Source organism: Aedes albopictus, chromosome 3 (assembly GCF_035046485.1).
Source record: "Aedes albopictus strain Foshan chromosome 3, AalbF5, whole genome shotgun sequence".
NCBI lineage: Eukaryota > Metazoa > Arthropoda > Insecta > Diptera > Culicidae > Aedes > Aedes albopictus.
Genome location: NC_085138.1, coordinates 202315603 through 202383018, shown reverse-complemented (window position 1 = coordinate 202383018; position 67416 = coordinate 202315603). Strand labels below are relative to the sequence as shown.

General features: G+C 41.8%; 3 protein-coding genes across 3 annotated transcripts; 1 reads left to right on the top strand and 2 right to left on the bottom strand.

Moving 5' to 3' along the window:
• Positions 1-29395: 29395 nt before the first annotated feature.
• Positions 29396-30779, bottom strand: LOC134291167 (uncharacterized). The gene has a single exon (XM_062858559.1). It carries the CDS (start codon positions 30759-30761, stop codon positions 29943-29945), a length of 819 nt encoding a protein of 272 aa, XP_062714543.1. The 5' UTR covers positions 30762-30779; the 3' UTR covers positions 29396-29942.
• Positions 30780-36189: 5410 nt separating this feature from the next.
• LOC109404500 (DNA topoisomerase 3-beta) lies at positions 36190-41891 on the bottom strand. Its single transcript, XM_062858558.1, has 8 exons — positions 41713-41891; positions 40758-41505; positions 40519-40647; positions 40386-40457; positions 39653-40250; positions 38543-39197; positions 38349-38476; positions 36190-37185 (listed from the first exon to the last, which is right to left on the bottom strand). Exons 1-8 carry the CDS (start codon positions 41801-41803, stop codon positions 37036-37038), a joined length of 2571 nt encoding a protein of 856 aa, XP_062714542.1. The 5' UTR covers positions 41804-41891; the 3' UTR covers positions 36190-37035.
• Positions 41892-54476: 12585 nt separating this feature from the next.
• On the top strand, positions 54477-57865 carry LOC109416185 (ADP-ribosylation factor-like protein 13B). Its single transcript, XM_029863282.2, has 6 exons — positions 54477-54899; positions 54958-55088; positions 55145-55221; positions 55274-55687; positions 57085-57379; positions 57439-57865. The coding sequence occupies exons 1-6, from the start codon at positions 54853-54855 to the stop codon at positions 57549-57551; spliced, it is 1077 nt and encodes a 358-aa protein (XP_029719142.2). The 5' UTR covers positions 54477-54852; the 3' UTR covers positions 57552-57865.
• The last annotated feature ends 9551 nt before the right edge of the window (positions 57866-67416 follow it).

The following is a 67416-nucleotide window of genomic DNA, read 5'->3' as shown; positions in this document are numbered from 1 at the left end:
GGACCCTACGCACAGTGCGGAACTGGAGACAAACAGCCATGGACCGAGTGGAATGGAGGCGGCTACTATGTACAGCAGAGGCCACCCCGGCCTTAGCCTGACCGTCATCATCATCATGTTGGCACGAATAGTACTAACAGTGTACAAAATTTCGTGAAAATCGGTTAAAAATTGACTGAGCTATAGCAAAAACCAAGACCCGTGCAAAAAAAAAGTATCGGGTGTACACCAGTTGCATTATTGGCATTCTGATCAAAACAGGCCCCTGGCATGAATGAAATTTATCGTAGCCAACATCTAACTGCCTTATACTCATATTCGTGCAAATTGTAACAAGCGTGTGATCAACAAACGCAGCTTTTGTTTGATGTTGTGAGCCGCACACGAAATCACATTCACAATGCGTGTTTGTTGGGTTGCTTTATTCAACTAATCGCATGCTCCTCTTACCGTACATTAATATTAAAGCGAGGTTGAAGTGTTTTGTGATCATAAGTGGTGGGAAAAATGATTCCAAAAACTGATCAACAAACCAAAATAAACGTTAAACAAAAAATTGTTGATGTTTTCGCTTTTGACAGTGGGCGCTATTTATTAGCACCCAGGACATCCTGTCTACCATGATTCCAATGCATTGATATAGGCCGTGTCAGGGGCCTGGATCAAAACAAACAAAATCATTATTCTTTTTCTACTATTCTATTCTGCTATTATCAACGCATCCCCTGGCTTTCGCCCATCTGCGTTGTCTTTTCACTAGGCAATACGTCTACCAATTGATGTTTATGGGCTTGCCGGACCAAGTCATGTAGCTAAGCCAAACACCCCACCTACAACTGTTGGGTAGGCACCATTGTCCCGCCCACTGGTCTTTTACAGCTAGTTGTAGGTGCAAGTGTGCGTGTAAGTATTGGAGTGTGTGTGTCAGTGTTGGTGTATTGTAGGCGCCAACTCGTTCTAATCCACTCTGATAGCTAACACCCTATTGAACCATTACCCTTAAATTTGGCAATCTATGAAATAGAATGAGTTAAACGCCTGTAAAAAACAGTCAGTTAAATCAAACAAGGAATATTAGTATTAAAGCGAAGATACAACGAAGCAACGCCCCGAGCCTCGAGAGCACAAACCCCAAGAACCAAATGACAGGCAGCGCCGATAAGTCGATCGACTGGCCACCATCAGTGAATAACAAATCGAGTAAACCCCCCAGCACAAACTGCCACCAGCTCTCCCGACCTGCGCCCAACAAATCCGAGGCACAGCCCAGTCTTAGCTTCACCTTAAAACCAAAATCTAGATTACAGAGCATAATACTTCCCAAGTAACCACGCAGCTCGAGCCGCAAATCACGCACAACACGGCACAAATAACACAAACACTTCCACGCCCGTACAACCGAAACCGACCTAGAGTAGAGAAGGGTCTCTTTCCACTCCAACCCGGACTCAGCTGCACCCACAGGGCAGCGCACCTCACCCACACCGCACTCATTCATGCATCACTGTCCGAGCCGCACGGTCACCTGGGTTGAGTCTATCTGCATGACCTCGCCCAACCCGTAACGCAGAGTTTAAATCCCTCTCTTGCATTACAAAGTACTCCCTCTTCCCAAAAATCTGTGCGTGGTATAAATGAGATCTTAAGGCTGAAGAAATCGTCACCAATAGAACCGCCAACACTGAGCTCAATGATGTCGGCCTTATCAATGACGACCCCCTCAGTCCCAAACCCAATTATCCCACACTACCCAAGTAACCACCCTGCTGAAGCCGTAAGCACCGCACGCACAAAGCACACACACACACCGACACGCACCACCCCACACAAACCACCAAGGCCGAAGAAAAGCGGAAAGCGGTGCCACCACTGCTGAATCACGACTTTTTCAGTATAATTCAGCAATCGTAGATCCATTCCTCGACCCTACTCAGCCCTAACGGTCCATAGCAATGCCTGTCAATATATGCGCCTCACACATGCAACCCCTACACCCTAACAGTATGGTCACTTGGGTATCCCTGGGTTTTGACATGATGGTCAGGGATCACAGCCATCAAAACGTTCCACACTTTATCAGGGCTTACGACCTGTAGACATGATGATTTCTCAATAGTTTCAAGCTCTTTCGGACCTTCCGCTATTGGAGACCATCATGGCTAGCGGTGTTAAAATCATTATTCTTTTTGTTTCTAAAGCAAGATGTAGTCGTCTTCGCATTACAACCAAAAAACCTTTGGAATACACTTTCCGTAATAACACAAAGAGAGGATCGATGAAGAGAAATCGAAAATGTCAGTTAGGCCCCAATGAAGAAGGGCTGCAAAGTGGTGAGTCGATAAGGAGAGCGTCCAATATACGGATGGCCAAAATGGTTGTGATAGGCAACTTTTTTTCTCTCACAAAAAAGTTCAACATGCTATAACTGTTCATAGAGTGCATCAAAAAATCTCAAATTTTGACTGCTTGTCAACCCATTATAATATAATAAGTTGACAAGCAGTCAAAGTTTGAGATTTTTTGATGCACTCTATGAACAGTTATAATAGCATGTTGTACTTTTTTGTGAGAGAAAAAAAGTTGCCTATCTCAACCATTTTGGCCATCCCCTGTATATTGGACGCTCTCCTTACCAACTCACCGTTTTGCAGCCTTTCTTCATTGGGGCCTAACTGACATTTTCGATTTCTCTTCATCGATCCTCTCTTTGTGTTATTACGGAAAGTGTATTCCAAAGGTTTTTTGGTTGAAATATTATATGCATCATTGGTACAAATTTGGGCTCGATTGATTAATCTTTCGCAAAGTAAGAACCGTTCGGGTAAAACACTATTTTTTAGACAACTAATTTTTGAGTTGTCATATCTCCGAAACCAGTGAACCGAATTGAATGAAATTTTGAACGTACACTAACAATATACAAATGCTTCACAAACTATTAAAACATAGATACTTTTTGAACGTTGAAAAAAGTTATCATGGATTGACACTTTTTGGATTTTTCTCGAAAAAATGTAATATTTTACGTCAATGTCAATAAATTTTAGTGTTGATGTCCGAGGATTTTCCACTTCTTTTCTCAAGTTATCTTCAATCAGATATTTTAGAGTCAATTAAGATTAAAGGAAGAACACATTTAGTAATTTTTGTGTGGTATTGTAAATTTGACTTATTTTCCTCTATATGGGTTGAAAATTGCAACCCGGTATAACTTAATTCGCCGTGAGAAAATATTGCGACATTTGCACCCATTTAGACTCGGCCGAAATTCATTATCATCACAGTTGAATTTCGCACACGACTTCGCAGCGGCTGGCATACACAAGTTCGGTTGAGTTCATGACAGGGGCGCCGGATGCACAACAGGTAAACAAAATAAGTTTGATTAGTGTGAAATATCGCTGGGAAATGATGATTCAGTGGGTTCTCAAATTATCACAGTAGTCTAAACATTAATGAGAAACCCAATATAACATTTTATAAGTTTGTATTGAGTATCAATATATCGTTGATAAACGTTAAAAAAATCATTCAATTCGGTTCACTGGTTTTCGAGATATGACAGCTCAAAAATGAGTTGTCTAAAAAATAGTGTTTTACCCGAATGATTCTAACTTCGCGAAAAACTATTCAATCGAGCTCAAATTTGTACCAATGATGCACATATAACAGGTTGATAAGCAGTCGAAATTTGAGATTTTCTTATGCACTCAAAGAAAGTTTTTTTTTTGTGGGAGAAAAAAAGTTGCCTATCCCAAACATTTTGGCCACCCCCTGTAGCTCTGGTCCTCACAAGTTTCTACCTCATGCTTCCACGGGTCAAGCGATGACAAAGACCGCCAGCTAAGAGTTGTGTGCTTAGCTGGTACCCGAATAAAACATACAGTAGAAAAACCGAACGATATATTGTAACAGTACTATTTAGAACCATATTTTTACAATAGACACCACTGTAAAAATAAAAATACAAAAACAATAAGATGTAATGTAGGATACCATACCATTAATTGTAAATAAGATTTTTACAATATATTATACAGGTTGTTAAGTATCGTAACAATATAAAAAAATATTTTTCTCCATATATATTTTTTTTTGCAAAACCATACATTTTATTGTTAATGAATTGTTCAAAATACTGATACGTGGGTTTAAATATACCGTACATTGTATGGTACATGAATGGTTTCAAACAATAAAATGTACCGTAAATAAATTGTTTTTAATTGTAATTTCACTACTGGTTATACATTTAATCAAATGGTTTTGGAATAGTTCTCTTTTGTTATGTTGAATTGTTTTACATTTCTTACATTTTTTACATCTTAGGCTTATTAGATTTATTAGAATGCGCTTTGGGAATTCCCAGAGCGTTTTGGATAACCCTTCATATATAGGATCGCCCACGTCTAAGTCTGAGTAGTCTCTGAATGCATTAACAGTTGAAGCTTAGGCTCCCATTCCCCACCAGCCAGATAACCGGGTTTCGCAAACTAAGCATTATTTGTGGCAACACTTTGAGCGGCATGATGGAACTATGCCGAGCGCGCTAAGTGTTATTAGACCACTAATGTAGTTGCATGAAGTGGGTGACGAGGTACATAAGTATCATTACAGCGTGCTTAACCGTTATTGCAATATTGAGGCACCAGTTTGACTAAAGTTTGAAATACATAACAACTCATGAGATAACTGTCAAGTTCGATTCAAATATAAGTTAGGTTAAAAAGCGAACCCGCAGACGAACCTATATTAAAAGTCATTTCAGTGTTCAGTCCAGTCCATATGTTAAAGATGGCTCTACGTCAAAGATAAAGTTTGTCAACCGCATTTGATTCGATTGTGGTCGAAGGCAAGTTCACATGAGAGAAGAGGAGAAAACTCCCCTAAATGCAAATACAGAAAGAATAGTGTTGAAGTGTTGAACTCATCTACTGATTTACGGTAATCTGACCTGCATCTTTCCGGGTTGGCCTACATTGCATTCGTATTTCTCTCATCGCACTCTACACACCTAGCCCACCCTCGAGCCCGCCATATCTCTTGGACCCCTGCTAGGACCTGCAGTTTACCACTGATTTAAACATGTTATTGGCATTAACCCTTTGGAGCCGGAGGGGTCATATATGACCCCGGCGATGAAACCGAGCATAACAAATGTGTTCGACACCAGCGACGTTGCGTCAACAGCGGCGAAAAAAATCGATTCCAAAAGGTTAAATTGATGTTTCAACTTATTCACTTTTTTTTCTTTCCTTTCCTTTGCATCAAAAAAGTCACAAACATCAACAAAACAAAGCACGGATAAAATCTTAAACTGAATTAATCTGGTGTTTGATTTGAATAGGTCGAATCTGCATAGGAATCACAGCAAACATACGATCTATTCAAATCTGTAACCGTCCGTCGAATTAGCTTGAGAAGTTTCAAAACTCGGTGGCTTTCGCGCCACTCTCGCGAACGAGAGACCACCGGTTCAAATTCAAGTTTGCCCGACTAAAGTGACGACTCTCATCTCAAGGGCTTTCTCGAACGGTCGTGGCTCGACTTAAATCACCAAACGCACTATAAACTAATACATAAAACCGTAAAAACTGAAACAATAACAGGAACTTACTCAAAAATTACCAAATAACTGAATAAATAACAAGGACAATGGTCGCTGAAGTGAATTTATTAGAACAAACTATGTAAATCTTAAGGACAACAAAGGCAATAGAACAAGAACAACAAACAATCGAATTCATTTTAAGATATATTGTTTTTACAAATGGTCGTCAAAAGTGTTGCGTGTGTATTTGTGTGTGTGTGTGTGTGTGTAGAATCATGGCCATGAACTCAAAACGACGTACCTGCGCAGGCTTTTTCGGTGTCAGTGCTTCTTCGTGGCCAATCGTCGACATTGCTCTCCTTAATGTTCGCCGGATTATAGGTGCGGAGGGGTGTCGGCGGCCCGGTACTCTGCCTGATCGTGCCTAAACTGCACGCAGGTAGGCCGGAAGTATTCCCCTTGAGTCCGTTTAGCTACCAGTTACTGGCGGGCGAGGACGAGCACTAGGCTTAAAGCCCAAAATAAAAAGCGCCTCTTGGACGCTGAAGTCCAAGGACGAAACACAGAATTAAAACAATATACACTAAACACGAATTCAATTCTATATTACCTTTGAAAACGACAAATACGTGCACAGGGAGCAGAGTGTCTGCCCCTGGCGACAAAATCCACAAAATAAAACTATTAAACGAAAAACAAAGACCATTAAAATCAAATTCACTTCAAACAACAATAATTAACTAAACTACATCATTACAAAACACTACACACCTTTTCAAACTAAAAACTGGGAGAAGATCGCCGAAGCTCACTTCTGCTCTCCAGCCGACTTAACTATAAAGTGATGGAGTCAAGTCGATTTCTCTAGTCAAGTAAATTTCCTGCTATTGAAGCAGTCGTCTATTGAATGTACAAACAATTATTTACAAGTGCGCCAAATTCAACTCGCACATGGCTGCAAATCTATTTTGCGCCATCGAAAAAACCCTATAAGATACATAACATGAATCGTCATTAGCTTAGCCTAGACACAAACCTTATATGAAACGGATAATCTCTACTAAATGAAACGGTTCAAACTCTAAGGCAAATTCAACGAATCCAATTCAATTAAGATTTTACTTGAAAAGATAAAAACGTCAAAAGCTACAAATTAACTAAAATAATCATGAAAACTAATAATTAATTATAAAAAAAAAAACAAATTCTAAAATCAAAATCAAAATATTCAGAAAATATATCAATTTAATCTAATTGAATTCAAACTTTATTTTACTTAAAAGAATAAAAACGTCAAAACGTTACATCACACCACCCAGTTTTATGAAAATTTGATCAGAGAAACTGATCAAATTTTCATAACTCACAAAATACTCAAAAAAACTACTCAGTTGAATCAAAACTTAACGTAAAACACAAAACTTATGTCCAGTTTACAATGATGGTCATAGAGCAATTAACAACACGGAAAGACTCGAACACGACTACCACAAAGGGAATTTTCCACTGTCAAACAACTTACATAACCGTTACTCCTTCAACGATTACCACAATGGAAAGTCCTCAATGTCAAAAAACTTACATAGCCGTGATCTTAACTACAGTTGATTGCATCATCAACACCCTCGTTGACGCATTCGCAAATCTAACTGTTTAAACTCGGATCATCAGAGTCCATCAGCTCATTGCGTCTGACCTCCTCCCTGATTCTCCTTAACGTAACGGAACTACAGCTGGTTGCATCATCAACACTCTTGTTGACACAATCGCAAACCAAACTGCTTAAACTCGGATCGTCAGAGTCCATCAGCCCATTGCGTCTGACCTCCTCCCTGACTCTCCTTAACGTAACGGAACTAAACCGCAGCTGATTGCACATCAAAGCTCTGTTTGACTCATTCGCAATCGAGCGCTGCCTAAACGTAAGCAGAAATAAATTCTAAACATCAAACTAAATTTGACAAAACTCAGAATCTGCAAAAAATAACGCACAGCTCTATGTAAACATCTGATGTAAACTGACAGCATAAAATCTTGCATGCAAGTTTTACTACCAACTGTAACGAAACGTACTGTCAACGCGATTGACATTTGCGCTGTCACCGCCGCGAGAAGAAAAAGAACGAAAAAAGGAAATGAAAACAAAAACAACGGTCCAAACCGGTGATTCGGTGGTGCTCGTCGCGATCGCGGTCGAAAATCGAAGAAAAAAAAAAACGGATTTTCTTCGATAAACCGGGGGAGTATTCATTACTATTTTATTTTAGACATAAGAATTGATTGCTTTTTGATTTATTTACAGGTATTCGTCGAGGGGCTTCGTCGTAGAGAAGCGGATTAAGCGGTAATGGTAAAAAAGGTAAAGTACTAATAAAATTCCTCTAGAACTCAACATGGCTACGCTTTTCTATCGCCTTCGCTGCGGTAGAAAAGTAAACATCGCTAACGGACTTTGTTCCCGTACGCGATCGATTGATTAACTTCTATTACAGTTGCCAGGGGAATGTACCCAAGGCTTTTACAGAAAAATGTGGGTTTCCTACTGAGTATTAATATATGCGGATATTGATACTCTAAAAAAAAACTATATTTTACCAAAACTTATCCGAAAATACTATTATTATCATCAAATCTAATTCATCAAATCTAATTAATGTGTCAAAAACAAAGTACATGATGGCAAAGGGCTCCAGGGAGGAATCACCGTGCCCGCCACCCCGAATTCATATCGACGGTGATGAAATCGAGGCGGTTGAAGAATTCGTGTACTTGGGCTCACTGGTGACCGCCGACAACGACACCAGCAGAGAAATTCAGAGGCGCATTGTGGCAGGAAATCGTTCTTACTTTGGACTCCGCAGAACTCTACGATCGAATAAAGTTCGCCGTAACACGAAGTTAACCATCTACAAAACGCTGATTAGACCGGTCGTCCTCTATGGGCACGAAACATGGACCCTACGTGCAGAGGACCAACGCGCCCTTGGAGTTTTCGAACGGAAGGTGTTGCGTACCATCTACGGCGGAGTGCAGATGGAAGACGGGACTTGGAGAAGGCGAATGAACCACGAGCTGCATCAGCTGCTGGGAGAACCAACCATCGTCCATACCGCGAAACTCGGGAGGCTACGGTGGGCGGGTCACGTCATCAGGATGTCGGATAGCAACCCGACTAAAATGGTTCTCGAGAGTCATCCGACCGGTACAAGAAGACGTGGAGCGCAGCGAGCTAGGTGGGTCGACCAAGTGGAGGACGATCTGCGGACCCTACGCACAGTGCGGAACTGGAGACAAACAGCCATGGACCGAGTGGAATGGAGGCGGCTACTATGTACAGCAGAGGCCACCCCGGCCTTAGCCTGACCGTCATCATCATCATGTTGGCACGAATAGTACTAACAGTGTACAAAATTTCGTGAAAATCGGTTAAAAATTGACTGAGCTATAGCAAAAACCAAGACCCGTGCAAAAAAAAAGTATCGGGTGTACACCAGTTGCATTATTGGCATTCTGATCAAAACAGGCCCCTGGCATGAATGAAATTTATCGTAGCCAACATCTAACTGCCTTATACTCATATTCGTGCAAATTGTAACAAGCGTGTGATCAACAAACGCAGCTTTTGTTTGATGTTGTGAGCCGCACACGAAATCACATTCACAATGCGTGTTTGTTGGGTTGCTTTATTCAACTAATCGCATGCTCCTCTTACCGTACATTAATATTAAAGCGAGGTTGAAGTGTTTTGTGATCATAAGTGGTGGGAAAAATGATTCCAAAAACTGATCAACAAACCAAAATAAACGTTAAACAAAAAATTGTTGATGTTTTCGCTTTTGACAGTGGGCGCTATTTATTAGCACCCAGGACATCCTGTCTACCATGATTCCAATGCATTGATATAGGCCGTGTCAGGGGCCTGGATCAAAACAAACAAAATCATTATTCTTTTTCTACTATTCTATTCTGCTATTATCAACGCATCCCCTGGCTTTCGCCCATCTGCGTTGTCTTTTCACTAGGCAATACGTCTACCAATTGATGTTTATGGGCTTGCCGGACCAAGTCATGTAGCTAAGCCAAACACCCCACCTACAACTGTTGGGTAGGCACCATTGTCCCGCCCACTGGTCTTTTACAGCTAGTTGTAGGTGCAAGTGTGCGTGTAAGTATTGGAGTGTGTGTGTCAGTGTTGGTGTATTGTAGGCGCCAACTCGTTCTAATCCACTCTGATAGCTAACACCCTATTGAACCATTACCCTTAAATTTGGCAATCTATGAAATAGAATGAGTTAAACGCCTGTAAAAAACAGTCAGTTAAATCAAACAAGGAATATTAGTATTAAAGCGAAGATACAACGAAGCAACGCCCCGAGCCTCGAGAGCACAAACCCCAAGAACCAAATGACAGGCAGCGCCGATAAGTCGATCGACTGGCCACCATCAGTGAATAACAAATCGAGTAAACCCCCCAGCACAAACTGCCACCAGCTCTCCCGACCTGCGCCCAACAAATCCGAGGCACAGCCCAGTCTTAGCTTCACCTTAAAACCAAAATCTAGATTACAGAGCATAATACTTCCCAAGTAACCACGCAGCTCGAGCCGCAAATCACGCACAACACGGCACAAATAACACAAACACTTCCACGCCCGTACAACCGAAACCGACCTAGAGTAGAGAAGGGTCTCTTTCCACTCCAACCCGGACTCAGCTGCACCCACAGGGCAGCGCACCTCACCCACACCGCACTCATTCATGCATCACTGTCCGAGCCGCACGGTCACCTGGGTTGAGTCTATCTGCATGACCTCGCCCAACCCGTAACGCAGAGTTTAAATCCCTCTCTTGCATTACAAAGTACTCCCTCTTCCCAAAAATCTGTGCGTGGTATAAATGAGATCTTAAGGCTGAAGAAATCGTCACCAATAGAACCGCCAACACTGAGCTCAATGATGTCGGCCTTATCAATGACGACCCCCTCAGTCCCAAACCCAATTATCCCACACTACCCAAGTAACCACCCTGCTGAAGCCGTAAGCACCGCACGCACAAAGCACACACACACACCGACACGCACCACCCCACACAAACCACCAAGGCCGAAGAAAAGCGGAAAGCGGTGCCACCACTGCTGAATCACGACTTTTTCAGTATAATTCAGCAATCGTAGATCCATTCCTCGACCCTACTCAGCCCTAACGGTCCATAGCAATGCCTGTCAATATATGCGCCTCACACATGCAACCCCTACACCCTAACAGTATGGTCACTTGGGTATCCCTGGGTTTTGACATGATGGTCAGGGATCACAGCCATCAAAACGTTCCACACTTTATCAGGGCTTACGACCTGTAGACATGATGATTTCTCAATAGTTTCAAGCTCTTTCGGACCTTCCGCTATTGGAGACCATCATGGCTAGCGGTGTTAAAATCATTATTCTTTTTGTTTCTAAAGCAAGATGTAGTCGTCTTCGCATTACAACCAAAAAACCTTTGGAATACACTTTCCGTAATAACACAAAGAGAGGATCGATGAAGAGAAATCGAAAATGTCAGTTAGGCCCCAATGAAGAAGGGCTGCAAAGTGGTGAGTCGATAAGGAGAGCGTCCAATATACGGATGGCCAAAATGGTTGTGATAGGCAACTTTTTTTCTCTCACAAAAAAGTTCAACATGCTATAACTGTTCATAGAGTGCATCAAAAAATCTCAAATTTTGACTGCTTGTCAACCCATTATAATATAATAAGTTGACAAGCAGTCAAAGTTTGAGATTTTTTGATGCACTCTATGAACAGTTATAATAGCATGTTGTACTTTTTTGTGAGAGAAAAAAAGTTGCCTATCTCAACCATTTTGGCCATCCCCTGTATATTGGACGCTCTCCTTACCAACTCACCGTTTTGCAGCCTTTCTTCATTGGGGCCTAACTGACATTTTCGATTTCTCTTCATCGATCCTCTCTTTGTGTTATTACGGAAAGTGTATTCCAAAGGTTTTTTGGTTGAAATATTATATGCATCATTGGTACAAATTTGGGCTCGATTGATTAATCTTTCGCAAAGTAAGAACCGTTCGGGTAAAACACTATTTTTTAGACAACTAATTTTTGAGTTGTCATATCTCCGAAACCAGTGAACCGAATTGAATGAAATTTTGAACGTACACTAACAATATACAAATGCTTCACAAACTATTAAAACATAGATACTTTTTGAACGTTGAAAAAAGTTATCATGGATTGACACTTTTTGGATTTTTCTCGAAAAAATGTAATATTTTACGTCAATGTCAATAAATTTTAGTGTTGATGTCCGAGGATTTTCCACTTCTTTTCTCAAGTTATCTTCAATCAGATATTTTAGAGTCAATTAAGATTAAAGGAAGAACACATTTAGTAATTTTTGTGTGGTATTGTAAATTTGACTTATTTTCCTCTATATGGGTTGAAAATTGCAACCCGGTATAACTTAATTCGCCGTGAGAAAATATTGCGACATTTGCACCCATTTAGACTCGGCCGAAATTCATTATCATCACAGTTGAATTTCGCACACGACTTCGCAGCGGCTGGCATACACAAGTTCGGTTGAGTTCATGACAGGGGCGCCGGATGCACAACAGGTAAACAAAATAAGTTTGATTAGTGTGAAATATCGCTGGGAAATGATGATTCAGTGGGTTCTCAAATTATCACAGTAGTCTAAACATTAATGAGAAACCCAATATAACATTTTATAAGTTTGTATTGAGTATCAATATATCGTTGATAAACGTTAAAAAAATCATTCAATTCGGTTCACTGGTTTTCGAGATATGACAGCTCAAAAATGAGTTGTCTAAAAAATAGTGTTTTACCCGAATGATTCTAACTTCGCGAAAAACTATTCAATCGAGCTCAAATTTGTACCAATGATGCACATATAACAGGTTGATAAGCAGTCGAAATTTGAGATTTTCTTATGCACTCAAAGAAAGTTTTTTTTTTGTGGGAGAAAAAAAGTTGCCTATCCCAAACATTTTGGCCACCCCCTGTAGCTCTGGTCCTCACAAGTTTCTACCTCATGCTTCCACGGGTCAAGCGATGACAAAGACCGCCAGCTAAGAGTTGTGTGCTTAGCTGGTACCCGAATAAAACATACAGTAGAAAAACCGAACGATATATTGTAACAGTACTATTTAGAACCATATTTTTACAATAGACACCACTGTAAAAATAAAAATACAAAAACAATAAGATGTAATGTAGGATACCATACCATTAATTGTAAATAAGATTTTTACAATATATTATACAGGTTGTTAAGTATCGTAACAATATAAAAAAATATTTTTCTCCATATATATTTTTTTTTGCAAAACCATACATTTTATTGTTAATGAATTGTTCAAAATACTGATACGTGGGTTTAAATATACCGTACATTGTATGGTACATGAATGGTTTCAAACAATAAAATGTACCGTAAATAAATTGTTTTTAATTGTAATTTCACTACTGGTTATACATTTAATCAAATGGTTTTGGAATAGTTCTCTTTTGTTATGTTGAATTGTTTTACATTTCTTACATTTTTTACATCTTAGGCTTATTAGATTTATTAGAATGCGCTTTGGGAATTCCCAGAGCGTTTTGGATAACCCTTCATATATAGGATCGCCCACGTCTAAGTCTGAGTAGTCTCTGAATGCATTAACAGTTGAAGCTTAGGCTCCCATTCCCCACCAGCCAGATAACCGGGTTTCGCAAACTAAGCATTATTTGTGGCAACACTTTGAGCGGCATGATGGAACTATGCCGAGCGCGCTAAGTGTTATTAGACCACTAATGTAGTTGCATGAAGTGGGTGACGAGGTACATAAGTATCATTACAGCGTGCTTAACCGTTATTGCAATATTGAGGCACCAGTTTGACTAAAGTTTGAAATACATAACAACTCATGAGATAACTGTCAAGTTCGATTCAAATATAAGTTAGGTTAAAAAGCGAACCCGCAGACGAACCTATATTAAAAGTCATTTCAGTGTTCAGTCCAGTCCATATGTTAAAGATGGCTCTACGTCAAAGATAAAGTTTGTCAACCGCATTTGATTCGATTGTGGTCGAAGGCAAGTTCACATGAGAGAAGAGGAGAAAACTCCCCTAAATGCAAATACAGAAAGAATAGTGTTGAAGTGTTGAACTCATCTACTGATTTACGGTAATCTGACCTGCATCTTTCCGGGTTGGCCTACATTGCATTCGTATTTCTCTCATCGCACTCTACACACCTAGCCCACCCTCGAGCCCGCCATATCTCTTGGACCCCTGCTAGGACCTGCAGTTTACCACTGATTTAAACATGTTATTGGCATTAACCCTTTGGAGCCGGAGGGGTCATATATGACCCCGGCGATGAAACCGAGCATAACAAATGTGTTCGACACCAGCGACGTTGCGTCAACAGCGGCGAAAAAAATCGATTCCAAAAGGTTAAATTGATGTTTCAACTTATTCACTTTTTTTTCTTTCCTTTCCTTTGCATCAAAAAAGTCACAAACATCAACAAAACAAAGCACGGATAAAATCTTAAACTGAATTAATCTGGTGTTTGATTTGAATAGGTCGAATCTGCATAGGAATCACAGCAAACATACGATCTATTCAAATCTGTAACCGTCCGTCGAATTAGCTTGAGAAGTTTCAAAACTCGGTGGCTTTCGCGCCACTCTCGCGAACGAGAGACCACCGGTTCAAATTCAAGTTTGCCCGACTAAAGTGACGACTCTCATCTCAAGGGCTTTCTCGAACGGTCGTGGCTCGACTTAAATCACCAAACGCACTATAAACTAATACATAAAACCGTAAAAACTGAAACAATAACAGGAACTTACTCAAAAATTACCAAATAACTGAATAAATAACAAGGACAATGGTCGCTGAAGTGAATTTATTAGAACAAACTATGTAAATCTTAAGGACAACAAAGGCAATAGAACAAGAACAACAAACAATCGAATTCATTTTAAGATATATTGTTTTTACAAATGGTCGTCAAAAGTGTTGCGTGTGTATTTGTGTGTGTGTGTGTGTGTGTAGAATCATGGCCATGAACTCAAAACGACGTACCTGCGCAGGCTTTTTCGGTGTCAGTGCTTCTTCGTGGCCAATCGTCGACATTGCTCTCCTTAATGTTCGCCGGATTATAGGTGCGGAGGGGTGTCGGCGGCCCGGTACTCTGCCTGATCGTGCCTAAACTGCACGCAGGTAGGCCGGAAGTATTCCCCTTGAGTCCGTTTAGCTACCAGTTACTGGCGGGCGAGGACGAGCACTAGGCTTAAAGCCCAAAATAAAAAGCGCCTCTTGGACGCTGAAGTCCAAGGACGAAACACAGAATTAAAACAATATACACTAAACACGAATTCAATTCTATATTACCTTTGAAAACGACAAATACGTGCACAGGGAGCAGAGTGTCTGCCCCTGGCGACAAAATCCACAAAATAAAACTATTAAACGAAAAACAAAGACCATTAAAATCAAATTCACTTCAAACAACAATAATTAACTAAACTACATCATTACAAAACACTACACACCTTTTCAAACTAAAAACTGGGAGAAGATCGCCGAAGCTCACTTCTGCTCTCCAGCCGACTTAACTATAAAGTGATGGAGTCAAGTCGATTTCTCTAGTCAAGTAAATTTCCTGCTATTGAAGCAGTCGTCTATTGAATGTACAAACAATTATTTACAAGTGCGCCAAATTCAACTCGCACATGGCTGCAAATCTATTTTGCGCCATCGAAAAAACCCTATAAGATACATAACATGAATCGTCATTAGCTTAGCCTAGACACAAACCTTATATGAAACGGATAATCTCTACTAAATGAAACGGTTCAAACTCTAAGGCAAATTCAACGAATCCAATTCAATTAAGATTTTACTTGAAAAGATAAAAACGTCAAAAGCTACAAATTAACTAAAATAATCATGAAAACTAATAATTAATTATAAAAAAAAAAACAAATTCTAAAATCAAAATCAAAATATTCAGAAAATATATCAATTTAATCTAATTGAATTCAAACTTTATTTTACTTAAAAGAATAAAAACGTCAAAACGTTACATCACACCACCCAGTTTTATGAAAATTTGATCAGAGAAACTGATCAAATTTTCATAACTCACAAAATACTCAAAAAAACTACTCAGTTGAATCAAAACTTAACGTAAAACACAAAACTTATGTCCAGTTTACAATGATGGTCATAGAGCAATTAACAACACGGAAAGACTCGAACACGACTACCACAAAGGGAATTTTCCACTGTCAAACAACTTACATAACCGTTACTCCTTCAACGATTACCACAATGGAAAGTCCTCAATGTCAAAAAACTTACATAGCCGTGATCTTAACTACAGTTGATTGCATCATCAACACCCTCGTTGACGCATTCGCAAATCTAACTGTTTAAACTCGGATCATCAGAGTCCATCAGCTCATTGCGTCTGACCTCCTCCCTGATTCTCCTTAACGTAACGGAACTACAGCTGGTTGCATCATCAACACTCTTGTTGACACAATCGCAAACCAAACTGCTTAAACTCGGATCGTCAGAGTCCATCAGCCCATTGCGTCTGACCTCCTCCCTGACTCTCCTTAACGTAACGGAACTAAACCGCAGCTGATTGCACATCAAAGCTCTGTTTGACTCATTCGCAATCGAGCGCTGCCTAAACGTAAGCAGAAATAAATTCTAAACATCAAACTAAATTTGACAAAACTCAGAATCTGCAAAAAATAACGCACAGCTCTATGTAAACATCTGATGTAAACTGACAGCATAAAATCTTGCATGCAAGTTTTACTACCAACTGTAACGAAACGTACTGTCAACGCGATTGACATTTGCGCTGTCACCGCCGCGAGAAGAAAAAGAACGAAAAAAGGAAATGAAAACAAAAACAACGGTCCAAACCGGTGATTCGGTGGTGCTCGTCGCGATCGCGGTCGAAAATCGAAGAAAAAAAAAACGGATTTTCTTCGATAAACCGGGGGAGTATTCATTACTATTTTATTTTAGACATAAGAATTGATTGCTTTTTGATTTATTTACAGGTATTCGTCGAGGGGCTTCGTCGTAGAGAAGCGGATTAAGCGGTAATGGTAAAAAAGGTAAAGTACTAATAAAATTCCTCTAGAACTCAACATGGCTACGCTTTTCTATCGCCTTCGCTGCGGTAGAAAAGTAAACATCGCTAACGGACTTTGTTCCCGTACGCGATCGATTGATTAACTTCTATTACAGTTGCCAGGGGAATGTACCCAAGGCTTTTACAGAAAAATGTGGGTTTCCTACTGAGTATTAATATATGCGGATATTGATACTCTAAAAAAAAACTATATTTTACCAAAACTTATCCGAAAATACTATTATTATCATCAAATCTAATTCACGTTAATTGCTTACAGATTGCGCGACCACGGTATCTCTTTGGCAACGGTACCAAAATCGAAACGGAACGTGAAAGAAATAGCACGGTTATATGGAACGCTAGGAATGTTCCTGAATCCGTTGATTCAGACGACCTCCTAGCCAACGATGGAGTTCAAAATATCGATGCTACCGGGCGAAAGGAAAAGTAGTACGCGAAATGGAACTTGACGACCTCACTTGGACGACGGATAAGTTCCTCCCATGGATCCGCACCGGCGATGGATCTGGAATTTTATGCGACGAAACGCCGGATCAACGGGTAAGTCATTTTTTTCTTTTTGAACTAATTCTAGTTTTAAAAGCTAACATAACATAAGCAAAGATACTAAATTAGTCACGTAAGCCTTTACGCTAACCAAAAAATATCCTTAAGCGACAAATATTTGGTTGACTAGCTAATAGCAGTCTTCCAAACACTTCTAAAGAAACACATTTATGCATATATACACAAAATTTCATTGATAGAATTCAATGGTAATTTTGCTTAAAAAGAGAAAAACGTCGAAAACGCTTTTCTGTTCAAATTATTCTACTATTATTCATAAAAAATTGTTGCAAATTCTTCATCACTCACTCAAACAAAAAAAAAAATTAAAATTAAAATGCACTTGAAAACTAAAAAAAAATAAAACTTCGTCATGAAAAAAAAACCTACATGCAAGTCATGCTTAGTAACACTTTGCGTCAAATTAGATTCAACTGAACATAAATTAACTAAAAAACTGAACTAAAAATTTACCGAAACTCAATCTAAAATACTGAAAAAATCAACAAAACTTTAAAAAAACTAAAAAGGAGAATAAAATCAAATTCATTTCAACTCAAAACCGTAAATTACACTAAAAATCAACTTGAAAGTTCAACATTATCTAAAAAAAAAGTAAAAACTTAATCAAATTTAAGCTAAAAAGGAAATTAAAGTTACAAAATCTAAACAAAAATACAAAAACGCAAACAAAACAATTTCTATTTTAGTAGAAATTCCTAGTTTTTGACGTTGGGCGCCAATGTAACCGTCCGTCGAATTAGCTTGAGAAGTTTCAAAACTCGGTGGCTTTCGCGCCACTCTCGCGAACGAGAGACCACCGGTTCAAATTCAAGTTTGCCCGACTAAAGTGACGACTCTCATCTCAAGGGCTTTCTCGAACGGTCGTGGCTCGACTTAAATCACCAAACGCACTATAAACTAATACATAAAACCGTAAAAACTGAAACAATAACAGGAACTTACTCAAAAATTACCAAATAACTGAATAAATAACAAGGACAATGGTCGCTGAAGTGAATTTATTAGAACAAACTATGTAAATCTTAAGGACAACAAAGGCAATAGAACAAGAACAACAAACAATCGAATTCATTTTAAGATATATTGTTTTTACAAATGGTCGTCAAAAGTGTTGCGTGTGTATTTGTGTGTGTGTGTGTGTAGAATCATGGCCATGAACTCAAAACGACGTACCTGCGCAGGCTTTTTCGGTGTCAGTGCTTCTTCGTGGCCAATCGTCGACATTGCTCTCCTTAATGTTCGCCGGATTATAGGTGCGGAGGGGTGTCGGCGGCCCGGTACTCTGCCTGATCGTGCCTAAACTGCACGCAGGTAGGCCGGAAGTATTCCCCTTGAGTCCGTTTAGCTACCAGTTACTGGCGGGCGAGGACGAGCACTAGGCTTAAAGCCCAAAATAAAAAGCGCCTCTTGGACGCTGAAGTCCAAGGACGAAACACAGAATTAAAACAATATACACTAAACACGAATTCAATTCTATATTACCTTTGAAAACGACAAATACGTGCACAGGGAGCAGAGTGTCTGCCCCTGGCGACAAAATCCACAAAATAAAACTATTAAACGAAAAACAAAGACCATTAAAATCAAATTCACTTCAAACAACAATAATTAACTAAACTACATCATTACAAAACACTACACACCTTTTCAAACTAAAAACTGGGAGAAGATCGCCGAAGCTCACTTCTGCTCTCCAGCCGACTTAACTATAAAGTGATGGAGTCAAGTCGATTTCTCTAGTCAAGTAAATTTCCTGCTATTGAAGCAGTCGTCTATTGAATGTACAAACAATTATTTACAAGTGCGCCAAATTCAACTCGCACATGGCTGCAAATCTATTTTGCGCCATCGAAAAAACCCTATAAGATACATAACATGAATCGTCATTAGCTTAGCCTAGACACAAACCTTATATGAAACGGATAATCTCTACTAAATGAAACGGTTCAAACTCTAAGGCAAATTCAACGAATCCAATTCAATTAAGATTTTACTTGAAAAGATAAAAACGTCAAAAGCTACAAATTAACTAAAATAATCATGAAAACTAATAATTAATTATAAAAAAAAAAAACAAATTCTAAAATCAAAATCAAAATATTCAGAAAATATATCAATTTAATCTAATTGAATTCAAACTTTATTTTACTTAAAAGAATAAAAACGTCAAAACGTTACAAATCGAACACCAGAAATAATTAAAAATTCACGGAAAAATAATGTTTCGGAAAAGTGAATGGTTCAAACGTAAGAAAAACAGTATAATATATTGTTACATAAAAATCCAATGTAAATGTATAGTATAGCGAACCATTTCATTACAATACACTTTATTGTAGCTGGTACACTGTATGGTGCAGGAATGGTTTTCACCATACACCCTATGGTTAGTTTTTATCCGGGTAGTGCAGCCTGGGCACTGTTGTCCTTCTGACTTCAGCTAGATTGAGGAGGTACGATCCAAGCGTTTGTTCACCAAGGAGGTGCGGCTCAAACAGCGTCTGTTCTGGCATCCAGTGGCTGAGTAAGAAACGCTGCACCACGCCCAGCTAGATCCAAGGTGGTAGCCTCATCAGCGTGGTCGTCCCAGTGTTGGTTGGGACGTTAAACAGAACTGGCACGATGGCCCTCCGGCGAGACAGGAGTGTTGGCGTAGGCCCAATAAGCCACCCGTAAAAATCCCCATTGCGAATAACATAGAAGAAAATACGACTCGATACAATCGGCAAAGACCCACGCGACGAAATAAGGACTACGATTGGAAACTTGGAACAAGGAATTGCAAGTCACTAGGCTTCGCAGGATGTGACAGGATAATCTACGACGAACTACATCCCCGCAACTTCGACATCGTGGCGTTGCAGGAACTTTGTTGGACTGGACAGAAAGTGTGAAAAAGCGGGCATCGAGCGGCACCTTCTACCAAAGCTGTGGCACCACCAATGAACTGGGAACAGGATTTATAGTGTTGGGCAAGATGCGACAACGTTAGATCGGGTGGCAGCCGATCAACGCAAGGATGTGCCTGTTGAGAGTTAAGGGCCGTTTCTTCAACTACACAGCATCATTAACGTCCACTGCCCACACGAAGGGAGACCCGATGACGAGAAAGAAGCGTTCTACGCGCAGTTAGAGCAAACATACGACGTGACGTGAAAATCGTTGTCAGCGACATGAACGCGCAGGTAGGAAGGGAGGAAATGTACAGACCGGTAACACAGCGCAACATGTTTTTGTCTCAAAAGCAAACTTATGTGTCTCTGACAGATTTTGGGCCGCTGAATCCGAATCCGGGCTCAAATTTGCTCCAACTCGTCACAATTTTGAGCTATACCCCAATTTATAGGGCAAAATATGAGATTTTGGCCTTTTTTGACTGCCAACCATTAAGCATGGAAAGATTTTTTTTTTAACAACCAAAGGGTAAATTGGTCAATTAACATCTAAATTAACGACTCATGCAAAATATTTCGTTTTACCAAATCAAATTTGATAGTTTTAAATGATTAATGTAAGGTACGATATTTCCCATACAAGTCACCCTCCAAAAGTTGCATGCAAGTTTGCTTACTAACATAAAATGCTTAAATCTATCAAATTTTATTTAATAAAGAAACCTAAATCGACCACGTTTTAATCGACGATAAATTCTCTAACCAACGTCCGCACATACCGCAGTGCGAATATAGATTCGGATCACTATAGTAGCTGTATACATGCGCTCAAAACTTTCGACAGTTATCACCACGCGTCGAAGTCGAACGCCGCGACTCAACATCGAGCAGCTGCGTAACGTAGAAGTGGCTCAAGACTACGCGCAGCACTTAGCAGTGGCCCTACCAACGGAAGAGCAGCTTGGCGCAGCTACACTTGAAGATGGCTGGAGGGACATCCGATCCGCCATAGGTAGTACCTCGGCTACAGCAACAGCACTAGGCTTCGCGACTCCGAATCACAGAAACGACTGGTACGACGGCGAATGTGAACAGTTGAAAAACGAGAAGAATGCAGCATGGGCGAGAATGCTGCAACACCTTACGAGAGCGAACGAGGCACGTTACAAACAGGCGCGGAACAGGCAGAACTCAGTCTTCCGGATGAAGAAGCGCCAGCAGATAGAACGAGATCGCGAAGCGATGGAAGAGCTGTACCGCGCTAAGGACACACGAAAGTTCTACGAGAAGCTGAACCGCTTGCGCAGAGGCTTTGTGCCACAAGCCGACATGTTCCGAGATAATCACGGGAATATTCTCACGAGCGAGCGTGAGGTGGTCGAGAGGTGGCGGCAGCATTACGATGAGCACCTCAATGGCGACGTTGCAAGTACCGAAGGTGGCGTGGTAACAGATCTAGGATTATGTGCACAGGACGAAAGACTTCCGACCCCTGACCCCCAAAAGAGATTGAGGAGGAGGTTGGCCGGTTGAAAAACAACAAAGCCGCTGGAGCAGATCAACTACCAAGCGAGCTTCTAAAATACGGTGGAGAAGCACTGGTGAGAGCACTACACTGGGTCATTACCAAGATTTGGGAGGAGGAAATATTACCGGAGGAATGGATGGAAGGTATCGTATGCCCCATCTACAAAAAGGGCGACAAGTTGGATTGCGGGAACTATCGCGCGATCACACTACTGAGTGCTGCCTACAAGATACTCTCTCAAACGTTATGCCGCCGTCTATCACCGATTGCAAGAGAGTTCGTGGGGCAATATCAGGCTGGATTTATGGGTGAACGCGCTACAACGGACCAGATGTTCGCCATCCGCCAGGTGTTGCAGAAGTGCCGCGAATACAACGTGCTCACACATCACTTGTTCATCGATTTCAAATCGGCGTATGATACAATCGATCGATAACAGCTATGGCAGATTATGCACGAATACGGATTCCCGGATAAACTGAAACGATTGATCAAGGCGACGATGGATCGAGTGATGTGCGTATTTTGAGAATCAGGGACACTCTCGAGCCCCTTTGAATCTCGCAGAGGGTAACGGTAAGGGATGTCTTTCGTGCTAGCTGTTCAATATTGCTTTAGAAGGTGTACTCAGGAGATATTGGGTCGTAATTTCATTAAACAGCGGAAACTATATAGTGCAGGAAACTACTGTAGAGAAATAACTTTATTAATTAAACTAGACTAATTGACAAACGAACGTGTTCACACATGAATGGCGTATCACTGAATGGAAAAACACATTGATGAATGGCGCGCAAGGGAATCGCGCCGTCGCAGCAGGCGGTGCTTTGTGCTGCCAGATGCGAAAGCTCACAGTTGTCAGCACAGCCGTAACGGTTAGAGCATCTTGATCGTTGCTCCATCCAATACTCCTCCTCAACGATCTCCGCTGGTCAGTCCTACCATACCAGCGAACTTCCGAAGCTTTATCTGCCCAAGTGCCTTGGTGAGCAGATCCGCAGTCATTTCCTCAGTGGAGCAGTACAACAGCTTCAAGATTCCTGCGTCGCACAACTCCTTCACGAAACACTGACGGGTCTCGATGTGTCTGGAACGCTTGGTTGTCCGTTCAGAACTGACGAACTTGATGCAGCTCTGGTTGTCCTCCCACAGCGTCACTGGCTTGAACGAAGGTTCTCCGAAGTCCTCGAAAAGTTTCAGAAGCCAAACTGCCTCTTGGCTTGCCTCGCTCAACGCCACGTACTCCGATTCCATTGACGACAGTGTCACGAAATCCTGCAGACGGCTTGTCCACGAAATCGCTCCTCCAGCGTACATGAACACGGTACCGGTCGTAGACTTGCGAGACTTCAAATCGCCCGCCCAGTCCGCATCCGCATAACCAACCAGCTTGCCTTCAGGATCTCCGTATCTTAACTGCCAATCCTTTGTACCTTTCAGGTAGCGGACCACTCGTTTGGCTGCCACCCAATCGGCTTCCGTTGGTGCACACACGCTTCTCCCCAAAATGGACACACTTGCAGCGATATCCGGTCTCGCGCAGACAGCAACGTACAGCAACGCTCCCACCAGACTCCTGTATTGCGTGTTCGTCTTCAACGGAGGACTGTCTTCTCTGGTCTTGATGAATCCATCCTCCATCGGGGTTTTCGCGAATTTTGCGTCACCCAGACCGAATCTATCAGCGATCCGATCTATGTAGCTTTCCAGCGAAATGCCGTACTTACCACCTTCCTTTCGGACTTCCATTCCCAGGAAATATTGTCGTCGCGGTTGAAACCCGAAGTTTCCCAACACCCGACAATCGAATTTTCTCAAAATCCATACGTGAAACCTAACGTCGGACGTAGTGCGCTGGACAGCGGACCTGGTCCTCTATCCAGCGCACTGTGCCCGACGTACGTCCGACACAGGGTTTGGGAGAAACATCGATTTTCGCGTGTCAAAAATTCCGATTTTCAACTGCACGAACAATAGTTCGCGTCTCCTAGGTCGGCCATCTCGAACTCCTTGCTCAGGGCTGCGTAGATCTTTCCGATCTCCTCCTCGCTGTCGCAACCGACCAGAATATCGTCGACATAGACCAACAAGTAGATGCACCTCCCGTTGACGACCTTCGTATAAAGACACGGATCAGCTCGACTTTGCTTGAATTTGAGCCCCAGAAGCACAGCATGCAGACGATGATTCCAGCACCGAGCCGACTGTTTCAGCCCGTAGATGCTTTTCACCAGCTTACACACCTTCCTCTCTTGTCCTGCGACCTCGAAGCCACCCGGCTGCCGCATGTATAGCTCCTCTTCCAGTGTGCCGTACAAATACGCCGTCTTCACGTCGAAGTGTTTCAGGACCAAGTTCCTCTTCGAAGCGATGGCCAGAAGCGTCCGCAGCGTCGTCTGCTTGATGACCGGTGCAAACACCTCATCGTAGTCCTGCCCGTATTTCTGGTTGAAACCCTGGGCGACCAGACGAGCCTTGTACTTCACAGCCTCTCCAGCAGCGTTCCGTTTGATCTTGTAGACCCACTTGCACCCAACTGGCTTCCGTCCAGGCGGGGGGTCCACCAGCTTCCACGTTCCGTTTTCCTCGTGAGACCGCAGCTCTTCCGTCATGGCCTTTCTCCACTCAGCACTCTTTTCACAGCTCAAGGTTTCCTGAAGCGTTCTCGGCTCCGTCTCCTCCTCTGGGGGAAGAGTGCCTGCCACGAAAATTTCCTCAATCAGACGCCGTGGAGCTATACCCTTCGTTGACCGTTGAGACCTTCTTGCGATTTCGTCCATCGGAAAACCATGGAATGAACCTTCAGACGCTACTGAATACTCGGAAACATCCAACTGCTCTTCATCCGGTTCTTCTTCATCACTACTTTCTTCGGCTCCGGGTACTGGAACAATTTCTTCAATTTTCTTCCCCTCAAGCGAAATAATGACTTCTTCTTTCTTCATTTCAGGAACCACTGACACTTCTAATTTGTCCTCAGGAGATTCCAGTTCCTCCTGGCGCCCGTGGGGCACTTCTTCTTCACGCACTTCCACGAACTTCGCATCACGACTTATCAAAACCGTATCGTTCTCGGGATTCAGGAAACGATATGCTTTTCTCCCCTCCGCGTAACCGACGAAGACCAACTTCACTGCTTTCGGATCCAACTTTCTTCGTTTCTCCTTCGGCACATGAACATACGCCTCCGAACCAAAAACGCGCAGATGAACATACGACGGTTTCTTGTCGTGCCACAACTCGTACGGTGTCTTCTCACGAACCGACGACGGAAGACGATTTTGCAAATAGTTCGCCGTGTTCAAAGCCTCACCCCAATACCTCTTGTCCAAGCCCGACTCGAGAAGCAAGCAACGAACCATTTCGACTTCGTACCGATTCTTCCTCTCCGCTTTACCGTTTTGCTGCGGCGAGTACGGCGCGGTTTGCTGCAAGACGATCCCGTTCTCGGCCAAAAACTGCTTGTACGCCGTGCTCGAGTATTCTCCTCCTCCGTCCGTACGAATGATACGAGGATACCGGCCGAACTGATTCTTCACCAGACTGCAATACTCACGCACTTTCATATCAACTTCTGACTTCGCCTTCAACAAATATACCACTGTGTAACCGCTGTAGTCGTCCACCAGAGTAACGTAGAATCGATTACCGCTGGGTGTGGCAACTTCCATTGGACCACCGACGTCCGAGTGCACAAGATCTCCGACCGCTGACGATTTACTCTGGGACTGCTTCGGAAACGAACTCCGACTCATCTTCCCTTTCAAACAAACGCCGCAAACGCAATTCACACTGCACTTCTGAAGCTTCAGACCGAATCCCATTTCGTGTCGCACTATCTTCGCTACTGCTTCCGGATCACGGTGACCGAGCCTACGGTGCCACAAATGCTCGCACAATTCTGGATGGTTCACAGTCGACGCCAGTGCTTGCTCCGGGAACTGCTTCAGTCGGTATAACCCACCACTCCTCCCGCCTACCAGGACTGCTTCCTTGTCACGAAGGACTCGACAACCCGTTTTCTCGAATACTACACTGTACCCAAGATCATAAATCTTACCTACGGACAGCAAGTTACCTGCGAGGGACGGTACGTGGTACACGTCGTTGAGCGTAACGTTCATCCGGACGCCACTTCCCGTTATCGATGCCACCTTTCCGGTTCCAGAACCACCGGACTTGATGCAGTGAAACTAATCGTCAATATAACAGTGCCGGGCCGACTCAGGACACAAGAGACTCCGGCAATCCCAGGGTCGGCTAGCTACTGGGTAATCAAGGGCTTTTCGCGATACAAAAACTAAGAACACGGAACTTTCACGTTACTTACATATTTATTAAAATTCCTAATTGTGTCGTGTGCGTGTTGTTCTGTGTAATAAAATTTGTGTTAATTTGTTAAGTGTGGCCTATTTCTAACGTTGGTACCGGTACATACCGCTGCTTGATGATGGTGGGTTCGTTGGCCGACACAGCGACTCCTGTCCAGCTGTGCGGCCGGAAATCTCGCCGGATGACGAGGCGAGCGGGGCCGGTACTCGGCCGACGGGACCAGCGGGCGTTGCTGGGGGGGGGGGGATCACTGGCGTCTTCCCTCGTGGACGCAATCGGCCGGCCGTGGACTAACCACCTTGGACGGCCGAGAGGGGAAAGCTCCTTTACGATTAGGGCCTTCGGCCCGAGCTGTTAATCCTCCTATGAGGACTGGCGATCTTTGACGGTTAGGCGCGGGAACCGTTCCCGGTTCCACGGGCCGAGCCGTGTGCTGGACGGAGACCTATTTTAGGTCCAACAAAAGAGGTCCTAAAGGACGATTCAAATTAAAAGCTAGGTCCTTATGTAATGTGCAGGGTACACAAATTACCTGAACGGTATTTCCCCGGAGCTAATTGTAGCCCTTGTTAAGGGGGGGGGGGGTGTTCACTCTTTGAAAACTATATTTAACCACTGCACAAACATGACATCTACAGCACACGGACGCCTGATTAGAATTGCTGCCGATTTAATGCAATGGCCTCTTATTCTTTCGTTCTCCCTTATCCCGTCATTACACATATTTCCAATTTGTTCCTACATTCTGCTATATTACAAAATTGGTAGCAGCCGGCTTTATTTGCAGCGGTACTGAACCCTATCACTTCTGTGGTATTTCCTTCTGTTTTTGCACAAGAAACGTGTAGGGTCCGATAAATACAACAAATACAAAACAAAAATCAACAATTTGTAACCAAACGGTTACACTATCCACCACCCCGATGAAAAAAATGCGAAAGCGCGAAGAGATTTTGCATTTTTTTTTTCAATTCACTCTTTCAAGTCATCTTCGGCCGCCATCGGTTCGTGGATGTATAACAAACAATTCACAATATTTATAAAATCAAGAAACAACAAATTAAAAATGTACTAACTGCTATCGCGCGATATCATAATTAAACTTTACAACAAATTAAAAATATAAATAATAAAACATGCATAAATATTTTCTACGTACGTGCACAAATAAACAAATTAAAATCAAAAAATGAAATAAATTAAAACATGCCGAATATGTACATAACAATTTAAAAATCTTATAAAATATCCCGTATTATTGGTAGACAACTCTATTTACACGTTGCGCAACGAAAAACAATTTTACAACCCTATTTAAAACTATTTACAACACATAGATCACATTCGATCTGCACGGCCGAATCCCCTGGCGGGATTGATTCGCCGGCGGGCAAACTGTTTGACACAACAGTGACAGTGACAGTTTGCGAAATGTCATGAGTCTGTCAAAGTGGACTGACACAGCATCTCTATTGTTCGTTATGCTTATGTTTACTTTATGCTGTGCAGTCAAGAATCGAAGTGTAAAGTGCAAAAGTGGCCCTTTTCGTGTATTTGTGGTAAGTAATACGTACGTTCATTAATGAAACATATCGAAGACTAATCTTCGGATGTATATGTGTCTTTTTAGGTGAATGAAATCGATTCATTCTTGGGTTGTTGGGCTATGCGGCAACAATCTTTGCGACGAAAGATTGGCCCATAGCAAACCCATAATGGTCCCGGGACCTTGATGACCACCCGAATAAAAAATACAGTAGAAAAACCGAACGTTGTATTGTAACAGTACTATTTAGAATTATATTTTTACAATAGACACCACTGTAAAAATAAAAATACAAAAACAATAAGATGTAATGTAGACACCCATACCGTGAATTGTAAATAAGATTTTTACAATATATTATACAGGTTGTTAAGTATCGTAACAATATAAAAAAATAGTTTTCCCCATATATATTTTTTTGCAAAACCATACATTTTATTGTTAATGAATTGTTCAAAATACTGATACGTGGGTTTAAATATACCATACATTGTATGGTACATGAATGGTTTCAAACAATAAATTGTACCCTAAATAAATAGTTTTTAATTGTAATGACACTACTGGTTATACATTTAATCAAATGGTTTTGGAATGGTTCTCTTTTGTTATGTTGTATTGTTTTACATTACATACGCCATATATAGTTATATTATCTTGTCATTTTCCGTCTCTTAATGGCATCTTAGGCTTACTAGATTTATTAGAATGCGCTTTGGGAGTTCTCCAGAGTGTTTTGGACAACCCTTCATATATAGGATCGCCCACGTCTAAGTCTGAATAGTCTCTGATTGCATTAACAGTTGAAGCTTAGGCTCCCTTTGCCCCACCAGCCAGATAACCGGGTTTTGCAAACTAAGCATTATTTGTGGCAACACTTTGAGCGGCATGATGGAACTATGCCGAGCGCGCTAAGTGTTATTAGACCACTAATGTAGTTGCATGAAGTGGGTGACGAGGTACATAAGTATCATTACAGCGTGCTTAACCGTTATTGCAATATTGAGGCACCAGTTTGACTAAAGTTTGAAATACATAACAACTCATGAGAAAACTGTCAAGTTCGAATCAAATATAAATTAGGTTAAAAAGCGAACCCGCAGACGAACCTATATTAGAAGTCATTTCAGTGTTCAGTCCAGTCCATATGTTAAAGATGGCTCTACGTCAAAGATAAAGTTTGTCAACCGCATTTGATTCGATTGTGGTCGAAGGCAAGTTCACATGAGAGAAGAGGAGAAAACTCCCCTAAATGCAAATACAGAAAGAATAGTGTTGAACTCATCCACTGATTTACGGTAATCTGACCTGCATTTTTCCGGGTTGGCCTACATTCGTATTTCTCTCATCGCACTCTACACACCTAGCCCGCCATATCTCTTGGACCCCTGCTTGGACCTGCAGTTCTTAGGACATCTGGTTTACCACTGATTTAAACATGTTATTGACTTTAAATTAATGTTTCAACTTATTCACTTTTTTCTCTTTCCTTTCCTTTGCATAAAAAAGTCACTACCATCAACAAAATCTGAAACTGAATAAATAATTAAAAATTCACGGAAAAATGTTTCGGAAAAGTGAATGGTCCAAACGTAAGAAAAACAGAATGATACATTGTTACATTAAAATCCAATGTAAATGTATAGTATAGCGAACCATTTCATTACAATACACTTTATTGTAGCTGGTACACTGTATGGTGCAGGAATGGTTTTCACCAAACATCCTATGGTTAGTTTTTATCCGGGCATTTTGGCGGAGCAAGACGAAATCAGGTAAGTTCAGTGTACACTGTGAAATAATCAACCCATCTCAGGTGATTGATGTTTATTTTAGACTTTGGCCAATTAAATTCAAGTTGGGCGATCCCCTTCCGGCAGTTCTGCAGGTGGGGAAAAGGAGGTAAAATATTCAATCCCTCGCATTTTCCGCCGGTCCCGCCAACCCCGGTATGGATCCCCGATTATAAATCAAGGTAAGTTTGATCTAATTTCCACGCATGCTAGCCTTTCTTCACGACCGATCGGAGTCTTTCATCCGTCGGTCCGACTAATCTAGGACTAACAGCTAACGATTCCCATAACAACTAACACAATCGACTAACAATTCCATAGTCCTTCGGTGTTGAAAATTGCTAAAACGGTTCATTTCCTCTTTCTTTTCAGATCTACATTCGTCCAGCGATGTCTGCCGCCGGTGACTGGGGATAGATAATTACTCCCGCACCTCACCGGATAGATGGCAAACTGCCTAAGAATAGAATGTGAAAATGAAAAGAAAAATAAATTGTTTTTTTTTTAAGTAGAAATTTAGAAGTGTTTCTTCTTTTTCTTATTTAATGAAAACACCTTTTGGGGGGTTCCAGGTGTGCGTCCGGAACTGGGATTGTTCAAAGAAGGGTAGATTTCCAAAATCGAAGTAGGTTCGCTGCACAGTTCTTTGGCCGTAGGTTCCGCTCGAAGATTTAGGTTGGCCTTTTTCCGGATCTTGAACGACCGGGTCTGCTTTCGGAGGGATTCGGGGTTCGAAGTTTGTTGTTTGGAAGTAAGGAAAGCTTCACCAGGTAAGTCTCGGGGAAATTTCGATGAATGAAGCACCGACTTACTGGTGTCAAATTCGGGAGAGAAATAACCAGAAGAATAGCGTGACACAGGGCTCCTTTTCGTTCCCTTTTCGACCTGAAGCAGGTCTTCCGAATCAGATTCGGGCTCGCTGAAGGACATTTCGTAGTCTTCGGAATCGGAACTAGGTATGATCAACTCGATCTCTTCCTCTGGTTCTGATTCCGGCGCCCTATATTCGCAAGTCGCGCTGGGGGGCAAATAGCGAGAGTTAACATCGCATGTGACGATGTTCATGTCACGCATAAACAGGTAGATTATTCGCTTAATTTTTATGACGTCTGCTGGCATCATCACCCCCGAAGTCCTTTGCTCCCGAATGGTCGACAAAGTTTCTTCGAGGTCCAGCTCTAACTCCTCTAGCGGGTAGTTAGGATGCGTCGAGAGCAACGGACGAGGCATTTCAAACCATTCCTCTAAGTCCGACTCGTCCGCATCGTACGTCGACGGCTGCCAATTGATTGGTTTATAATTGGCTTCAGCCTTTGCTCGTCGCTTGCGAGTCATTGTGTAAGAATCGGATGAGTGTGTTGTGGGTGAAAAAATAAAATCATAAAACAATGGGACGGATCAAAACAAACATGTTAAAATAGATTGTGCGATTGCGTTGTCATGATGAATGATTGGACAAAAACAGTGAAGTTTAATTATGATATATGTTGCGTCAATACATAAACGGTTCACGAAACACAAAATTTGCCAACATCAACAAATTTTTGGACGGTAAAAACGAAAATCAAGAGCAAATGTGTCCGTGATGTGCTCAGGACCTCTTTTGAAGCAAAAGCTTCGTAATATCACAGTTAAATCACCTGAGTTTAGGACAGTGCGTAAGGGGCGAGACATACGTGCAAGCACGTATCCCTGCCACCTCCCGTCGGCAAAAATCGTTAGATTTTTGTATGCTACTTCGGTCCCTTGATTACCTTTCGCGGACTTTTGGCTGGGTGCCAAGTGAAACTAATCGTCAATATAACAGTGCCGGGCCGACTCAGGACACAAGAGACTCCGGCAATCCCAGGGTCGGCTAGCTACTGGGTAATCAAGGGCTTTTCGCGATACAAAAACTAAGAACACGGAACTTTCACGTTACTTACATATTTATTAAAATTCCTAATTGTGTCGTGTGCGTGTTGTTCTGTGTAATAAAATTTGTGTTAATTTGTTAAGTGTGGCCTATTTCTAACGTTGGTACCGGTACATACCGCTGCTTGATGATGGTGGGTTCGTTGGCCGACACAGCGACTCCTGTCCAGCTGTGCGGCCGGAAATCTCGCCGGATGACGAGGCGAGCGGGGCCGGTACTCGGCCGACGGGACCAGCGGGCGTTGCTGGGGGGGGGGATCACTGGCGTCTTCCCTCGTGGACGCAATCGGCCGGCCGTGGACTAACCACCTTGGACGGCCGAGAGGGGAAAGCTCCTTTACGATTAGGGCCTTCGGCCCGAGCTGTTAATCCTCCTATGAGGACTGGCGATCTTTGACGGTTAGGCGCGGGAACCGTTCCCGGTTCCACGGGCCGAGCCGTGTGCTGGACGGAGACCTATTTTAGGTCCAACAAAAGAGGTCCTAAAGGACGATTCAAATTAAAAGCTAGGTCCTTATGTAATGTGCAGGGTACACAAATTACCTGAACGGTATTTCCCCGGAGCTAATTGTAGCCCTTGTTAAGGGGGGGGGGGGGTGTTCACTCTTTGAAAACTATATTTAACCACTGCACAAACATGACATCTACAGCACACGGACGCCTGATTAGAATTGCTGCCGATTTAATGCAATGGCCTCTTATTCTTTCGTTCTCCCTTATCCCGTCATTACACATATTTCCAATTTGTTCCTACATTCTGCTATATTACAAAATTGGTAGCAGCCGGCTTTATTTGCAGCGGTACTGAACCCTATCACTTCTGTGGTATTTCCTTCTGTTTTTGCACAAGAAACGTGTAGGGTCCGATAAATACAACAAATACAAAACAAAAATCAACAATTTGTAACCAAACGGTTACAGCAGGTTCCGTCGGCCAGACAGATTTCCGCACTTTTGCTTCGATCCACGTTGCTCAGCAGCTTCACGTCACTCGTCATGTGCGAGGTCGCTCAGGAATCCAGGTACCACTTTCCGGACTCGCACGGAGTCGCCGCGACCAAACACATTTCCATCACTCCACTGGACACTTCAGCTACCATGTTCGCTTTTCCCGTGTCTTTCACTTTGTCCCTGTCCGACTGCTCCTTCCTCTTCGGACAGTCACGTTGGAAATGTCCGGGCTGGTGACAATGATGGCACACAACACTTTTCTTCTTCCTTTCGAATTTGTTTTTGCCACTCATTATCTTCAGAGCCTTGTCACTGCTCTCCACACCACCCCCACACACTTGTCGACGACGCCACTTTTCGCGTAATTTGCTCTTCACAAATTCGACTGTCACTTCCGCCTCCGGTCGACTCTCAATCACGTTAATGAGGCTACCGTACGACATCGGAAGGCTCGAGAGAATTAACGCCATAAACACTCTGTCCTTTAATCCTTCCCCCATCACTTCCAACTGATTGTGCAATGCCGTCATGTCGTTCAGATGATCCAGCAAATTGCCCTCTTCCGATAGCCGCATCGAGCACAATTTTCGCAGCACGTGTAAAGTAGATGACAGTGACGGCTCTTCATGAATTTTCTTCAACGAGTCCCACATCTCCTTTGCAGTCGTCTTCCTGATGATGTGTACGAGTTGCGTATCCTCCACAGCCAGACCGATCATGGCCCGAGCTTTCCCGTCCTTCAGGGTCCAGTCGGCCGTCGGCGTACCGGGCTTGTCTTCCACCACAACACTGAACAGTTCCTCCTTCACCAGGAAAAGTTCCATCTTGAACTTCCACACCGCGAAATTATTGTCATTCAATTTTTCGAACGATACTTTTACGTCCGCCATGTTGCTTCTCACACACACGCATCGTCGCTACCGAACCGAAAAAAATTTCACGAGATGCAACTTCGATTCCACCGGAAGATTGTTCCTACAGCTTCCACTACACTACCGGGACCATAACCTATTGGGCGGTTCTTTCATTAAACAGCGGAAACTATATAGTGCAGGAAACTACTGTAGAGAAATAACTTTATTAATTAAACTAGACTAATTGACAAACGAACGTGTTCACACATGAATGGCGTATCACTGAATGGAAAAACACATTGATGAATGGCGCGCAAGGGAATCGCGCCGTCGCAGCAGGCGGTGCTTTGTGCTGCCAGATGCGAAAGCTCACAGTTGTCAGCACAGCCGTAACGGTTAGAGCATCTTGATCGTTGCTCCATCCAATAGGAGAGCGGGGATAAACACGAGTGGAACGATTTTGACGAAGTCCGTTCAGCTGCTTGGTTTCGCTGATGATATTGATATTATTGTTCGTAAATTAGAGACGATGGCGGAAACGTACATCCGACTAAAGAGTTAAGCCAGATGAATCGGATTAGTCATTAATGTGTCGAAGACAAAGTACATGATGGCAAAGGGCTCCAGGAAGGAATCACCGCGTCCGCCATCCCGAATTTATATCGACGGTGATGAAATCGAGGCAGTTGATGAATTCGTGTACTTGGGCTCACTGGTGACCACCGACAACGACACTAGCAGAGAAATTCAGAGACGCATTGTGGCAGGAAATCGAGCTTACTTTGGACTCCGCAGAACTCTACGATCGAATAAAGTTCGCCGTAACACGAAGTTAACTATTGAAACCACTTTTGACCCCGGGAGTCAATCGCTCCGACCCAGAGGGGGACGAGCCTAAGCCCCAAGCAGCTGGTCTGAATGGTCCATACTCAGCAAGTGATACATTTGCGAATGTAACATTTCGTGAACCGACATGCTCGGGAACGCTCCTCGAAATGCTGTTCATTCTCTTGTCCGGTTCGATACGAGAGCGCAATCAAGAGAGAAGATGCTCGATGACGCTAATGAAAGCGATGCATTCGGTAAGAATATTTTATTGTCATAATTCTTTTTTATTGTGACTACACAATCTGCAACGTCATGAATACAGTTAAATTAAATAGTAGTTCACGTTTTTAAAGCGAAAACGCATTAAATACTGATAAAAATAACGATTATTCACAGTTGTCCCAAGCCAACGATGAGAGATCATCGGTAAGTGTTACATATAGTGATGCCCGCTCATCGCCGCAGCTTGTCTAGATCGGAGTATCTTCGTTGTGTTCCTTCGTGAACCATGCGACTCGAAGAGAGAACATACACCGCTTGGTAATTTAAACAGAATCAACAAAAGGGAAGAAAAACTACCGAGTGGTTCACTTATCACTTTTTCGACCAAACACTGCGGGGACGGCCAAGGTCTGCAGCAATCTAACGTTGACCTTCTTCGGATCGATGGCGAATCGGGCCGGCAGGACGACGGTACCCGGTGAAAGGGGTTTCGACGAAGTATACCGGTGGTCGGAAATCGGAGCCTAGCGGTGGCTTTTTGCGACTACGGCGCACACTTGTCACCGAGCTGAAGATAGTACGTACGATTGAGGTGGCCTCCGGACCGACCGAAACGTGGCCGGTTTGAGCTGATGATCCGACCAGATCCGGAACCAGTCGTGGCTGTTGATGGCACTTGGCGAAGCTTGGTAACGTAGCTTCTATTCCGGAATCTTCTATAACACGATTCTCTTCACGGGCCAAATGACCCACTCGTTAACAGGCACGTGGAATGATCTCCATGGACAAACTCGGAAAAAATCTTCTTGGGGTAATGCACACCGGTTGATAGATGCCACTCGACTGCCCGTCCCTCAGGCTATCGACTCCTCTCAGCCCCTAACAGACACTCAACCTCCCGATGCGGGTGACCGTTTTATCCGCCCTTTTATCGCCGCCACGATCAGTTTGTCACCCATCTTTTGTTTTGCGTTCGGAGCGTTAGCGCTGCAGCCGCCCGCACCGTTTGAATTAAACGTTGGCTAGCTTACATTTTATGCACCTACAGTCCCACGTCATATTGTGAAAAATCAAAATGTTACCGCACGGTAACACTATCTATAAAACGCTGGTTAGACCTAAAGACACTGTATGCTAAAGACACGAAATCTGATGATTGTTGCTGTTGATGATGATTGTCGCGTCATGACGATGATGCTGTCGAGCAATGCTTTTAAAGCGCGTTTAACAGGTCTCCTGCTCGATTGGAATAACATTGACAGCAAATTTGGAATTGCAATTGGAACATTTCGTGTCTTTGCATATAGTGTCTTTAGTTAGACCGGTAGTCCTCTATGGGCACGAAACATGGACCCTACATGCAGAGGACCAACGCGCCCCACGAACTCTCTTGCAATCGGTGATAGACGGCAGCATAAAATTTTAGAGATTATCTTGTAGGCAGCGCTCAGTAGTGTGATCGCGTGGTAGTTCCCGCAATTTAACTTGTCGCCCTTTTTGTAGATGGGACACACGATATCCTCCGTCCATTCCTCCGGTAATACATCCTCCTCTCAAATCTTGTGCTCTCAGGAGGGCTTCTTCACCGCTTAGTTGTTGATCTGCTCCAGCGGCTTTGTTGTTTTTCAATCTCTTGGAGGTCAGAGGCCGGAAGTCTTTCGTCCTGTGCGCATACTCCTAGATCTGTTACCACGCCGCCTTCGGTATTTGCAACGTTGCCATACTGCCAACGTGCTCATTGTAATGCTACCGGGAAACATATCAAATATGATTCGTATCAGACGCAACATGGGACTGACATGCGATGAGGGGTAATATAATGCGCCACTGAAAAGTTTGCTATTTTTTCTACTGAAGGTCGTTCTTTATTTGTTCCCCGGTAGAAAATATATATCATATTTTCTTCAAGCCAGACGTCCTTTATGCCAAATGTGCTTAGCTTATTCGAAACGTACCTACCCTCTACAGAAAGACGATAACAAAAAAACGAAAAGTTTCAATGTTTTACTCACTTTATTTTAATTTCAGCATGAACAATACAGCAACTACATCAAATATTTATGTTTTATCTAGCTGATTGTTAGTGCTAAATGTATGTAGAGGAAATGTCTACAACTTCATTAGCCGTAAAGCCGTCAACCCTAGTAATTTTGCAATTTATTTATTCAGATTTTTATAGAAAAGAAAACATTCCAGATGAGCTTTTGGGCCTTATTGCACGGCCGCTATAGGGCACTGCATTGATTTGATTTTGTATTGTATTTTGACGTTTCTTGGTCTTGTTGTTTACAAAATTTCTGTAAGATAAAAGAGAAGGACGGAATTTCATACAGTGCCCTATGAAATGAACATATAGATGGCGACACCATAACCTTATGTGTTTGACCGAATTGGACAGGTGTCACAATGTCAAAGCCCTCATACGGTGACTCCTTTGTTGTAATGCGCTCACTGCCAGAAAAATTGGCTTCAGTAATCCATTCAAAAATAACGTTTGCTGGAACAGCTGGTTTGCCATATTTTAACCGTAAAGTGACACCCATAATAAGGGCCTTTATGATTTTTTCGAGACAGGTTTTTGTTTTCGCGTAATTTGTTAATTACCCCTGAAGGAACATTTAACTATGAACTATGCATGCATCTTAGTTGGAAACTAAGCTTTTTCTTATTTTTGGCGTGATGTTTTAACTGGAACGAAACCTGTGCTCTATGAACACTTTCATTCAAACTTATTAACCGAGAGCAATATTGACTAAGAATGTCAAAATGTACGTGATTGACGGCTTTCCAGAATGACTTAGAAACAATTGCCTAGTACAATAGGAGAACACTTATACTGATCAAACAAAATAGGCCGCGAGTTGAGCCATCTTGTCCTTCGGTGGCTTGTTGCGCCCTCTGCCACTTTTACCTCCGCGCCCGCGCACACTTCGACCCCTGCCTCGGCCTCCCTGCGCTCGACGCATCTCCACTGCTTTATGTTTCTCAACCTGTAAAGTAAGAACGGCAATTAATGTCGAATGTATGTTTTCCCGACGGTGCACTGTACCGATGTAGACATTGACACCGGAAAAAACGAACGGTTTCTGTGCAAGTTACACCAATTGACCGTTTTTGTCGTCGCGGTTGAAACCCGATGTTTCCCCACACGCGACAATCGATTTTTCTCCAAATCCATACGTGAAACCTAACGTCGAACGTACTGCGCTGGGCAGCGGATCTTGACCCTCTATCCAGCGCACTTTGCCCGACGTACGTTCGACGTACGGGTTCGGAGAAAAATCGATTTTCGCGTGTCAAAAATTCCGATTTTCAACTGCACGAACAATATGCTAAACGCCAATGCCAAATTACATCATGGAAAATGTTTTATTCCCATATGTATACTAGTGTGGGTCATCGGAACCGTTTTCTCAGATCAAAGCTTTTTTGGTTCCGTTTCGGGTCCTAAGTATCTCTGCAAAATTTGAGCACGATCGGTTGCGTCTACACTTTGCGCATTGCAATTGAAATTTGTATGGGATTTTGTATGAAAAAACATACTTTTTTGCATTTTTGTCATAAGTTGAAAAAGTTTGTCTGAAACTTTTTAACCGATACCGTAAAATGATAGCCTAGGATATTCTGAAAAACTTTGTTGAAGACCGCAAAGCGATCCGATGCTTGTGAAAATAATTATAACCAACGAACCGCATGCATGTGTTTATGTTTTAACATGTAAAGGAATAACAATAGCAACAAAATCATGCTGTTTCACCAAGCAAGCAATGCCAACGCTATAACTTTTTTCATAAGCATCAGATCACTTCGCGGTCTTTGACAAAGTTTTTCAGGACACCCAAGGCTATGTTTTCACATTATCGGTTACATGGTTTTAGGAAAATTCGAGCTTGTTATAAGAGAAATGCAAAAAAGTGTGTTTTCTCATGTAAAACCCCATACAAACTTCGAAAGCGATGCGCAAAACGTAGACATAACCGATCGTGCCCAAATTTTGCACACTTATTTGAGTCCTGAAATGGGATCAAAAAAGCTTTGATCTGATGGGATACCATTGAATTTTTCATTTTTCCATATAAACGATGACCCACTCTTGTTTCTTAAGATTGCTTAGTTGCTACAAAAAATCACTACATATGTACGGAAAACTCACCAGCGGAATAAAATCTTCAAAGCAAAAAATGCACCCTTTCTTGTCTGTCACATCATCTTTGAAAGGAGTCTTCTCAGCTTTATAAATGGCAGTTACTTGCTGTGCTCCACATTCCTCACAGGAATCACCTGAAAATGTTTGGAATCATAATATTTTGAGGTTTACGTCTATCATATATTCTCTATTTGTACTACCTTCTACGTTGACTTTCACAGCATCATCGAAGCAGTTGATGATAACATCGCAGAAGTTGCACACAAGCCGCCAGCTCTTCGGAGACATGGTGCAGTCCAGCACGAGGACACCTCGGTCACACTCGATGCAGCTCGAGACGCCCAAGCTAGATAGCGAATGGGCACAGGTCGGGTGTGGACAACTGTTGCAACCAGAGTTTTTCGGCATATCCCTGAATGGAGGATAATTGTAGCAGTACGGACACAGGGGATACGATTTTCCCTTAGCACCATTTGACCATGCTAGCAGCTCGAAATCATCTAGTGGGCACTTGAGTTCACGATAAACTCGCACGATTCCCTTTTGAGGCATTGTATAAGTTTCATCGCACTGTGAACAATGCAGTCGAGCTGGTTTCGTCTGGATATATTTCATATAGCGGCGACATTTACCGCAACGTGATAGTGCTTTACCCGAGGAACACAACGATGAGAATGTTGCCTCGAATAGTATGTCCATGTTGCTGATGTTCTGCACGAAGTATAGAAACTTTAGACGGAAAATTTCCACTGCATGTTTCAAAACGCAACGGTAATCTGCTGATCCGTGCGCTATGAGATTCAGTTGTTGTTCCACCGCTGAACGCATTGTAGGAAGCACCAGCTCCGGATCAATCTAAGGACAGAAAAAAATGCATAATTTGTTATTCGTATTTAATTTAACTTAGACTCAATGTATAAATAAAGATCGTCGATCATGGCTTACGCAGTTATTTAATCTGTTAAGTGAATAAACAGATAAAATAAACGTTTGTCTAGTACAGAAATTTTCAGATCGTGAAAGAAAAATAGAAGTTTTGATCACATCCATATTTCGAAACGTCTCGAAGTACCTCTTTGGCCATATTTAAAGGCTTGAAGGGCCGCATGTACTGTTCATGAAAAATCTATCATTGATCTCGTCCCGTATCAACCAAAAATTCATAAAGAAATTCACGAAAACTCTTTCCAATAATATTAGCAAAGGATGATTGATAAAATTTACCAAGGATCTCTACAGAAATGTTCAAACGAAATCATAAATATCAAAACTTCGGCTAAGGTCAAAATGATTTTAGTTGACTTACATACCTTTCGGTATCCATGCACCAGCACAATGCCCAGATTCGTAGGGGTCAGCGTACGTCCCCCACCGATTGCAACGTAATTTCTTTGACAAATGTTGTTGATATGTACCGGAATGGAAGCATCTGTACCGATACCATGCTTTTCCATAAGTGAGATGAGCTCCGACTCGGTCAGATAGTCTGGCGGTCCAGTTTGGCTTTCAACCAGCCGAACGTCGTTGATTTTAACTTTTTCGTTCACCGTAAATGGGGTGATGATTTCATTCTTGTTGAACGCTTGCCACGTCATAATCTTCGTATAACCAGCATCGATCAGAACACTTGATGTGTTGGTGAATAGTTCATTGTTGATTTTGAACTTGGTGGTTGTCAGTCGATACTTAAGATCTCGCGAAATGGTTCCCAGGAAGTGACGACAGATGTAATCGTACAGGCGCCAAGTGTCCCCTCCATCCAATTCGTTGCGCGATGCTAACTTCATTGGAGTGATCGGGGGATGGTCGCCAGCATCGTTTCCCTTGCGAGGACTGTTCATATCACGCAGAATGTCTCGAGCTTCCTCGCCGAATTCTGAAGATGGTTGAAGGAGCTTCACCACGCCACTGGAATAAAAGTTGTTTTAAAATTACTAAAAGCCTCAAACAAAAAGATCAAATTTGGCATTGGAAGGTGTTCTTTCATATTCTCCATATTTTACACTAACAGATCATAAGAATTTCTTAGAAGAGTTCACTTACACTAAATCAAAATTTGCTGGATACTGAGTAGTTTCAGTACGCGGATAACTGATGTAGCCACGTGTGTACAATCTGAAAACAAGTTCAAAAAATGTAAATTTCAGACATCAGGGTATATCAGATAAGCACATACTTTTCTGCTATCTGCATTGCAGAATGTGGACCGATACCCAATCCTGCGCTGGCAGCCCTCATCAATTCAACAGTGTTCAAAGCCTGAGGTCTGCTGCGAAACGTTTCCTTAGAAGTTACGCTTTCGACTCTGGAAATAATTAAACAGTTCATTTATTTTGTGACGGACAAGAACAGAAATAGCAGTTGTTCTGCCAAATTTCGTATTATGGACAGTTACTGAATGTTGAATGTACCCACAGAGCTTCTTTTTGGTCCTTCACTTTGTTCAGGAACATGCAGGCAACCTCCTTCTCGAAGATCCGCACCCTGGACCACTCAAGCTTGATCTCCGGATTTTCCCCCACGGTCACCTGGACGTACCAGAAACTCTCCGGTTTGAAGGTTTGAATTTCATCGTGCCGTTGGACACAAAACCCCAAAGTCGGTGTTTGACACGGACCATAGGAAATCAACGAAGCGTCCAGATCGGCGTACTTTCCCTGGAAGAACTTGGTCTGGAATCGAGTGAAGGCACATCCAATCCTCAGATCCAGTTCCTGACGAGCGTCGACAGATTTTGCCTCGTTCTCGTTCGGATGTATGAGATTATCCATGGCATACTTTATGTCCTTATCGGTGATGGCCGAGAATTTTGCCCTGTAAGTGACACGGTTGGAGAATACATTCCGTATAACACCGGACACTGCCGCCATAACTTCGAAGCAGATGTTCTCTCCTTCTTTGTCGCAATCTAGCCAAAGGATCAAATATTCGCAACCTTTTGCTTCCTGGCTCAAAAAAGCTGGCATACGCAGATTCGGAGTTGATTCCTTTTTCTCCGTCGGGCAGGAGAATAACTCGGCCGGATCCACTTTATCCCACGAGTTGAACTTGCCAACGAATTCCAAGCCCATGATGTGTCCACACACGGAAGTCATTTTGAACTTTACCTGCTCGCCGCGGAAGTTCCCGTACCATTCGTGCACTGAGCATGCATTGTTTGAACCTGTAAAATTGTACCAATGTTATCAAATAATCATGCAAACCAAGTAAATTTGAAGAGAGTTAAACATGTACAATGAGATAAAAATAAAGCCGGTTTTTACAAAACCACCGCCCTGTACTAATATGACCGTAAGTCACTGTAAAACAAAACAGCCTTAGTTTTGAGGGAGGAAGGTGTGCTTTGGGTTTACATCATTTTATTGCTTACCCTTACGGCTGGAACACTTCCCGTTACTTAAAATTGTAGCCAATGATGCCGCCAGCGACGGCTTTTCAGCTACCATCAATGCAGACTTCATTTTCGGATGAAAAAATACAATTTTCCGGAACAACCAGAATTTCTTCCCTTTTGAACAATATTTTTTGACAACTGGTCATGTTTACTAATTCTACACGCAAAATTTGATTGTTCAAAACATTTAAAAAAAGGCTGTCTAGTGTAAATGGAGCTGACTTAAGGTTATACGGGAGGCCGTGATATTTTTGCACTGCAAACTTTATTCACAGACACACAGACGTAACACTCTTCAAAACGGCTTGGCACATGCATTTAACGATCAATTCAAATTTCATTTGATTTGCGCGATAGTTCCACCAGATGCGCTAGTGTTCGATCGCTTTGACGTTTGCCAGTGTACACGTTGCTGAATGATGCAATCGAAAGTTACAGGCGGTTTGTGTAGTAGTGTGCGTGTTTGACAAACATCAAATCGAAATCCATTATGGCCGACAGTGTCGCGCGCGGTTCTACCAACAGGTGGCAGTGTGCTCATAAAAAAGACACAGGGCAAAAGTTTTTGAGGAATTTCCTCTAAGTGTTACGTCTGTTTGTCTGTGCTATCACCAGCGGCGTCATGGTCGCATTTTTTTCGCAGTCAAGTTCGCAGATTGTGAATAATCCTCGGTACTCACTTTACGTAATTTATGTTTAGTCCCTTACTGTCAGAGCTGTCAGATCAGTGTAACACGCTAAATAAAATTTACACAAAAGGCAATTTACACGGAAAAAAATACAAGGTTATGAATATTTATTGGGTACCGGACTGGTCACCGAAAATTTGATCGTTTTCTTTGGTACATCGAGGTCTTGAAATTAGTCTATGCTATCACGCCGAGGACCTGGGATCGAATCCCACTCTCGACATACTCACAAAATGTGTCGCCTAGGGTTAAAAATCTCGTTAATACAGACAAAAAATCAGAGGGGTGTGTGCAAGACACAACCGCATGACGTAAACTACGTAAAGCAGTTTGTTATGAACGACATAGGACTACTATGCAATTTCTTTGAATCAATATTAGAATTTGTAGTGGCTCATAGTTTTAAAAATCGTTAATTTTAACAAAGTAAATTCTGCAAGATTCTGGTGGATTCTGGGGATTTGATTTGGAAATATTTATAACAAAGTTTGAAACATAAGCAAAGCCTGAAGAAATTCCTTTATAGCTATACACTGTACAGTAGACGTTCGCTCGGTGCAAACGGTTTAACTGCAATGTTTTTTAACTGCAAGTCCGCTAAGTGCAACAATTTTGCAGTTATCGCACCGCTATCTGTCAAAAACAAAACGTCAACAGAGTTGCGATGTTTTTTGGATGCACTACAGCTGCATTTCGATGTTTTTGAGTGCATTCAGGCTGCGTCCAGCAGCAATTGACAACTGTTTGACGGCTGTCAGTCGTTGCAGTTAGCGAATTTCATTCGGTAACTGAAACGTAAACATGTTGCACTTATCGAACGTCTATTGTACACACAAGAAGAAAGCGTACTCGCCAGATTCGGTGACACGACCAGATGATAAGACAAGCTGTTCCATTTAGTTTAGGAGTAGTTTTCGAAATTCGGCGGATTTGACACTTATGTGGCCAGCGTCACTTTGTCAGAAAATCTACCGTTTACTCTTTCTTAACCCTTTATAAGGCAGTTGCAACTATATTGCCACCTACTGTTTGTATTTTTATCTGTGTTGCAACAATTTATTTCGAACTTTTTTTTTTGGTTTACGCAAAATTGGGATTACCAACAACACCTGGTATTTTTTTGGTGCTAAACAAAGCTTTAACAACAATTTGGGAGTTATTTGTGTTCTCAAAAATGGCTAAATTTGACCGCGTGAAGAAAATAAGCTCAAACCTAGTCTCAAACTTATTGAAAAATTTTAGATTTGGTAAATATTTTAAGAAATAATCAAATTATGGGTTAACATGAGCTGAACAACACAGTTTATATTATGGGTTAAGCCCTAATCCACTCTAAAATCTCTTTTCCAGCTTTTTGTCGAAGTCAAAAGAAGAAAAGTACCCTAAACGGGCAGTGGCAAGAATATTGCCACCAGCGCTGGTGGCCTAAACGGGCAGTGGCAACTATATTGCCACCTCAAAAGCTCGTTTTTGGGGTTACCGGGCAGTGGCAACTATATTGCCACCTAGATTTTTGAGAGTTTCTTTTAAATAAAAATTGCTTTGTACATGTAATAATGTAATCATTTCCATGATATTATACGTTGACAACTCTACTAGTTTTCTCGGTCTTATAAAGGGTTAAAACTGCTCTCAAAAGGACTGTTTGAACAAGAATTTGTTAAAAATATAGCATTTGTCATCAATAATTTCGTTGTTCTGCCAGCAAATGTCAGAACAGCGACAATGATAGGCTTTGTAAAAATAACACAAGTTTACAAAATAAAACGAAAGTCGTGAACTTCTGTCAACGACCAAAATTTTTTAAGCACAATTTAGTGCTGATTTCGAAACCGACCTTCAAAAAATTTTAAGTAGAACAGTTTTTGAGTTTAAGCTCAATATCGAGTTTTGTAACTTTTCAAAATATGTAATTTACTAAAATCTAAATATATTGCGTTTTGTTCAACCAATTTTTAATCTTTTTCCATAAATTAAAAGCTGAATACAATACCATTCGATCATCTGAAAGCAGGTTTCGCGTCAGATTGATGAAATTCTAGATATTGGCGAGTTTTAGGGACGATCTTCTTAAATTTTAGCAAAATTCCCAAAAATTTTTGAAGAAATGTATTTTTTTCAATAAGAAAAAACCAACTTAAAAATTCTTTCTCGACGTTTATTTGACATATCATATGTAGGCGAGTTACAGTAAAATTTTCAGCTCAATCGGAGCATTGATTATGGAGAATGAGATGTTTGAAGTGAGCGACTTTGCTTAAAAATAGAACAAAAATCGATTTCAAATTATCAACCTTGTATGGAAAGTCGAAAAAATTTCCGCTCTACTGTAATTTTTTTCCTTCGCGTTTCCGAACTCAGGGCATGATTCTACACCAAAAATGATCATCAGCTTACCGAGTTCAAAAATGCTGTAAACAGGGGTGCTGAAACAGGGGTGAAAATTAGTGATGTCATACAGATTTTTGCACAATGCATACCAATTGCTTTCGAATTATAATTATCTCATTGAACTTTTTCAAATCGATCAGCACAATTATAATGTTTAACAAATAATTTCTATGAATCATGCAAATTTTTCGGCAAAATTGTAAGGAACATTTAAGAATTTTGCGAAGATCTACACTACACACATTGAAATATGGCAACACTGAGTAATATATTTCATCAAGATGAAAATTTCTTGTGCTTGTGCTGCCCGGACGCCCGATGAAGAAAATTTTAGCCACGTATGTGGCAGCCCTAATCCCACCTAATACATCTGACAGGAGCCAACATCTATCGTGTATCCACAATGGATTCCTTTGTGGATACACAAATGTTTACATACAAGATGTTGAATTCTTAAAAATGGCGGCCTCGCACCCTGGTGATTTTAGCAGAGATCCGATCCGGTGTGAACTGGCTGGCGGCCCCACTGGTACCGCTCACGGCGTTGCCATGACGACTAGCACCAGCCAGCCGACGACCACCGCGCACGGCTAGACAAAACATACTGTTCGGTTCACTCCCGTGGGACATTTTCGTAGCCCTTTCAAGGGCTGTTTTAATTCACTTGCAGTATTACTGCAAGCGCGTTCCATAATTGTGTTAATGCCAATGTTGGCTTGCGCTGCCCGGACGCCCGATGAAGCCAGAATGAAGAAAATTTTCGCAGAGCTGATCCGGTCTGGTTGGCGGCCCCGCTGGTACCGCGCACGGCGACGCGACGACGACTGGTAAAGCAAGTGGCAACAGCCGACGACCACCACGCTCGGCTAGCCAAAGCATACTGAAGGGAGAAGCAAGCGGAGAAACTGGCTAGCAGTCCTCCGATGCATTCCCCTCGAGGTGTCGCGGAAGAATAATGGAAGATGAGAAGAAGACAATAACTTATATACTAAGCGAGAAAACCCAAAAAATGTGCTCGCTCGTGATTGGCTAAATAAAATTAAAACATAGGTTCACTTTTCCGCAATTTTCAATAGTTTGCTGCTGAAAATCAATAGTTTTCTCTATTTGACATGAAAGGGACATAGTTTTGCAATTGTTTGATGGCAAAATTTTAAAAATCGGTCAATAAATGGCTGAGTTATTAGCGTGCAAAATCTTTCATAATTTCGTGACGGTCGCAAAGTTTAGGGTGCTGTTATAGTTACGCGTGAGAGTGAGAGTGCGCGTGTGCGAAGCCGCAAAAAAGAATATCAACAACAGCAAATCCACGAAAATCCTTTGGACGCGCACTCCCACTCTCACTTTGAAGCAGCACTATGTCATCGCCGTTAGATTTTCATTTTACACCCGGTGCCGTGGTACAGTACCGTACCTTCCCCATAGATGTAGTTTATGTCAAATAATATTATGGCTAGTTTCCACTTTGTAAATACCAACTGTCGAGCCTACTGTGCTACAGTGCAAAAAGTTAGAGGGATATTTCCGCGGCCAATGACTTTGCTGACCTCGTTGCTGACTGAACGTTGTTTTGCTTTTTGATAGTGCCATGATTGTGATTTTGTCACACATGATTTTATTATTTATTCATCATCGCTTACAGTATTGTCGCGCTTATCTTAGATTCTCAGCAAGCTGCGTTCGAAACGCGCAGTTTCAGATCGCGCCCGACCGCGCACGTATGATTTGTACACGGTGTGCACCTTGGCTAAAACTGTTTTGCAGCCGCCGTGTACAAATCAAACGGGCGCAATCTTATGGCGGCTGACTCAGATCAGCAGGATCTGAGTGATTAAGCTAGGATGCACAATACAACCACAGACAAAGAGACGAAGCTATTAGATGAAATTCATTAGGGTTACATGCTGCATCATTTAGCCACAGACACACAGACATAGCACTGGAAAAAAATCCCATCAACCACGCTTTTGATGATCATGTCAAAATTGTTCTAGGTGTTACGTCTATTTGTTTGTGATTAAGCTGTCGTAGGGCCACACGACGGGCGGGCCTAAATGTCCAGGCACGCGAAGAGGTCGAAGTTCCAAACGATAATGCAGGTTACACAACTAAACCTGAACCACTGTGAAGCCTCACAACAGTTGCTATGGCAGTCAGTCTCGGAGTCAAGTACAGACATCGCACTACTATCGGACTCATACCGCATTCCTCCCGATAACGGAAACTGGGTAGCGGATAAGGGTTTAAAAATACGTGAGTATTTTATGCATTTTTCAACGCATTGAATTTTTTGGTGCATTTTCCATGCATTTTTCAACGCATTAGGCCAAATATCAAATTTTCTAACGCATTTTCAATTCAGTTGTTTTGGTAGTGATCTGCCTGGGCGATTGAGTGGGGTAGCCGCTTGACTAACGCGAGAGGTTGGGCCTTACTCGAAGCTATGGCTAGATTAAACGTGGATGTCGCGAACGAAGGCGACAAAAAAACCTACAGTAGGAATGGCGCAGAGTCCATCATTGATGTGACCTTCTGGAGCCCGGGTCTAAACCCTAGCTCGGACTGGAGGGTCGACGATGGATACACGCATAGTGACCATCTGGCGATTCGATACAGAGTGGAACACGGAAGAAGACGGCCGAAGATCATCGACCGTCATCGGGGATGGCTGACTTCGCGATTCGATAAGCCGGCATTTGTGGAGCGATTGTTTATGGAGAGTAACACCGACGATCTATCCAGCGACGATCTAGTCGGAACCCTAAGCCATGCATGTGACGCCGCTATGCCAAGGCGATCCCTACCCAGCAATGGACGCAAACCGGTGTACTGGTGGTGTCCAGAAATCGTAGAACTCCGCGCATCCTGTTTAAGAGCTAGAAGGAGGATGCAAAGGGCTCGTACCGATAAGGATAGAATTGAACGAAGCGAGGCCTGCGTGGCGGCTAAACTGGCACTGAATAAAGAGATTAAGACTCGTAAGCGGGCGTGCTTCGAAAATCTCTGCCAGGCAGCCAACACGACCCCATGGGGTGATGCCTACAGAGTAGTCATGGCCAAAACGAAGGGCGCGTCAGCACCCCCAGAACGCTCCCCAGAGATGCTGCAGAAGATCGTGGAAACGCTGTTCCCGCGCCACGACACAAGACCATGGGCCCCCGTTCCCTATAGCCAAACCGGCCATAGCGAGGTAGCCCCAGTGACGAACGACGAACTCATTGCAGTAGCGAAGTCGCTTAAGTTGAACAAGGCTCCGGGTCCGGACGGTATCCCGACATTAGCCATCAAGATGGCCATCGAGGCTAAGCCTGACATGTTCAGAATGGCTATGCAGATGTGCCTAGACAGAGGCGAATTTCCGGAGAGGTGGAAAAGGCAAAGATTGGTTCTACTGCCCAAACCCGGGAAGCCACCTGGCGACCCGTCGGCATACAGACCTATCTGCTAAACACCGCCGGAAAACTGTTGGAACGGATCATTCTGTCGAGGCTGATGGTCTATACCGAGAAACCCGATGACTCTGGTCTCTCGGATAACCAGTTCGGCTTCCGGAAGGGTCGATCGACGGTGGACGCTATTAGGGCTGTAACCAAAACGGCCGAAATAGCGCTCCAAAAGAAGCGAACAGAAATCCGCTACTGCGCGGTCGTCACGCTGGACGTTAAGAATGCGTTCAACAGCGTCAGCTGGACCGCCATTGAGTGCGAAATACACCACCTAGGAGTCCCGGTTAGCCTATGCCGGATATTGGAGAGCTACTTCCAGAATAGAGTGCTACCCAAGTAACCATGACGCTGCATATAGAGCATTAATTTCGCTTTATAGTGTATTATATGACATGCGATGTAAAGTTGTTTTGTCATATAGGTACCATTAAAGCAGGTTTAAAGTCGAAAGTGGCGCTACTATTGTTGATTTAAAGCAAGCTTTACTGTGGTGATTGCTAAAGCATATAAAATGCTTGCACCATATAGCTAATGCAATGAAATAGTATGGAATGTATACTTAAGGCATCATGTCAACAAAAGAAAAAAAGTATTTTTTCATTTTTCTGTCTATTTTTATCTTCTCATACCTCCGATACTCTCACTCTGATGTTTTTTATTCTAATTCGGGAATTGAACCTAGACTGCTGAAACTGGACTGCGATGAAACTCGGACGTGCTAACGCTGTGCTACGACTACCATGCATTTTGCACCCGGAAAAATGTGCAACATAAAGTAACGTTTACTTAGCTCGTGCTTTATTGATTTGTGTTTTCAGCAGCTCTAAAAAGTTGTGCTAGGGTCTGAATGCCATCAGTTATCATACTCTCCCAAATTCATTCGAAAACAAGCGATTGCAGAACCAATTGATTCCACAAACGAAGATAATATAAAGATATAAATTAGTCTGTGTTGATTCTGCTCTTATTGTTTTCATACGTGCTCACTTCTACCATTTATTTTATGAAATCGGAGCACTATGTTAAATAAGGAAACCAATACCTCGACCCCACATAATGTTTGTTTCCTCAGCATCTGATTGTCTTTATGTCCCAAGCAGAATAAAAAAAACCATGCACAATATAAATTTTTAGCAACATCTGAGCATGATAATCCAAGTTCTACGCAACAATCCATGAAAATTTGAGTTTGTTTTTCTTTTATTTTAAATGGTTGTGTTTCTAAAAAGGTTGTACAGATTTTTTTTTCGAACTGATGTTTTTTTCTGTTTACAACTATGAAAGCATTAGTAAAGGCATGTATAAAGTAATAAATCCTTGCATTATTGATTGCCATTAAGCTTTAAACATGGTAATGCAATGAAGCATCAGACAACGTCCCTATAGAACTATACCGAACTGTCAAAATCCCATAATGCTTCAATGCTTTCATAACGTAGATTAAACGCTTTATTACTTGACAGGTGTAGAATAAAAGTTATCTCGCATTAGCTAAACTATAATACGATTGAATTAATGTTATGATATAATGCTTGTGGTTACTTGGGTAATCTATGACACCGAGGAAGGAGAGAGGAGCTACAAAATCACCGCAGGGGTCCATCTTGGGCCCGGTACTATGGAACGCGGCGTATGATGGCGTATTGAGGCTCAAACTTCCACCGGGCGTAAAGCTGGTCGGCTTCGCCGATGATATTACCCTCGTAGCACAGACAAACAGACGTAACACTCTGTTAACCGTTATGTGTCCGACAAACTTTTTGCTTTTTTCTACACCGTGCTTTTTAAATGGGCGCTGGGTACCCGGGTACCCTGTCGGCCACATAAGGGTTAATTTCCATCGCACACTGATTAAACGGTCTTTTTCAAAATATGATAGTTGGCCAACTGCCCAACCGTGGCGCTCGCATAGTTTTTGTTCGAGTTTGACGTTTGCTCACTACCGCCACCTAGTTGATGGTCGGCCAAACATAGTTTTTTTAGCATTGGGCGATTATGTTTCCGTGACTATGATTTGAATCGAAAAATGTTCAAAGTGTTACGTCTGTTTGTCTGTGCTCGTAGTATACGGCGAGTCGATAGAGGAAGTGGAACTGACAGCAACTCACGCAATTGGCATAGTGGAGGATTGGATGAGGTCGAGACATTTGGCACTCGCGCACCACAAAACGGAGGTGGTGGTTGTAAACAATCGCAAGTCTGAACAGCAGGCAGTGGTCACCACAGGTGGATGCACGATCAACTCTAAGCGCTCACTGAAGCAATTGGGGGTCATGATCGACGATAAGCTGAAATTCGGAAGCCACGTAAAATATTCCTGCAAAACGTGTATTTATTAACTATTGCATGACGTCAGTCACCATGCATAAATTCATAGGAAGTGTGAGGGTCTAGTGATTTTGCTAAACATAAGGGCACTCAACACATATTGTAATGAGTGGAAAGGCCATCAAAAATAAAGTAATTTGAATGATACCTAATTTGTCAAACATACATTAGATAACACATTGTCTCAGTCATCAACTAATTGCCAAGAAAGACAACTTTTCTAAACTGGATGACTGAACACCTGAAAATTTCAAATTCGAAAAGTTGTTAGGACACAAATCGAATCGAAATTTTTAACTTGGCGAAAAGTTATTAGAACAAATCGAACCCACAACAATCTCATTGTATAATAAACGTATAACAACCCAGATCACGGGAGGTCTCAACTTATTCTATTTATCTGTTTTCAGAGTAGGTACATTACATTGGCATGAATGTTTTCTCCCTTTAGAAGGAACTGGAGAGATGGATCTGACAGGTGGTCTAAAATATGTCCACCCCTGATTATGTTGAACATATTTTGGCCATACCTCAAACCACCACTTTAGTAAATATTATCGCTCCACCGAGGTTAAGAACAGTTTATTTTGAGTTCTAACAAGGCCCTAACTACATTCACATAAAATAAATATTTATTTGTCAAATTTAATATACATATCTTCGAAGCCGACTACAAATTTGTCACCCTCTTTGATTTTGGTACTTTTCCGTGCGTTTCTTTGGAAGTGAAAACATTTTCTCTATTTTTGATACTGAACAGCATATTTAACTGACATCCAAAATAAAGATCATCACATAGTTGAATACTTTCCGTGTTCCAATAAAAATGTACCAAGATTTAGTAGAAATTATGTGATAAATATCATAAAATTCCCTAGGTGGGCCAAAATACCTGCCCGGTCCAAAATACCTCCACTACCCTAGGCCATTATGATACTGAAATGAGTAGTATAAAATGGAAATTATGATACTGAATTGCATAGTAGTTATTTATGTAACGAGTTGCAAAAAGTTGAATTTTTCAGCACGAGTCGTACATTTATCCAACGAGGCTTGCCGAGCACTATAAAATTATATTTTATACCTGCTGTTTCGGTAAGGTTACGGCCTACTTTTCCGCATGATATCAAACAATTGCATTATGGTTCATAATGCAACCAATTTCGGTTTCACCTCAGTAGACGATCATGGACGGACAAACCCTTATTTGAAAGCTCTTCAGATGTACTTTCTGATAAGGGTATCCTCAGCTGCACCTTTTTGCCCCTAAGAAAGATATTTATCCCTAAAAGTCGATGAAAAAAATCATAAATTTATCTATAACTCGTCTCATTTAATACTTACAGCTTTGATGTCTTCGGCAAAGTTGCGTATTTTATTGATACATACAACTTTGCAGAACATTGTATGGGTCTAAAAATACAGCAAATGTATGTTTTACTTAAAAAACGTGTTTCTAATCTAATCTAATCTCATAGGGTATCGCGCCACTTGGACGGTGGCTTCTATATTCGTCTGTTTTCCACTATAACTCAGTCCATTTTGAACCAATTGACTTGAAATGTTATACACGGGTAGATACTATACCTATCTCACCACATTCCAAAAGTTGTGTTAATTGGTTCAAATTTGACTGAGTTATAGTGGAAAACAGACGAATATAGAAGCCACCGCCCAAGTGGCGCGATTCCCTATTAACGCAGCCATTTTTTGAATGCATCCTGGAAAATGAAGACTTTTCAAGTCTATCATTTTTCTTGTCTAACGGCCAGGCCAACTGCGCAGCATGTACCGCAGAGAAGATTTCAAGGGATAGAAAGATTTCAACATAGTCAATATTTGAAAACATTCTACACATTGAAATCGAGGGGAAAGATGGAAGCGTGGACCTCCCGTACCAAACGCTTCCAGATAATGATATAGATATTTAATAGGGTATGTGTTCCATCAATAATCTCACGCTCCCATATTCACCCTATTCGAAAACTAGCGATTACGGCACCGATTGATTCCGTTCTTTTTGTTTTCATGCGTGCTTATTCCTAACAAAAAATACAAAAATCAGAAACAAAACAAACAACGCTTCAATCCTTTGTTTTTCGTAGGATGAAAATGGGAACCACATGCTTAATAAGGGAGCCAGTACCCTACATGTTCGCATGTATTAATACGGTGGTATACGGTGATTTGCTAAAAAATATTGGTTAGTGCGCCAGGAATGGTGGTAAGATTCTTCACTGAAAAGAGAATAAAGGATTAAGTAATATATACTGAATAAGGCATAAGTGATACGCTCGTTATAGTTACTATTTTTTAAAACATGGTATTATTATACAATAAAATTACCTGAATCCTCCTGAAACAAAAAGGTTTATTAGCAGTTAAAAATAAAACATAAATTAAAACGTAACCATTACAAAAATACATCAAATTTTAATCTGGTATGCTACCACTTTGGGCAGTAAAATAGCAAGATTAAAATTTGATGCAATGTGGTAGATCTTACACCGTAACGCACCGTTCTAAGGTGATCTACTCACGTTACGGGAATGTTTTACTTAAAAAACGTGTTTTGGGGTTAACTTTCAAACACAGGCCTCTATCTTCATTGGTGTAAAAACAACAACATTGACCTCTTCAGAAAAGTTGTTTGGAATCGAAAATGCTACTACTTTGCCAAAGATGTCAACCCTCTATCTCAACAATTTGAAAAAAAAAACTGCATCTCACTTTTAGGGGGATTGATCCAAAAACTCTAACTGTTCAAAGATGGTGCTGGTCATTCCCGTCAACTTTGCGGAAGACACCATTGCTCTATTTCCTCAATCCTACGAGCTATTAATTAAGAGCGTGAAAATGGGAAAATAAACCATTGTGCACTGGCATTTTTTTGGACAATCCAAACAATCGTCTACGCCTGTTTGTCTGTGATGTTACGGTTGCCATGATGTGTCCCATTTTACCGCTCATGCATGATCTGTCAAAATTTACAGATTTCTTAAAATTGAATTTACTTCATTTTTTGTTCATTTTTCTTCTCTATGATTTATTAATTCAGTAACAAATTTTGAAAACGACGTATAATCAATGGTGTAGCATTGATTATACGTCGTTTTCAAAATTTGTTACTGAATTTATGTATTTATTGTTATATGTATTTCAATCAAAAACTTCAACTATCTGAAAAATAATATAAAATCTTCTTTACCACGGGGAGCATGAAAATCAAACAACGTTCCTCAGACCAGTTCTGCTATATTCTAATTCTGTATTGGAAATTAAACAAACATAACAAAAACAAATAGGGTAGAAGCGTCAGTTTCAGACAGTCGAGTGGTTTGGCCCTAGTGCGTTATTCAATCTGTTACAATCGAAACTAGCAAAAAAAAATTTTTTTACTGCGAAATCCTGATATACTATGATGATTAAACCAAAGAATTTGATTGAAAAATGCAAGAAAAAATATTTTTCCTTAAATAAAATTGCTCTTAGGGGCTGTCTATTAATTCCGTAAGAGTTTTTTTGGGGGGAGGAGCGATATGACTGAGAATTCTTACACGCCATACAAAAATATTTTGGCTCTCATAAATACAAAAAAAATCTTACAAGTGGTGTCGTAAAATCGTGAAAATTCCCTTACGTAATAAATGGACATCCCCACATGTCTATTTTGGCCAGTGTGCTTCCAATAATATCACCACCCAAAAAGTTGAGAATATGGCCAAAACTGACGCAGTGCTTCTATTTTGAACAGTCTCACTTTTAATGCAAAAATCTTGTCTTGATTTCGGTAGTTTTCTTATAAAGTATTGGCGATTAAAAGCACAGGTTATGTGGTGAAAATTTGAAAGTTTGAAAGGGAAATGTCACTAAGGTGGCCAATAGATTGAAATCTTTCATTTAACACATTGGTAGCTTTCATAGGATTATTATTTTTATAGAAATGATTTTCCTTAGGCTGGCCAAAACTGGTGCCGGCACCCTAATCCTATTCCATCTGGCGTTGGTATATGCAAAAAGTCAGAGTAACTGCCACGTGTTGCACATTGTTTATTGTATTACTATGCTTGGTTGCCTTGGCAACCGCCACTGGTAACGGTTACTATGCTATGAATAAACAAAATAAATTGTGTAATATTCAATTACAATATTGTAATAGAGTGCTAACAAGATTAACGTCCAGTTATAAATCAACAAAGTTGATTAACATTACTTTCATCTCGTGTCGCACCTATAATATATAAACGAAATTGCTTTATCCAATGGGAAACTTGATTCAACGCTGCTGTTCTTGTTCTCAACCAAACGAGTTAGTGCTGACAAAATCGAATGAATGCATTGAAAACTAACAAATATAAAAATTTCAGTGAAACATTAGGACTGCTATTGATAGGACTAGACAATACAGGAAAAACGGAACTAGCCTATAAAATATGTGGAAATAAGCGTGATGAGTTTTTGCAAACTAAAGGATGTCGGGTGTACAATGCAAATATTGGTATGCTGAAGAAAGTTTCAAGAGCTAATAAACCTAACTCATTTCTATTGTTCTAGCTGATGCTAAAGTCCAGTTGACGGAAATTGGAGGAGCACCGGAGTTCCGAGACCTTTGGAAATATTACTTTTTAGATGTACGTTGATTGCGTCAGTATTTTTCACTTCTCTAAAGAAATGTTGTTTCAGATGTATGGCGTTATTTTCGTGATAGATGCTTCCAGTATCAACAACATATGCCAGTCTTACAAAATATTCAAAAACCTGATGGCACATGACTTCCTCATAGGCAAACCTTTTCTCATCATTGCCAATAAGCAGGATTTGCCAGGTTCTGTGGATTGCATAGATATATGTGAATACCTAGACGTTGAGTTCCTAGCCAATAAATTTAGAAATCCCTGCATGCTGGAAGCATGCGGTAACTGGGAGGATGAGTCAGATGAATATGACGGTCTGATGCTTGGAGTCAATTGGCTAGTGAAAACAATTATTTCCAACAAACAATTCCTCACCAATAGGATAAACTTTCATCGCGTTATGCTAGAGCAAAGTTCAAAACTGTTCCAAAGTCATCGCCCGTGCACCGGAATCCGCCGAAAGGTAAGCTTCAGGTGTCAATTAGAGTCAAACACCCGTATAAATATTAAAATCTCAATAGCAATCTATAATACTAGTAAGAATCAACACACTTAACTTTAACCTGGATTGTTAACCTTTTTTAATCATTTTCGAAAGTTGTAATGTATCTCTGTACCACAGACAAACAGACGTCTCACTCTACTCACTTTCCATCGTTACCCTTTTTAACGGTCAGTTCAAATATTTTGTAGTTCGCAAATCTCTCGGTCACGGGGCTCGCATAGTTTTCGCTTCTGTTTGACGTTTGCTCACTACCGCCACCTACTGAGTGGTTTGCGTAACACAGCGTGGTTAGCATTGGGCGATTATGATTTCGTAACGATGATTTTTATCGCAATTTGTTCCAAGTGATACGTCTGTACAATACAATCCATTAACAGAACTACTGAAAAATTCATGAACCATTTTTTTTATATTAGTATGATTCCAACACAGACAAACAGACAAATTTTAAATTCATAATTACAATAGAAATGGATGTGAACCATCAACAATTTGTTAATGAATTGGTATCTGCTTCTTACAAAGATTATAAAAATAACCATAAACAGGCTGGGCAATACTTGGGACAAGTGAAAAACTCACCAGCGTGCAGTAAGGCGATGCCCATAACTACCCTACATACACTACCCGTCATTAGTATAGACTCACAAAAAGTATTGCAACTATATTGCATCACCCTGACTCACCTCGATATCTCCAAAACCTGAGGACATACAAAGATGCTGTCTTCAACAAAGTTATTCAGGAGCCCAAAAGCAACAACTTTTCTGAAGACGGCAATTTTTGTAGGTGTTCTGGTTTTAGAGATATCGAGGTGAGTCAGGCTGATGCAATATTGTTGCAATAATTTTTGCGAGTCTATACTTATGACGGGTAGTGTACGTAAACTCAATTTTGATCATCTATACTTCTCCCCATGTAGACTTTCGTTCATATGAAGTTTTTAAGAATTTTTATGGATTTGTAAGCCCTAGTCAACTGACTTCAGGGTTTATTACCGCTTGTCTCGGTCTGCAACTTTCGACCAAAACGATTTAACTTTTCGGGTATATGATCCGGATCCATAAACGCGCGGGTATTTAGCGAGACCATGCTGAGGGTGATGGGTTCAATTCCTGGTCGGTCCAGAATCCATTCTTAAAGGAAATATTCTCAAAGTTCTTGGACATATACGCCATCGCACGTCATAACACCTGCAAAATTGCAAGCTTACAACCACAGACAATTGTGTTCCTCTTTTGGATTAGTTTATATTTGTACACTGTAAACAACTACTCCTCTGAGAGGTGAACCTGCGTCTGGCTGAAAGCCTTTTTAATAAAGCCAAAAAAAGACTACTCCTCATTTCATTCCAGAGTTCACGATTCAGCAAAAGAGAGCTAAGACCGAAAACGGCTCCTTCGGAATACCGGAGCTGGTTGAAGGAAAACGACAACAATTATCTATCCAAAAGAAATAGTTTTGCTTCCGATCGAAGTGGAAAAAGTCAGATCACCAATGTGGGAACCACTGAAACAACCACGACAGACTCCAACAGCCAGCCAGACGGACTATCGATGGTCGAGGAAACTACTGAAAATGCCGAAGTTGCCGAACGTGCCGAGGTTGCTGAAAACGGCGAAGTTGCTACGATGAATGAAAATCACACCGGTAACAAGTGAGCATCTCAATAAATACGTTTCATAATGGAAACCTTTGCCTATTTTCAGAAACCATAGTTCTAATAACAAATCTACCACCCGAAGATTTAACCGTTGAGGACCTCTCTTTGACACTGCATAATTCCGAAATTAACAAACGGATGAACGGAATTGCCGTTTAGCAATATTGTGAACCGTTTGTAACTTTCTCATGTGCCAAGTATTATAATTTGATATGTACCGCAAACAATGGTATTAAAACATCTAAATAAAAAAATAGATTTGTGTGAATCCAAAGACAGATTTTACTTTATTCTGTTATGTCAGTTTCTGTTCCAGTATTGATGGGCAATGTCTCTAAAACCAGTAAGCAAAAAGAATGTTGCAACATTGTTTTTTTAGTCGTAGTTCATGTGCAATCTTTCATGTATTGCTTATTGTTACATCCTGGAGTTCGCCTATCAAACGGCATCAACTCACCAAAGTGAACCCTCTACTCCAGAACCGTCCAAACACTCCGACATCCCCCCCCCCCCCTACAATACGCAAAGGACTCAATAGTAGTATGGGACACGCTTGTATGGAAAAAATAAATCCTCGCTCCAGTCGACTTTTTCGATCCCATTTAGGTCCCATATGAACTGTACAAAATTTCCGCGCAATCGTTGAAACTATAATTTAGCGCAAGCGATTCAAAGTTTACATAGGATTTACTATGGGAAAAGTTACACTTTCAAACAAAAAATCCAAGAGGTCGCCCCTTGTCTCCTTAATTCAAATCAATCAACGCTTCTTGTAGAAAAATCATTTATGAAACTTTCCTTCGAAGACCGCAAAACAATTGGATGCTTGTGGAAAAAGTTATTGATTTATTACCGATTAGTAATCCAACGAACGGCTTTTTGTTTTGTTTTATCAGCAGCACTGCTGCTGCCGTTGCTGCATGGGGTGGCGGGTGGCATCACCACCCCCAGAAACAGCAGCAGCCAAGGCAGCAGCTACACTGCCGTGAATCGCAAGTCAGTCCCATCTGAATTTTGGGCAAAAATCAGTTAATGGCCGTTTTCGATCTTTCTTCGGATGATCTTTCAGCTGCGTGAAAAAAAATATATAGTTTGTTCAGTAAAATTGAAAAACAACATCAAGTCAGATTGTCCCATAATGAAATGTAATCGCAAGTCAGTCCTATTACGAACTAGTGTACCCTCCAATACAAAACCTAACGCTGTTTTAGCCAGTTTTATATTTTTCACTGTTATGTTTTCACGTTTGAAGCAATGTGTGAAAGTTTCATGATGATCGCAAAAGGTTTCAATTCATGGCGATTTTTTGAAGTTTCACATAGAAACCGAATTTGAAAACTTCAGAGTCCATTTTCTCAATGCCTACTTTTTGCATATGGGACTGACTTGCGATTCACGGCAGTACAGTCTACGGTCTTGATCACTTAACCTAATTTACAGCTCTTTTAACCACTAGGGCACTACGTGAGCGATTCCAATTGGACGCTGCACTTTGTACAGCGCCTACACGTATTCTATTCTAATTTAACTATATCGAACTGGCGCCTTGTGCTGCTTCAACCTTTCTACCCAGAACACAGTAGAATGATGAGCACGATGATGCTGATGTGTGGCTGCTGTTCCTTTTCCAGTCCGATTGGGGGTCGTCCATTATGAGTTGCGGTTCGCCGATATCCAAATTCCGGGTGCGTTGGAGCTATATGCTCAGAAGAGGGTCAGGTGTCAGTTGCTCTCGGGGAAAGAGTAACTGACGAAAAATTGCAAGTGCCAGGGCTGGGATCGAACCCATGACCATCCGCTTGTGAAGCGAACGTGTGGACCACTGCGCCACGGGCCCCGACTCAGTCTACGGTCTTCGAAGGAAACTTCCATAAATGATTTCTATACAAGAAGCGTTGATCGATCTGAATTAACGAGACAAGGGGCGACCTCTGGGAATTTTTATCTGAAAGTGTAACTTTTCCCATAGTAAATCCTATGAAAACTTTGAACCGCTTGCGCAAAATTATAGTTTCACCGATTGCGCTGAAACTTTGCACAGTTCATATGAGACCTAAATGGAATCGAAAAAGTCAACTGGAGCGAGAATTTGATGTTTGTCCCATACTGCTCAATAGCCTGCCGGTCTGCCGTAGGCAAGCGATTGCAAACATCTCTTATTCCTCACTTTGACCTGCAACCTGGCGTAGCAGGCGCCATGCTCGCTCAGAGGGCCAGTCCATAAGTTACGTAGACTCTGAGAGGGCCATTTCCGTGGTGGATTTTGGTAGAGCTACTGATTGGAGAGTTCTAACAACATTCATTTCACCTGCTTGTAATTTTTCAGAATCACACTGAAAAAAGTGTACTTTGAAGAGTGTGTACCTTGTGTAGCTTATTATTGAGAACATCGACGTCTTCTTTCTGATGACTCTAAGAAATCGACGTCTTCTATCCGTTAGTTTTCTGTTTTTCGGTGGAACCTGCCGCTGGGGCGTAAAATACTACGACGGTTCGAGCGTATTAGCAAACACCAGCTTAACTTTACCGATCATCGGTAAAGTGCACCCGAGAGTTCCTCTTCGGTAGCCACCATTCTTTTGTCCACTCCGCTTGATGGTTCCTCTCCGGCAGCCACCTTTCATTCGTTCACTCTCGCTGCTCGAGGCCGTTAGGAGCAGAGCGTAATTCAATATTCTCGATGATTGTACTCATTGACAATGAAAATATTCAGCTCTAGAACGTGCAGAGGACAACGGTTTGTGCGACCACCGATTGCTCGTCCTCCAGGCTAGTCTGTCTTATGCAGTTATGCGTGCGCAGATTATTCGGCTTGTTCTTCTCCAAAGGAAATCATCCAACAATTGTCGTTCAAACATTCCGTTTAAGGAACTACCAGTTGAACTCTGCATCCACAGCTCATCCATCTGTTTTTTAGATCCAATTCTCGCGCTTTGTATCATACGGGTGTATCTACAATGATCGATTTCTCTACGTCGATTTTATCTTTAATTAATAACTTGGCTGGCAAATCATGTTCGGTTGATTTTGTTGTTTTAGATGCTAGTCCTAGTCGTCTTTCACCGAAACGCACCGAGAGATTATCCGAAAAATGGTCGTGTTTTCTGAAATAATCCGAAGAGAAAACCGATGAAGAGAAATCGACCTTACTCAACTTACTTACCGATCAGGCGAAGGCCATGGCTGTTTGTCTCCAGTTCCGCACTCTGCGTTGGGTCCGCAGATCGTCCTCCACTTGGTCGACCCACCTAGCTCACTACGCTCCACGTCTTCTTGTACCGGTCGGATGACTCTCGAGAACCATTTTAGTCGGGTTGCTATCCGACATCCTGATGACGTGACCCGCCCACCGTAGTCTCCCGATTTTCGCGGAATGGACGATGGTTGGTTCTCTTAGCAGCTGAAGCAGCTCGTGGTGCATTCGCCTTCCTCAAGTCCCATCTTCTATCTGCACTCCGCCGTAGATGGTACGCAACACCTTAGGGTCCATGTTTCGTGCCCATAGAGGACGACCGGTCTAACCAGCGTTTTGTAGATAGTTAACTTCGAGTCCAAAGTAAGAACGATTTCCTGTCACAATGCACCTCTGGATTTCTCTGCTGGTGTCGTTGTCGGCAGTCACCAGTGAGCCCAAGTATACGAATTCTTCAACCGCCTCGATTTCATCACCGTCGATATAAATTCGGGGTGGCGGGCGCGGTGTTTCCTCCCTGGAGCCCTTTGCCATCATGTACTTTGTCTTCGACACATGAATGACTAATCCGATTCGCCTGGCTTCACTCTTTAGTCGGATGTACGTTTCCGCCATCGTCTCAAATTTACGAGCAATAATATCAATATCATCGGCGAAACCAAGCAGCTGAACGGACTTCGTGAAAATCGTCCCACTCGTGTTTATCCCCGCTCTCCTTATTACACCCACTAACGCAATGTTGAACAGCAAGCACGAAAGACCATCACCTTGCCGTAACCCTCTGCGAGATTCGAAGGGACTCGAGAGTGTCCATGATACTCAAACTACGCACATCACTCGATCCATCGTCGCCTTGGTCAATCGTATCAGATTATCCGGGAATCCGTATTCGTGCATAATCTGCCATAGCTGTTCTCGATCGATTGTATCATACGCCGATTTGAAATCGATGAACAAGTGATGTGTGGGCACGTTGTATTCGCGGCATTTTGTGCGACACCTGTAGCGCGTTCACCCATAAATCCAGACTGATGTTGCCCCACGAACTCTCTTGCAATCGGTGATAGACGGCGGCATAAAATTTGAGAGAGTATCTTGTAGGCAGCGCTTAGTAGTGTGATCGCGCGGTAGTTCCCGCAAACCAATTTGTCACCCTTTTTGTAGATGGGACACACGATACCTTCCATCCATTCCTCTGGAAATACTTCCTCCTCCCAAATCTTGGTAATGACCCAGTGTAGTGCTCTCACCAGTGCTTCTCCACCGTATTTTAGAAGCTCGCTTGGTAGTTGATCTGCTCCAGCGGCTTTGTTGTTTTTCAACCGGCCAACCTCCTCCAAAATCTCTTGGATGTCAGGGGCCGGAAGTCTTTCGTCCTGTGCACATACTCCTAGATCTGTTACCACGCCACCCTCGGTACTTGCAACGTTGCCATTAACGTTGAACTTTTCGTCATTGAAATCATCGTCATCATCAAACATTTGAAGGCAGTTTTTTTCTTTCAAAACAAAAGTTTTTGCTATGAAAATCTATTCACTGTACTCCACATGAGGAATATAATGCAGTGAATATATTTTCATGACCCTTGTTTTGATTTGCAGCGAGAAAACTGCTTTTTATTTTCCGAAAAATGATGACGGATACTTGAGCCTTATGGTGTTTATCGTAATGCTGCCGCCACCTCTCGACCACCTCACGCTCGCTCGTGAGAATATTCCCGTGATTATCTCGGCACATGTCGGCTTGTAGCACAAAGCCTCTGCGCGAGCGGTTCAGCTTCTCGTAGAACTTTCGTGTGTCCTTAGCGCGGTACAGCTCTTCCATCGCTTCGCGATCTCGTTCTTCCTGCTGGCGCTTCTTCATCCGGAAGACTGAGTTCTGCCTGTTCCGCGCCTGTTTGTAACGTGCCTCATTACGGTGCCTCGTACGGTGTTGCAGCATTCTCGCCCATGCTGCATTCTTCTCGTTTTTCAACTGTTCACATTCGCCGTCGTACCAGTCGTTTCTGTGATTCGGAGTCGCGAAGCCTAGTGCTGTAGTCGAGGTACCTATGGCGGATCGGATGTCCCTCCAGCAATCCTTCAAGTGTAGCTGCGCCAAGCTGCTCTTCCGTTGGTAGGGCTACTGCTAACTGCTGCGCGTAGTCTTGAACCACTTCTACGTTACGCAGCTCGATGTTGAGCCGCGGCGTTCGACTGAGCATGCATACAGCGACTAAGTAGTGATCCGAATCTATATTCGCACTGCGGTATGTGCGGACATTGGTTATATCCGAGAAGAATTTACCGTCGATTGAAACGTGGGGTGATCTCCAGGTGGCTTTGTGGATATCTTTGCAGGGGAAGAAGGTGCTTCGGACTACCATACCACGGGAGGCTGCAAAGTTTACGCATCGCTGGCTGTTATCATTCGATACGGCGTGCAGGCTGTTTCGCCCGATTACCGGTCTGTACATTTCCTCCCTTTCTACCTGCGCGTTCATGTCGCCGACAACGATTTTCACGTCACGCGGCGAGCAACCATCGTATGTTTGCTCTAACTACGCGTAGAACGCTTCTGTAGGTACGCCCGTATGATACTAAACGCGAGAATTAAACTTCTGGTGCAAGTCTTTGTCAAAGTGTTGTACAAAATGCACAGTGCGACTTCTAGGCTTAACCATTGGGCATATGGTGGCTAAAGATTATCCAACTATCTCATAGAGCCAGTTCATTACCCGGAAATTTGTATCCATAGTTTATCCAGCTGTTTATTAGAGCCTAGGAGTATTATTAGAACAAAATATGCTCAATGTAGCTTATGTCGTTGTATGCTCTGCAGACAGACACCTTCCTATATATTACGAATAATGATGCAGAATGACAAAATGATATTTATTATATTTCACAGGTTGGTGGTAATTGAATTAAATACCTAGAGACATGTTTTTCTTAACAAATATGCTTACACTTACGTCGTCTACCAATTAAAGCGAATAAATGTCGTGAATACCTGATCCCAACACGTTATTTTTCCAAGGTGGCACACAACAATGTCGACCACATAGAGCTATGGGTAATCACGAACGAAAACGGCTTTTCCAGGAAGCCAACGAGACTGCTATTATAGCAAATATGTATAAGGCAATCTAGCGCTCATCACCTTTCTCTCTCAAGCATTCACAGAAGATAGCAATTTTTTGTTTAATATTTTCATACGGAAACGTTTCCGTATGAAAACAAACCTACCCTCCTCGGGTGCGAAACAGAGAAAGGTGATCAAACGTCAGATAGCCTTATATGCGTTGTGTAAACCCGTAAATCGTATAAAGGCCTCAAGTGAACTGTCTACTTTATTTGCATCTCGCGGGGGATTGCAAAAAGTATCAACGTTATAGATGTTCCTTCCTTCTGGTAAACATCGTCTTGGTAGGTGTAATCCGCCGTCGTAGGTGTAATTTTCAACGAAATTTGGTCAATTTGTTTGCTTAGCGGATGACATAAAATTAATGGCCTGAGTATTTGAAACGAAAAGCAGAGCTCAACCTGGAACACAAAGCAGCGACGGTCGGCGTGGAGTTTAATGTGATTAAGGTTGAAGGATTCGTCATTGACATAATCGTCATCATTGAAAATTCGAAAGCAGTTTTCTCGTTCAGGGCTTAACATTAATCTTTCAGGACGTGCGCATATTCGATCCCGAAACTGCACCGCGCTCGCGCTGTTTGAGGATTTTTTGTAGTGTTGTACTTTTTACAATGGCGTGCGTCCTGAAGGGTTAAAACAAGTAGGAACATGCTGGTAAATTGAAGTGTGAGAGACATGACAAGCCTTGGACGCATTTCATTTTCATTTTCATTTTGCAGCAGTTGGTGGGGCAATAAGAGCGCAAGTCAATCCAATGCCGAAGATCAAGGAGGGGTAATGGCCGTAATAGTCCGTGCGGACCACATGAACACCATCGGAAGGGTAATGGTATAGGTTGGGGAAAGGTATTGGACTAGACTTGAGACACAATAATGCAAATACGGTAGAAAGTGTGAAATTGGTTTCTGTAGTAAGGTTCATGTTGTATATTAGGTCCTAGTCAATTTGTCAGTTAGTTGCCTTAGATTCCCAAACTTAAGTAGCGTTACTGTTTTGCCCCATATCAAATATGTAGTCTCAACTCTATTGAAGTGTTATATTAAGTTGTTATGTTCATTATGTCAGTAATTGCTGGTCATAATGTTTTTGCATCATTTATTGCAGAACATTATTTAAGATAAGTAGTAATTTTCATCCAAAATGTCCAGACTAATTGTTCTCATTGATAACGCATTAGCTTCATAACTAATAATCATTAATTAACACCTAACAGGATTTGTTCCTAGATCCTGGCAATATACGGCTAAATCTTCGAATTGTTCTGTCAGTCCTACTAGTTTTTCTAGTAGAAAACATGTGACTCCCTCACTTTTCATATAATACCAACATTTAAAAACGTTAAATTATCTTCCTTGAGTAATGTTGTCCAGCTTAGTCAAAGAAGTAGGTAATCAGTTTTCGTCGAGTCGCGACGCATTGACGTCAACAAAGCATTTTAAGTTATTGATCACGCGTTAGCTTCGGAACTATAAGCAAAATTAAGTGTTGCAACTCACGCCGGGAGTTAGTATGGACTTGAAAATATCAATGCTATTCGGCTGCAAAATTCGACGATAAAGAAGTTCCACAAATTTGCAAAAAAAAGAGAATTATAGCTTTTGAAAAGAAGAAAACTACTTGAAAACTAGTTATTCGTTCGTACGCGTAACGTTAGTTAAATATTCATTTACAATGCGAAAAACCGAAGTACAATTTCCCATCCACTTAGTTTCCTGATAAATTCTTGTTTCCCGCCGTATGTTAGTTATTTACCTTTGCACGCTTAGAATTCAGGTTCCATGGAGAGTATTTTACATTTGTTTACTTACATATGTCGATGATACTTCCCCCATAGATTGTGTTTGTTAGCTTCTGGTTGTCTTTCGAAGATCTTCCATATGTTAATCTGAAAAAGCTTGTGCTCATGCACCGTTCATGTTTCGCAAGGATCCGAACCATGCAACATTTTATTGAGAAAAACAAAGAAGGAAAAATTGATTAGTAATTATGTTTATGTTAGTAATTGTTTTAGTATTAGTGTGTATGTGATCAAACAGGAAAAAAATCGTCACGAATATCAATCATAATTTAATGTAATTGATGAATAATATTAATTATATTTCCAAGAAAATAAAATATTTTGTATTTGCAGCATAGCTGGGCCTTTAAAAATTTCAACATTTGATTAGGATGCCGAACCATCTGGGCAGTGACAACCATCTCGGACATCCCCCTGTCACAACCCAATCAACATCGAACCAACTGACCCAAATTTCCGTGCTTGGGTAGATAATGCAAATATCTCACCGCGCAAAAGAAATACGGTCAACCAGTCCAACCGGCCGAGCAACAGCAGAAAAAATGGCCAAAATAGAGGCCCCTCCCTAATGGTCCAACTACCCTATATCGACTAATTATTTCCTCAATGTGGTCCACGTCGTCTCACAGTCATGTGTAGCTATACTTTTTCTTAAACTTTATAACTAAATATTGAAACTAATACAGTATTGAAAATAATGTTTAGAGTTTAAATGGTGATGAACTAGCCATCGGCGCTAAAAATCACCCTAATAAAGAAGAGAAAAAAAAAATTAGAGTTGAAATGAGGACAAATCTGTAATACAATTGATTTAATAATTAAGTTTTTTTAACATTCATTCGCTTTATTAAATTCAATTTTGACTGCGAGACGATGGAAGGTGATTCACACAAGACCGCTTATCGGATGGCACTTTATCCGATGAAGTCAATCGAAGTATGATTCCCCTTCCTTTGCTTAAATCCGCCACCCAAAGCACGCACCCAGTCGGCCATTGAGGAAGCCGTTGGCTACTAGATCGAATTATCCAGGGACATAAGTGGCTTTGATTGTCACTCCTGTGTCCTAATGTTGTTATATCAGAAAAAAGTACAATAAAGTAATAAATAAATATGTTGAAATTGAATTGTTAAAATTGAAATTGAAACAAGAGGGCCCTCAGAAAGACACTCTTCCCTAGACAATATTGATCCAAAGCCCAGGGCATGACAAGCCTTGGGCGCATTGGATAGTAACCCTGAGCGTGAAACTCTGGAACTAAGTAAGCAAGATGGACGCACCAGGTAGCTCTGACGAGCGTTCGTCAGTCAGGATTATTTAATGATCGGTAACCCTTGTTGGGCACTTTGTTGATAGCATACAACGAGGACCAGCAGCGGAAAAGATCATATCGTAGGTGGTTGTCTTCAACATCTCGAGCAGCAGACCTAGTTGTTCTTCCACGAGCTATCAACAAGTTCTTCAACGCCTTCGTTTTTCTGTGTAATCTCAGCATGATTTTCGATATTTTCATATATTTCAAAGCTAATGAACCACGTTCCTAGTTCCCTCAAATGCTAATGCACCCCCACAGTAAATAAATCACAAGAATATAATTAATCGACATCACCTTTTCGTTGCTTGCCCGCCATATTTCTAGGTAGTTCAGCTTTGGATGTTCTCCAGTTAGCTAGCATGGCTTCCTTAAACCCTCTTATAAGTGCCTTTGCTCCGATGTTAAAGCTGCACTACTGTTCCGGAACAGATAATCTTTTGAAACCTCGTCGATACCATGTGTTGTACTTACTGTACGTAACTGGGGGCATAATAGGCAATTTAGTGTTATGCATCAAGTGCTTCGCCGAAACATTCGAGGAAATTCAACAGAAGTCAATTGTGTTCGCAATAGCAAACGTCGTAACAATATTC

Bases quoted from the DNA above. Each gene is read 5' to 3' on its own strand.
- LOC109416185 (XM_029863282.2), top strand. From the start codon at position 54,853: ATGGGAAACTTGATTCAACGCTGCTGTTCTTGTTCTCAACCAAACGA. The intron at 55,688-57,084 runs GTAAGCTTCAGG...ATTTCATTCCAG, and splicing joins GCACCGGAATCCGCCGAAAG to AGTTCACGATTCAGCAAAAG. The intron at 57,380-57,438 runs GTAACAAGTGAG...GCCTATTTTCAG, and splicing joins GATGAATGAAAATCACACCG to AAACCATAGTTCTAATAACA.
- LOC109404500 (XM_062858558.1), bottom strand. From the start codon at position 41,803: ATGAAGTCTGCATTGATGGTAGCTGAAAAGCCGTCGCTGGCGGCATCA. The intron at 41,506-41,712 runs GTAAGCAATAAA...ACAATTTTACAG, and splicing joins GAAGTGTTCCAGCCGTAAGG to GTTCAAACAATGCATGCTCA. The intron at 38,477-38,542 runs GTAGTACAAATA...AAACATTTTCAG, and splicing joins TGTGAAAGTCAACGTAGAAG to GTGATTCCTGTGAGGAATGT.
- LOC134291167 (XM_062858559.1), bottom strand. From the start codon at position 30,761: ATGACTCGCAAGCGACGAGCAAAGGCTGAAGCCAATTATAAACCAATC.